This window comes from Epinephelus lanceolatus, chromosome 18 (genome assembly GCF_041903045.1).
Source record: "Epinephelus lanceolatus isolate andai-2023 chromosome 18, ASM4190304v1, whole genome shotgun sequence".
In the NCBI taxonomy this organism is placed as follows: Eukaryota; Metazoa; Chordata; class Actinopteri; order Perciformes; family Serranidae; genus Epinephelus; species Epinephelus lanceolatus.
The window spans coordinates 31,542,612-31,595,303 of NC_135751.1; the positions used below are offsets into that span (position 1 = coordinate 31,542,612).

At 41.6% G+C, this 52,692-nt stretch overlaps 3 protein-coding genes and 1 long non-coding RNA gene across 6 annotated transcripts; 3 read left to right on the forward strand and 1 right to left on the reverse strand.

Annotated features, from left to right (window-relative positions):
* The first annotated feature begins 821 nt into the window (after nt 1-821).
* Nucleotides 822-13,353, forward strand: LOC117269019 (uncharacterized). The gene is made up of 5 exons (XM_033645837.2): nt 822-1,268; nt 1,775-1,884; nt 5,016-5,108; nt 7,792-7,962; nt 10,627-13,353. The coding sequence occupies exons 1-5, from the start codon at nt 1,118-1,120 to the stop codon at nt 10,792-10,794; spliced, it is 693 nt and encodes a 230-aa protein (XP_033501728.1). The 5' UTR covers nt 822-1,117; the 3' UTR covers nt 10,795-13,353.
* A 4,418-nt stretch (nt 13,354-17,771) lies between these two features.
* LOC117267935 (butyrophilin subfamily 3 member A3) lies at nt 17,772-26,565 on the forward strand. The gene is made up of 10 exons (XM_033644012.2): nt 17,772-17,920; nt 21,258-21,338; nt 21,753-21,851; nt 21,982-22,083; nt 23,852-23,986; nt 24,078-24,215; nt 24,296-24,347; nt 24,434-24,460; nt 25,527-25,553; nt 25,642-26,565. Exons 2-10 carry the CDS (start codon nt 21,279-21,281, stop codon nt 26,199-26,201), a joined length of 1,200 nt encoding a protein of 399 aa, XP_033499903.1. The 5' UTR covers nt 17,772-17,920; nt 21,258-21,278; the 3' UTR covers nt 26,202-26,565.
* Nucleotides 26,566-27,798: 1,233 nt separating this feature from the next.
* recql5 (RecQ helicase-like 5) lies at nt 27,799-50,971 on the forward strand. Of its 2 annotated transcripts, none has more exons than XM_033645491.2 (19): nt 27,799-27,937; nt 28,150-28,271; nt 28,356-28,877; nt 31,866-31,962; nt 32,049-32,160; nt 32,940-33,102; nt 33,183-33,265; nt 42,271-42,483; nt 42,566-42,662; nt 44,129-44,165; nt 45,500-45,558; nt 45,917-45,987; nt 46,087-46,180; nt 46,268-46,441; nt 46,556-47,190; nt 47,349-47,394; nt 47,473-47,685; nt 47,772-47,844; nt 48,400-50,971. In XM_033645491.2, the coding sequence occupies exons 1-19, from the start codon at nt 27,841-27,843 to the stop codon at nt 48,522-48,524; spliced, it is 3,033 nt and encodes a 1,010-aa protein (XP_033501382.1). In that variant the 5' UTR covers nt 27,799-27,840; the 3' UTR covers nt 48,525-50,971. The 2 variants fall into 2 exon arrangements, with proteins under 2 accessions (XP_033501382.1, XP_033501383.1); XM_033645492.2 differs by having other exon boundaries at nt 46,090-46,180.
* On the reverse strand, nt 33,279-39,635 carry LOC117268798 (uncharacterized). 2 transcript variants are annotated; one of them, XR_013488060.1, is made up of 4 exons: nt 39,162-39,635; nt 38,107-38,154; nt 35,416-35,534; nt 33,279-34,201 (listed from the first exon to the last, which is right to left on the reverse strand). It is a non-coding gene; the product is annotated as an uncharacterized LOC117268798 (long non-coding RNA). The 2 variants fall into 2 exon arrangements; XR_004502673.2 differs by lacking the exon at nt 38,107-38,154 and having other exon boundaries at nt 39,162-39,621.
* Nucleotides 50,972-52,692: the final 1,721 nt, after the last annotated feature.

Consider the following 52,692-nt stretch of genomic DNA (forward strand, 5'->3'; position numbering starts at 1 on the left):
CAACAACCCACTTTTATACATCCGAAAAACTTCTTTAAAAAAAAATGAACTGCTTGGCCACCGGACCAAGGGTCTAATTGAGACAGGCCTTTAGTTGTCTAAATGTGAAGCCACAGCGGGCTAATAAAAGGGACTGGGTGCTGATTTGGGACGAGGTTTTTAACTGAAGTTTTACTGTACTGCTTTCTACTACAGTTACGATTTGATCTTACATGGAAGATCAAAGTCATAGCCACTTCTGATAAAAATAAAACAATTTCATGCCTTGTCCTTGAATTTTAGAGCAGATTAGCAATGCTTGACGTTCAACCCAAAGAATGGCAAAAATGCAATAATTTTAAATGTGTCCACTGGTAATCTAAGATAAGATAAGATAACTTTATTTACCATTTGTACACCAGGGTACATACATAGGAATTCTTGTGCAATAAACACATAGAGTCAAATCAGAAATATACAGGTGATAAATAGTAAAAGATAAAGTGCACAAACAAGGTATAAAAAGTATAATAAATAGAAGAATATAGGCTCCACCTGCAGGGCATTAAGAGGGTTTTTCACATTATGGGTTTTGCACTTTAAATTGAAAGAGAAGTTTTCACTAGGCTATAGTTCCCATCCATGAATGTTAATGCCACATTTAGGCTCTTTGTATAGAAATCATCTCGGGACGGGACCCCCACGGTCTCCAGGGTAACGGGACTCCAGCTCAGGCATCCGGTGTGTTAATCTACTGGTCTGGATGCCATTGCATTAAGTAGACGGCGGAGGAGGCAGCAGCAGCAGTTGTCTCCTCTCTGGACATAATTTGGACTGTTTGCAATCTGTGCGTAAATCTGCTAAATCTAATCTACTGGCCCTACAGTGGCTGCTGCTCCACACCAGTAGCCATCCATTAACCAGACTGCTGCCCAACGCAGAGCCAGAGCGACGTCAAGCGGCTGGGAGAAGGCGTCAGTGCGCCTTGACGAGCTCCACACACACACGCTGAGCCATGTTCACCGAGTGGGGAGAGTTTGATCCGACTTGCAGAGCGCGCATGTGGACTGTCACCCTGTCCGGGACCGAGCAGACAATGAAGAGGAGCGACAGTTTCTCTCAGTGATATATCTCTAAGATGAGAGCCTTTGTGTTGAACCTGATGAGTTCAGGAGGATTTCGAAAGGGAACGATCACAGTTTACACAGAAGAAATGTCCACAACTGCAGGTCCAACCATCCCCTCCTCACAGCTGACATCGGATCAACTCACAGTGGTGGCTGCATCCTGTAAGTAAAACCTTTAAACTGTCTAATATACTAAAAAAAAGAAAGAAGGATTTTGTTTGAAAAACATCTGTGTGCATACTGTTTTCCACGTGTCTGCTTCCTGGGTATTTGCATTTAATCTCTCCACATTGCAGCACTGTGATAAGACTTGTACAAGATAATTTCTTTTTATAGATAGCGGCTAATTTTCACATATTGCAATCAAAGCTTTAATGACAGTTAATGACAGAATTAGTCTATTATTTTCCAGCTGTCATTGTTTTTGATAGACAGGTGCAGCAACAGAGGGAGAAATTGCACCTTTAAGTGGAGACAGACTGTCAGTCAAAACTGTTCAAAGCCAACCAAGTTGCTAAACTTAACCACAGTCACAGATCTGAACTGTTAAAAGGACAAAACTCTTCTTTTTTTAAGTTGTTTTGCAGCCAGTATTAAAAAAGAAACACACGGCCTGTCTGTTTAAGAGTGATTAACAAACATTTCCTTTTCTTCTGTTTCTCAAATAGTTTCTTCCCTGGTGTTCTTTGTGGTTATTGTGGTGCTGCTGTCCATTATTTACCGCAAGGATCTCCAGTGCTGCAAACTCCGCTCCTATCAGGGGCCACATGCAGATATGGTAAGAGGAAAAAAAAACAAAAGGAAGAGAGTGCCTTTTGTGCTTAGTTTTCTTCTTTAAAGTGACTTCAGTTTTGATCCTGATCCAGCACAGTCGTTGAGAGAGGGGACCCGGGCTCAAAGGCACCATGTGCACTCAGTGTCGCGCCATTAAGAAGTGTCAGAATCAATTTGCATGGCTGTGGGAAAGGGACTACAATAAACTTGATATGATCATTGTCAGGCGATGGATTTGCCTCAGCTGAATTAGCTGCCCTCCAGAAATATCTGCCACAGTAACTCTAATGGAATTGGACAGAATTAGCACTTACCACGCATATTGATGCTACTTCAGCACCAGTCGTAATTAAATCACTGCAAATCAGATTTTGTTGCTAACATCAGCATACCAGGTGAAGCAAAATAACCTAATCTTAAAGGGTTTTAAGGGAGTGTGTGGCATTTTATATCATTTCTTTTTTTCCACAAATCTTTTTATCAACTTGAGATAACTCGCTGAATGTGTGTGAAGCTGTAGGCAATATGGTATGAGGTGAAAAGGAAATGTAAACACTCCACCAGAGGTAACTTTTCATTGGTTGCCCATTCTCTCTCCTTCCTCTTCCTGACTACTTTCTCACCTCTGTGAGTCCCAGGGGTGAAGTTGGAGTGTTATCTTCAGATTGCAGAGATGTAACCCGTCCTACCTCCCCCCCTTTAACAGACAGGAAGCTCTGTTCAGCTGTGGTTTTAATGGAGAAGTCCTGCTGTCCCATTTAAGGAACTAACAGTGTGTTTCACTGGTACAAAGTGGCCACGCTGGCCTCTAGTTACAGCTGTATCCGCACACAGTGTGGCTGATAAGACAACATTAACTTACCGTCAGGGTCAGTACAGTAAACTGCACATGACAAACTGTAAACACTGAATACAGAGTGCCAGAGTCTAGATTGATGGATACTGAATGGGTCTACTGGGCACAGGCCCAGGGGCCCAAGGTGTCAGGGGGTTTCCTCACCTTCACCTACAAAATATCAGATAAATTAACACATACTGTAAAGAAGAAGAGACTCAAAATGACCACAAGGAGACACAAATAATCAGAATGAAATGCAAAGGAACTGCATAGAGACACAAAACAACTACAAGGAGACACAAAAGGACTTCAGAGATCCAAATGAATACCAAAAAAACCCACAAAACAAACACAAGGAGACACAAAATGATTAAAAAGAGTTACAAAATTACCTCATAGAAACCCCAAATGACTACAAAAAGACACAAAACAGTTGCAAGGAGACACAAAACAACAACAAGGAGACACAAAATGACTACAAAAGACACAACATTACATCAAAGAGACACAAAACAATCACATGGCGACACAGAAGGACTACAAAGCAACACAAAATGACCAAAAAAGTCATAAAATTACTTCAAATAGACCCAAACAATTGCAAAAAGACACAAAACAGCCACAAGGAGACACACAATTACATCAAGGAGACACAAAACAGCCACAAGGAGAACAAAATTATTACAAAACACACAAAACAACTACGAAGAGACACAAAATGACTACAAAAAGACACAAAATGACTACAAAGCTACACAAAACAACCAAAAATGTCACCAAATTACTTCAAAGAGACCCAAACGACTACAAAACAGACACAAAATAAGTGCAAAGCAACACAAATCCACAAAAAAGGCCACTACAGAGTCTGTGTGTCTTGCTTCTGTGTAGGAGAAGTGATGGGGCCCTTTGCATAACTATGCCCCGGGGCCCATTGTGTCATAATCCGCCCATGGTCTGAGGACATTTAATAGTCATCACATATTTTTCCTGAAACCTGATTCTTACATATAACTGATGTGTTCGATTGAAAAAGAATGAAAAGGCTTTTTTGTTTTTATTGTAACGACAGAAAAAGTATCAGTTAGTCATTCCACAGGGAATACACACACACACACACACACACACACACACACACACAAACACTCTTTCACTGTGTTCCTATGGGACATTTCATGTCTCCAACTTCATCGTCACATACCTTTCCCTGCTTCAGTTTGCACCATGAATAGTGTGCACACCCCACAGTGGGTGTTGGAGACACAAGGGAGACAATGGATCTCCTTTAGGTTTGCGGTGGTGAAAAAGGCACACTGCCGCTGGGGTCCTCCCCCGACTTCAACACTGATTTTACACGGTTGTGCTTTTTCACACTGGCTGAATCAATGGCAGGAGACAAAAGGACAAGTCTCCTTTTTTCTCTTTCTTGAGGACCTTTTTTTTGCTTCTTAAAAGTACAAACCAACGAGGGAAAGTGACCTTTGACATCACCTTTTTAGTGTCGTCTCTCTCTATGAAATGATGTGAGGGTTATGGCAAAGGTCGGTAGAGTGCGTCACTCTGAGTGTGGGTGATGTCATTGTTTAACTGGCCTGGGAAAATGATTTATCAGATATTTTTATACCACTTTCTGCACACTGATCTCCCACTTTTTTTGCCTCTTAGTCAGAAGATGTCTCCCCAGTAAAAGCAGCAGAAGTTGTTCTAACATCTCTTACTCTCATGCTGGATTCAAATCCCAGTCAGGCAACAAATTGACTTTTGTTGTAATGCCGCCCCAAATGACATACGAGGCCATAATGTGTACTGGAGTGTGCTCGTTAAGAGGTACCTGCTGCAGTTACAAGGGGAAAAGAGGGACCACACGGTGTGGTTTGTTGCCTAGGGACCCTGGTGACACAGTAGGATGTCACATTGTTCTCCACACAAAGGAGACTCATTTAGACTCAAGGCAATTACCTAGTTTTCCCGGCAGTCTTTTTTCAGGATTCTTGCACCTCATACAGTGACACACTGACAGGTCTTGTTTTAGAGTGGGTGGGATGGGGGAGGAGGCACGGAAATTGGAGGGTGGTCCTCTTATTGATTAGATAATTTATGGTATTGCTGAACCAGCCTGTGTCTACAGTGATTAAACAAGGCATGAACATTGGTAGATTGGGCTGAAATGAGTGGACTTCTTACCAACTGCAGCAGGATCCATAGTTAAAATATAAACCGAGGAATGCTTGTGATCAATAACTGAGGCTCTGCTCTCTGAGACACACTTGTTGAGGTTGTTACTGCTTTTGTTACAGGACGCTCCTCCCCAGTACTACAGCAGCAGACAGACACTGGTGGGATCTCCTTGTCTAGAGCAGACTCAGATCATGGATGACAGCAACACTCAGGTGAGAGTGCATTAGCATCATCTGCTATCAGCTCCTCAAAGTGACAGTCTTCACATCTGTGTGTACTGTTGCAGCAGCTACACACACACTCTGTTAAGGCTGGGCAATATGTCGATATTATACTGATACTGTGATATAAGATTAGATATCGTCTTAGATTTTGGATACCATAATATCCTAAGTGTTGTCCTTTCCTGGTTTCAAAGGTTGCATTAGGCCCCAATCACACAGAAATTGTTTTGCAGGTAGCAAAAAATGCCTGCTGCGCCCTTTTTTATTGTTGCCAGGCAACAACCCCATCACCTTCTTACACTAACCTTCCCATGTAATCAATGTACTGTTTGTTTTTTTCACACTAATTAGTAGCTAGTTACAAAAATGGACAGGCAGAGGGTACTTGCTGTCACTCTGGTTGAGGGTGAGAGGCTGTCAGCAAATAGTTTGTTGGTCACAGGGAGAGACGGAGATCTGTGTGGGTACATGAGACCCTAAAAAACAGGGAGGATCATGGGGAGTACCACCAGTTGGTCCAGGAGTTTCAGAAATACTTTTCACCTTGATGATGGCTGTTTCCAGGCATATTTTAGGATATGGGGCAGTTTGACAGTCTGTCCTCAGGCCGTATAGCTCTGGGTATACAGCAACCGCTACCACCAGTTTCTCCTCCATTGTTTATCAACTGTAAACTTGTTGTCGTGACCACCACAGAAGGCCCGCCTCTCAAATTAACTCATTGGACAATGGGGAAGAAAGATGACACGGGGCACATTTCCACTCTGAGTTGAAGTTTTGTCAACTGTTCAGAGTGCTCCAGCAAAAACACCAGGTCCCTAGAGAGCAGAAACATGAGACGCATTTCACTGCAAAAACCATGCATAAAAAGCCCCATTCTCTTTAAAATAATTACAAAAAGCTGCCTCCAGCTGCTAAAAATGCTTTCTGTGTGATCGACGAAATTTTAAAAAAGCTTTGCAACTTGACTTGGACTTAAATACTTGATACCTTCCTCCAAGTCCGCAGATTAAAAAATTTGTTGTTAAAAAAGCGTGCCAAGAATCAATTCATTTCCTTAACACTATTCATTCCCAGCACGTTGACTCTTAATTCCCCAGATGATCCACTTTGTATGAACCAATCAGACAGCAGCATCAAGTTGCAGGAGAGAACCATGAAGAACTAACGTAATGTTATCAAGAGCTAGCTGGAAAAAATAAATCCAAAGATAATATTGTTCCTGTACGAAAACTAGTGGTCAGTGGTCAACAAAAAACAGATAAAATTGCAGATGCAGAAGCAACAACTGCTGACTTTGTCCAACATTTAAAACTACACAAACAACAGTAATTCGCAGGTAACAATAACATAGTTAGCAAGCTAATGCTTAGCTAACATTAGCTTAACGGCTAAGTACTTTTTTAACAAAGTTGCTTTAACAAATAAATGAATATTTTAAAAGCCATTCAGGATTTTTGTAAATTGGTATTACATTTGTTAAAGTCAGTATTGTCACCTCACAGCAAGAGGTTTCCTGGTTTTAGTCCCAGGGCGGGGTAGCCCCTCTCTGTGGAGTTTGTATGTTCTCCCCGTGTCAGTGTGGGTTTTCTCCAGCTTCCTCCCACAGTCCAAAGACATGCAGGTTAATTGGTGACTCTAAATTGTCCATAGGTGTGAATGTGAGTGTGAATGGTTGTCTGTCTCTGTGTGTCAGCCCTGTGACAGTCTGGCGACCTGTCCAGGGTGTACCTTTCCTCTCACCCAATGTCAGCTGGGATAGGCTCCAGCCCCCCATGATCCCTAACAAGATAAACAGTTATGGAAAATGAATGAATTTGTTGAAGGGAGCATAATTGCCAATGTTACCATTTTGGCAACTTTCTCACTAGATAGCAACTTTTCAGACCCCCTTAGTTGCTTTATTTCTTTAACAACAACAAAAAAAAAGCAACTTGCAACAAATTAAGGAACTTCTTAAGACCATGAGAGAAAAGACAAAAGATATATTATATTGTAATTCCTTCCTATGCACGCTGCTCAGAGCAAACATGGTCTACGGCTCTTCACGCGTCTCTTGACGCTTCCACTCTCTGGATCGGAAGCAGGACAAAGTGGTGCACTATAGTATAAAGGCCATTAGCTCTCATGCCACTGAAATGTTTTGTTTAAGGTTTTCCATTGACTCTAGAGTTGGCAATACTGATAAGGACTTGTTAAGGAATTGAAACTCAAAGTGTAGGGTGTAGGACTTGGGACTTGATTTTCGACTTGTTAGTCTTGACTTGAGACTTGAGGGGAAGAGATTAACTTGAGACTTTTGTCTTGGTCCTACCTCGGCCTTTATCCACTTCATCATTATCTCTATGTTACTGATGGTTATTTATCGTTGTGTAAATATTTTGTGAAAGTACCAACAGTCAACCTAAAAATATCGTTGCAATATCAATATCAAGGTATTTGGTAAGAAATATTGTGATATTTGATTCTCTTCATATCGCCCAGCCCTACTCTCTGTTCCCTCTCACAACACATGTTGTACACACACATATCACCACTGAAGTGAACATTTCAATGGCTGTAGATTTAAAGTGGGTTCCAATGATCCACATAAATCCTCGACACATGAAGGCGTCTGCTTCCTGTCCCTCATAAGTGTCCCTCTGTGTTTGACCTCTCTGTGTCCCAGCAGGCAGGTCAGCTGTTCTACGTCGGCCTGCCCTCCAGCTACAGCCTGCCCACGCTGGAGACCCCCCTGCCGAGGCTCCCCTCCTACGAGAGCGTCCGAAAGAAGGACCGCCAGAGGCAGATCCACATGATGATCGCAGACCGCTTCGGCCTCAATGGACCCATTGTGACTGAGGTCGGCTAAATTAGGGATCAGGACTGTGTCACATCACTTGATACAGTCACAAATGCTTTGACAATGGAGTATTTCAGGTGCCGTTGTTAATCCATGGGAACAGAGAGGATATTTGACTCCTATTACAGTCTCAGAGAATGCCAAAGCTCATATAAACTCGGCTTATTATAAAGGCTCATCTGTAGTTTCACAATGAATGGAGATAATAAGAAGCTGGCTCTTTCTATTATGACCTCGCCGTCATACAATATCGTAACAAGAGCTCGTTCAAAGATGAGATTGCATTCAGAGTGCAGTAAACAGGATGCACTATCAGCTCATCTAATGCTCGCTGCTGAATTGTGCTGGCGGCCGCGTTTCAAGGTTTTACCGTGTTGATCTTTCGCTGAGCTTTTGACTCGCACAACGCTTGAGCAAACAAGGTAATGAGAAAAAGGCACATCAAACATAATTAAAGCCTGCATCCTGAGTGCAAACAGGGCCCGGGAATGCATCTTTGTGCTCCTGTCTTCTACTGTTTTTTTTTTTTTCTTCTTTGACCTCCCCTTTTTTCCTTAATTAAATAGTCCTTAGGATGGCTGCCCATCTCACACACACACACACACACACACACACACACACACACACAAAGAGAGCACATTCACGCATGGTAATTTCCAGTCAACCCATCACCAGTCAGTAAAAAACCTCCTTCCCCCGTTTTTAGACTGCGCTGGGAGTTCAACTGATGGCCCCTTAATTTAAACCTGTCTGCCCTGCAGCCAGAGGCAGGGTAGCAGTAAAACTTTGTGGCCTGGTGTGTGTGTGGTGTCTGTATCGCACAGAGGGCAGGGTTGTAGGGTTGCTCTTGTCGCCCGAGGGTCCCCAAGCAATTAAAAGATAAGAAGACCCAGTTGGGGGAGTGTGAATCTGCCAGATGTGATCAGAAAGATAATCCACTGGAGAAAAATATGTTCCAGGCGGACGATATTAATTGGTAATGTAAATACAAACATGTTCCACTTATTTTTTAGGGATAGATATCAGACCTCAGGATGTTTTCCGAGCATCACTTTCATCCTGGGAAATAACATTTTCTGTCTGTGCTGAAGAATTTTGTGGTTATCACTTTAAGTGATTATACTGTTGTGTAGACTAGACAGGTAGCAAGGACAGTGTCCTCTAGCAAGACAGGAAAAGCTCCGTTAACGTTTGAAAAAGTATAAGAAGTCTTTATAAGGACCCAATATGAGAAGTTTCCTCAAGGGTTATGAAGTGAGCAGCAAGTTCATCTATTGTATCTTATTCAGTTGTACCCCATTACCAATGAAACTTCTTATTTCAGGTCTTTGCTTAAACTTGCATTACCTTTTTTACCACTTGGGACAGTGCAACAAGATGTAAACACAATATCGCCATTATTACCTTATAAAATTATCAGCAAAATGTTGCCTGGAGACACATCCAGCAAGTGTGCAGATGTTTAGAGTTGTGTTTCCTTTAACCAGACGAATGTAAAGGCCCAGGCACGCCAAACTGACTTCAAAGAACCAGCGAAGGCCTCCTGCTGCGCCTCACGTTGCCTGTGTCATGGCCAAAAAGTTGCACATGAATACATTGCTAAACTTCAACCGACAGCCAACCAGCCTGTACGTTATGCGCTTGCTTGAGAAGAAATGACTCTCCACACAAGCAGAAGGCGGTAGTCTGTAATCCTCATTCAAAAAGTGAAAACAGGAAGACTGTCTTGATGCTAATTACCCAGTTAGCACATTAACAACACAATCCAGTCATGCACCAGTGAACAATAACACAAACCATTACGAAACATTTCTGCAAAAGAGTTCAAGAGCTAAAGAAAAAATAATCTTGCCTCATGTCACAAGTTTGTTTTGGTCTAACTCCCTCTGGACTTTATCGCTGTGTTTACTTTCCTCACTTCTGTTTCTCTTCTTCTGTGATGAGCTGAACTGCCAATCAGATTCACCAAAGGGCTCTGCAGTCACCGAAGCCGATTCAATACGCAGAATCAGCAGGAAAAAAAGCTGACTTGCACCGATGAGGGCCAACGGTGTGGGACATTCTGACCCCTTTCGATGCGAAAGAGCAGCGGCTCTACTTCGCGCTCCCTCCGTATGTCCAAGCTCCTTACCCTACCTCTAAGGCTGAGCCCAGCCACCCCACAGAGGAAACTCATCTCGGCCACTTGTATCCGTGATCTCGTTCTTTCAGTCACTACCCAGAGCTTGTGACCATAGGTGAGGGTTGGGATGCTGATGGACCAGTAAATCGAAAGCTTCGCCTTCCGGCTCAGCTTCCTCTTCACCTCAACGGTCCGGCACAGTGCTAGCATCACTGCAGATGCCGCACCAAACAGCCAATCCATCTCACACTCCATTCTACCCTCACTCGTGAGCAAAACCCTGAGATACTTGAACTCCCTCACTTGAGGCAGTAACTGTCTCCCAACCTGGAGGCAAACCATGGCCTCAGATTTGGGGGTGCTGACTCATCCCAACCGCTATACACTCATCAACATCATAACAGTGTAAAAAAAACCCTGAACATTATAGGCATCATAGACATAAACATTATAGCAGAACAACTAAATGCATAACCGTTTACAGGTGTATCTAATAAAGTGGTGTATTTTTTTTTAAAAACACCTGTCTTGTTTCTCTGCAGCCTCCTCCAACATACGAAGAGAGTATTCGCCAGTCTATGGAGCTGCCGTACAACATCCTCCCATCCAGTCCGGATGTCTGCCCTCCTCAGAGCATTTACACCAACACAGGGCCCGACACACCTCATCCAGTCAGCTCTGACACCAACAGCGCTATTCTACCTGTGTGATTACCGAGCAAGTTTCTCAAGCTGGTTCATGAATGTGACAGACGTGTGATTGCTTTATATACAGATGAAAAACATCCCGAGACATGTTGAAGACTGGAACCTTCACACAAGCTGATTCAGATACCTCAAGACTGTGTTTATGTTGAGAGACGGCTGATGAAGGAGCAACCAAAGAGGAGCTTCAGGAAAGGACTTCTTTGGCTTGGCACGTTTGAATGTTAAAACACTTTGTTACTGTACATGCTAATGAATTTAGAGAATCACTGGATATTTACATTTACTGAGGTGGCTGGTACATCTTGAAAAATAAATTTGAGGACTACAGGACTTAAACCAAAAAAGGGAACCACTATTTACTTTGTTGATTATACTCTGTTAGTTCAGTGGTTCCCACCTGGGTCATTGGTCCATTCTGAATGGACTGCAAGTGACTCACGAATGTGTCAAGTTTGTAAAAAACACACTTATTTTTAAATACAGTAAATTTGTGGCACAGAGCTTTTATTTTGAAGTGCCATTTCCTGCTGTCAATTCAGTGACTAATGAACAGTACCTTTACAGAGACAGCAAACTAGCTGGACAACGTGGCCAAATGCAAGTATGATGCTTAATATATTAAACTGTGTGGACCTTGAACTAATGACTAAGGAGAAATCTGGACCTGGTGGCTGGACCAGTTGGGAACCACTGTGTTAGTGAACATTTGTCCTTTATTGAGACCCCATTGCCTGGTTTGTAAAGTTATCCGAAATCTGTTTGTTTCTGTACCCTGCCGAGGCCGATCCATACCGCCATACAGCATGTGGTTCAGCCTGGGAGAGGGAAAATATTAAAAGGTGCTAATGAGAGTGCCTTCCATGAAGTTATAATGAGATATTACAACAAATGCATGTTTGCTTTTTACCCCTTTGTTTATTTTTTATGTTGACAGGACAGCTTACCCCAAAATCAAAAATACATATTGTTCCTCTCACCTGTAGTGCTGTTTATCAGTCTAGATTGTTTTGGTGAGTTGCTGAGTGTTGGAGATATCAGCCGTAGAGATGTCTGCCTTCTCTCCAGTATAATGAAACCAGATGGCACCCGGCTTGCGGTGCTCAAAGCACTAAAACAATACATTTAAAAACTCAACAGCAATGTCTCTTTCCAGAAATCATGACCATGATACTCAAGATAATCCACAGACCTTGTTGTGAGCAGTTTCACGTAGGAGCTATTTTTTTTCTACCAAACTACACCACCGTATCATAGCACGGAAGGATGTGTGCATCTACTCATGGACGAGAGGCAAGATTTAAACATAAATGGCATCCTCCTCAGCTGAGCTGTAATGTTAACTAGCTCAGTTAGCTCCAGTTTCCTCAACCCTGTTCCCTAGACAAGATACTTTCATGGTCTTCATTGTTAACTGGAGATAATTTCCTTGTCTTATAAAGATACTCATAACTGCACAGTGACAACTATGTATAAGGATATTTTTGATACAACCAGTTTTTCTTAGTAAACACTGGTTATTGTTTCTGTTGCCTTTCGCTGAAGTCTTTTTGTTTGATAGCACAAATGATGTAAGCAGCGCTATCAATGCACTGCACAGCAACTGAACAAGTCTACAGACTCTGAATCAAAAGGTCTTTGGATAAAAGACCTTTAGAGACCACCAATACTACCGTCACCACTAAGATCACATTCACGTGTTCTGATTTACACCCTAATTCAACTTTTGCACGTGTTCTGCTCATGTTCAGCTTGTTCATAGTTTTCTTGTGATGTGTCGTCATGTATCAGTGCCTCTAAATTTAACAAAGAGCAAAGTGGGAATTATGATGTTACTGTAATAGTGACTCTTTTCCTCTTTCTGTTTGGTTTGTTTGATCTATTTACAATTATGTGTCCTCACCAGGAAGTGTAGTCCTGAAACAAGTCACTTTCATAACTTTAAGAAAATAAAAAGCCAGCTCAGTGGTGCTAGTTCAGCTAGCAGTAGATGCACGCTTCCTTCTGCGCGGTGGTACAGGTGGCGGGTGTAATTCGGTAGAAAGAAAGTAGTTCCTACATCAAACTGCTCACAACAAGGTCTGTTTAGGTCATAATTTCTGGAAAGAAACAAGCTTTTCAGAGATATTTTTGCGCTTTGAGCCGAGTACTACCTAGTTCCATTGTATTTAAAAGATTCGACTGATATCTCCAACACTCTGCAACTCACACTAAATTGACCTACAGTCATAAATAGCGCTACAGGCAAGAGGAAAAATATGTATTTTTTATTTTGGGGTGAACTGTCCCTTTAAGGCAGATCAGACTCTATGATTTCTCTCTCTCATATAGCCAGGACAGAAACATTGATTTCTTTGTTCTGATCTTAAAAAAAGGCTTGGAGGTGTAGAGTGAAGCGAAGTGAATGTGAAATGAAAACAGCGGAGAAATACCAAGTTCCTTGTCGAGACCTGCTTTGTGTTTTTTCTTTATCACACAGTTATTCTCTGAAATCCACCATGAACACATGCCAAATGTTTGTCCTGCACATTGTCATGTTCTGTATTTATTGAAAAGAAAAATGATTGACTCCATTGTTTCTGAAAACAAGAGTAATAAATACTTTTATTGTTTTGTTGATTGACTATTCTAATTATACAGCTGTGGCACATGAATACATATGAATATTTAACAGACATGAGAAGATCACTGTGTGGCTGGCTTTTGATAGTGCTGTTACATTTCCAGGACTATGTGTGAGCTTGTGTGTAAAAGACAGAAAAGAAACTAAAGGCAATTTCAAAAGGAGACTTTTTACCAACTAATTCCTCCTCAGCTTTTTTCTATGTTCTTTTACTTGTTAAAATTAATTTGCAGAGAAACGTCTGACCCTTGTTTCACCCCTATTTTAATTGAAGCTCCTTGAATGTCTCTCCATTTTTTTGCAGCTCTTATGATCTTTTTCTGTCCGCGCCTCAGCTAGTACTGTTGAGATTCAAAAATAAACTGCGGCAATGTAATAATGAGACTGCACATTATCAGGAATTTGGCTCAGTAGTAGAAATGATTAGAGAGAAAATGGATAAACAAGATTCCTAAACTGTATCGTCACATATGCTCTCAATATCTAATGAGCCACAATCACATTTACTTTGCTGTTTATTCTCATTTCACAGTGAGGTGTGGGGAACAGTTAAGAGCACTGAACACTATTAAAAATAAGAACATGTTTTTAGTCTTCAGCTTCTTTTGAGCAGCAAGATTTTTTGTTAACATCTTTTTTTAACAGTGGATCATATGACCATGTTTAATGTGGGTAATTTTAGTTGAACGCCCAGTCGATGTCCACAGGCTGTGGAGCCTGCAGGCAGGATAGTATCAGCAGTCATTCACTTTGACTAACAAGACAAAGATATCACTGTTCGTGAAGCTCTAAAATTACCCAAATGAAACATGAGTCTCATATTAGTCCACAAACTGTGTTGTCCTTTGTCAAATTACAAAATGTGTTTGCACTAGTGGTGTCATAATATACCAGTGTTAGTGTTAAAGGGATAGTATAGATTTTTTGAAATGGGGTTGTGTGGAAAGCTATTTATCCATGGACAGTGTATAACATACAGTAGATGTCAGTCGGCACGCCCCCACTTTGGAGAAGCAGGCTGGAATCTGACATGGAAGTTAATGTACTGCTGTGGAGGGGTCAGCAACAACGCGTAGTGTAGCCACCTAAAAAAACAACATACGTTTGATTGTGTGGTGAATTTAGAATATTTTCACTGCTTTGCCTTAATGTCAGACAGTGATTTCCAACAGGAAAATGGGGCGGTTATATTGCTCTCCTCAAAGCCAGACTCCACTGAGAAAAATAGTGATTTCACACTGCTAAACACAGGAGCTGCTGGTCCACTGCTGCCTCGAGGAGTTATTTTCTTTGTGTTATTGCGTGACTTTGGTGTTCAAAAGGGTTAGTTTGGATTCACCAAAGTCACAAACTGACCAATCAAAGCAGTGGTAGACCAGCAACCCCTGTGTACATTACTGTTTTTGTCAATGGAATCTGGTGGCTTTGATGAGAGCATAGATGGGGAAGTGAAGCTGATAACGTCTCCCCCGTAAGAATGGGCGCTCTGATGGAAAGGTAAAGCAATGACAATACTCTCAATACAGCATAGACTTGACTTTGATTAGGAGCACCTTATAGACTTAGACTTGATTTTTTTAGGTGGCTAAAATATGTTTTGTTGCTGACCCCACCCACAGCAGTACATTGCTTAGCTTCCATGTTGAACTTCAGCCTGCTTCTCCAAATTGGGGACATGCTGACTGACATCTACTGTATGTAACACACTGACTGTGGATAAGTAACCCATAGATCCAGACTGATAGCATTATTATTTTATTTTATTTTATTTTATTTTATTTCATTTCATTTTATTTTATTCTATTTTATTTCATTTCATTTTATTTAAATTATTTTTACTATTCTATAGATATTGCAGCAATGTTGTTTTTAGGAACTCTTTTGGTCACAATAATTGTGTAGTAAAAATCTGATATTGTGCCTTACCTATTTTCCACCTATTAGAAGAAGACTAATGTTTTTATCTTTTGTTAAAAATCTGAATATCTTTGGCTGAGTCAATCATATTCAGTCACATAAACAATAATTATATGAGCCTAACCTTTGAATTATAAATAAGCAGTGGACCTACAATGTTCACTGTGTCAACATTTCACTTATCAAATCTATCATTAAGCCAGAGGGGGCAGCAATCTAAAATTAAGATACCATCATCACTTCAAGTTTTGCTGCATTATTGGAAGCATTCTGATACAAGACAGACATGTAAATAAGGTAGAAATACAACACTGTAAAAGTTTTCCATCACATGCAAAAGTCCTGCATTGAAAATATCACTCAGAAGTTACAATTAATTACAACAATTGGTGTCACTTGTACATTAAACTCAAGATATAGATTAATTCAGTTCAACTTTTTTCATTAGACTTACCTCACCTCATCCAAGCTTCACGGGTTTAACCCCAATTTCTCACCCCTTTGTTTCAGACGTGGTCCACCTGAGGGCACTTTCCTTCATTCCACCTGGCAGTGTAGTAAATTATGAGGCTTTTGGCAGGGGATCTGTGATGCCTCACCCTCATCTGGAAACACTTTCCCAGTGGATCCAGAGGTATGCCTCTTGGGCAACCTCTTAAATTCTAATATCAGACATAGCTATTCCATCATACAGAAATCCTTTTGGCTATTGCCAAAGAATGTATTGCAATGAGGTGGAAGTCAGATCTGCCATCACCTGTTGGATTGTGGCTCTTAGAAGTGAACAGTTGCATAGAGAAAATAACTTGATATTCTATTTCTAACAGCTCCATCTCTCAAAGGCACAATATCTGTTATGTATTTGACTCAACTATCATCTTTACAGTCAACATCTCTTGATGTATTGAGAGGGGTGGCAGGTGGATCTGAATTTACAATATACAGATGCTGAGTGGTCAGATATATTCTCGAGAATACACACCTCATCAATATGTGCCAGGCACGGCCTGATTCAATTCAAGGTGGGACACAGACTTCATCTCTCTAAAGTCAAAATCTCAAAAATGTACCCCACAGGGAAGACTCTTGTGTTGTGACAGATGTAAAAGTTCCCCTGCAACACTAGCTCATACATTCTGTTCCTGCCCAGGTCTCTCTTAGTTTACTGGTTCTCCACTCTGAAGCCCGTTCCAAAATACTCCAAATCCTCTCACGGCATTTCTTGGCATTCAGTGTGAAAACAGTCACCTTCCTAGGGAACAGTAAAATTGTATTGCTTATGTCAGCCTTTGAGCCAGAAGACGTATATCATCTAAATGGAAGCAGGCGACCATGGGGTTAGAGATACGTTGCAATTTTTGGAGCTTGAAAAGATATGGTTTGCTTTACAAGGACTCGAGGACAGTTTTAATAGTGAATGGCAACCTTTTATTACATATCTGCTTGATCAGCTGTGAGGCTGTTGTACTGTTGGTTCTCAACATCTGCTGCAGAGCCTTAAATCGCAGGCATGCGTGTGCACACATATACGCACACTTTGTCCGTTATGTTGTTCCCTTTTTTTATGGGGGCACATTATTATTTGAAGTTGGATTTTATGTATTTTATCTGACTGTTTGCTCCCAGGAGGTGTATACATGTTTTCTACAATGTGGACACAAATAAATAAAGTGGGAAAAACAAAACCCCATTTGATATGATGAATGCGTACACACACCTCCAACCTCATGAACAAACCCCCGCCCATTGGGTCTTGGGTTGTTGGAGTAGCAGGTGGTGGCCTCCATCAGTCAGCCCCCTCTCCAGGGTCTGGGGGCCACTGAAGAAGCGGAAATCTCTGCTATTCCATTTCATTTTTAATTTATTGAATTTAATTTAAGGAGAAGACAGAGGAGAGGTGGAGGTGGAGTGGGGTTTGGGAGAGAGCGATTTTTTATTATGTATGAAATATGTAATGTATTTCTTCGTTTTTATTTATTTATTTTTCTGTCTCCCTTTTCCTAATTTAAGTTTGCTTAATGTATTTGCACCCATGGCTCTTCCCACCATCAACATACACAATACCAATATGCCTGTGTTTGTCATTAGTGTTAATTGTTATCTTACACCTGTCTTGTCTGCAACATAGTGTTGTCCCTGTCATGTCTTTCACTTGTTTTGTTCCCCAAATTACCTAATTAAAAAAGGATGGGTGGTGTTTTCATACATTTTGGTTTGTACATGTAATATTTGGCCATAATGATAATTGTGTCAGTCCACAGATTTTCTCTTCTTGTTTTCATAATAACTACTCCACACATTACATACACATTTTTCATCTGTTTGTTCTACCAAAATAAACCTACACCTGCGTCAGTAACAGCGTCATCATCACCTTACAAACATGGCCGCTCGCTTCGTCCACATCAGAGCCTCGTTCGTCACTGACGGAGAAAACCGAACGTTCCCGAGCAGCCGACCGTCAGTCTGGCATGTAAACAAGGTCAGACACTGCAGCAGCACAGTCCAAACACTTCCTCCACACACGGACGGCTGTTTGCTTTCACAGCAGGAGAAGAAGAAAACTTCTTAACCACACCTGTGAGGAGAAAGGTGAGCTCGTGCGTCATTACTCGTGCGCGTTATTATCTACCGTGTGGTATTTGTTGCTAAGCAGGACGCAGTGCAGTTGTGACGTTATCAGTATAAATGTGTAAAACATGTTATCGTGTTGCATGCACAGCTGCAGATGCACCAGTTTGCAACGTTTTCAAAAAGAGTCTGACTGCAGCTATAATCCAGATTTGCCGCAAAGTCACGAGACAAGTGTGTGTTTACCTCCTGCGCAGTCAGCTGGCCTCTAACTGGGTCGCTCTCACACTGCAAAAACTGCATGGTCATGTTTTCCCACGACATTGGAAAACCTTTGTAATGGTGCATCTCCTTTTTCATTCGCCCTGGGGCTTGATTTCACTCTCTGCAATTCCAATATCTTCCATTTACTTATGCAAAAATGCAGTTTAGTGCATTTTGGCCCACTGCATATATTAACCACATTCAAAATCGAGGGTGATCTGATGTGCTGCATTTTTTTTAAATTAACCTGCATAACTTTTCATAGCAGGACTGTGTTTTATAAGACTGCAGATTATCACTAGTTTCTCAGAAGTAAATGGGGTCAAGTGACATGCTCAGCGCAGAAAGGCTTTATTTATGCATCCAATCACCCACATCATCCCGAAATCCTGCTCAAACTGGTCATCCCAACGGCTCCAGTGCCAAGCAGACACTGCAGACTGAGCTCATGCATCTTTCTGCAGATGACGATGGTGAGAAAGTGGGTGAGGGGGACAGAGAACAGAGTCACTAACCAAGGACACACTCAGACAGGCAGCTGGACGTGTGCAGGCCCAGTCACGTTTCCATTCTGCTCCAGTTAATGATCACTGATGTGTTCTGTGGACTCTGATACAACCTCCTGATGGACCCGTTCATGTCTCACCGGAGATAATTTGACTTTATTAACTTTATTACTTAATGTCTGCTGAAGTCAAGGACATGACATCCCTCACTTTTAATAACTTGTTGTGATCACACTCGGGTGTTACGTATTTGTGCCATGTGAACTTTCCATCACGTGTCTAATGATTTACAGCACACAACATGCTGGTGTTATGGAGATAAACATTAGCAGTGATCCAGTTTAAAGGCTGAGTGATGCGACAGATCTCACCAGAGAGTCGACTAATGTGGTGGAAGAAGTGCTCAGATTCTTACGTAACACTTGAAATAACATCTAAAAAATACTACAAATATAATGTTACTGAAGTAGAAGTGTAGAAGTATTATCAGCACTATGCAGAATGGCTACTTTCCAAGTGTTATTATTATTAGTAGTATTATATTTTTCTGTTTTTAACACCAATGAATACATGAAAGGCAAAGCAAGGTATATTTATTTATATCACACATTCATACCCAAGGTGTTGTACATATTTGTATGGTCAATCCAAAGTTCATTATAGCCCAGTCACAAAGGATGCCTCAAAGGACTGTGCCAGTCATTTCCGTTCAAGTTCAGTTTTATCTGTAAAGTATCTGTATATGACAAGTAATAATTTGCCTCAGAGAGCTTTACAACAATGACATCCCTCTGTAGGTATAGGAGCATTTTAATGTTGTAGTTCATCAGTGTGGAGCCAATTTTACTGGGTTTATCAGTTGTAAACTATATCATATAGGCATATCATGTGGTTGTTTTTTTAATGTAATAAACATGGATGGATTACTGAACAGGCCTACTGGGCACAGGTCCAGGGGCCCAAAGTGTCAAGACCACTGTCTGTGATATGACATTGGAATTAACATGTACCAACCAGGAGTTAACAAAAAAGACAACATAGAGATGCAAAGAAACTGCAAAGAGACACAAAGTAACTACATAAGGGCAAAACAAACACAAAGACACAAAATGCCAAAAATGACCTCAAAGAAACACAAAATATGTACGAAAAGGGACAAAACAACCAAAAAGAGACACAAAATTACCTTAACACCCACAAAATACCTTATAGCGACACAAATTGACCAAAAAGGACAAAATTACCCATAAACCCATGAAATGACCTCAAAGAGCCTCAGAGGGACTACAAAGTGACACAAAATAACTTAAGAAAGAGGCAAAACAATTAAAAAGAGACAAAAAATACAACACAAAAAAACTGCATAGAGACTCAGAACGACCAAAAAAGACACTAAGGGTGCTTTAACTCCTGCCCTGTTTGGTTCAGTTCAATCAAACTCAAGTTCATCTGCCCCCTAAGTGCAGTTCATTTGGGCAGGTGTGAACACAGCAATCACACTCAGGTGTGCACCAAAACAACCAGACTGAGACCCTCTTGAAGAGGTGGTCTCAGTCCAGTTACAAACGAACTCTGGTGCAGTGAGAACGTGTTCCGACCTGGATCCGAACCAACTGCAGTCACATGACACATTGTTTGGGTTAAACATGAGCATGTTACAGTCCTGGAGGATTATTAATGTGCACCTCCTCCTGTACTGCCTTAATATGCACATTCAGCACATCCAATGCATCAAAACATTGTTTTCTAGTTGGAGCCGCGCCTCGTTTTCAAACTGTATGGTTTGACTAAAATGAACAATGACAGCAATATAGTCCACGATGAGCAGCGCTAAAATCAATCTGCGTAGTTGTCCCTCCATTGTGACATTAGAAAGTGTCACATTTATCTTGCAAGTGTACTCTTCTTAAACGTTTGCTTTACTTCCTGGATTTTTCCCACATGGAAATTCTGACCAATTAAGAGCAGCTTTCTCACGCAAGGCATTTGATCTGGTCCGCTTGTATATGCTGTCGTGAGAACACAAACCAACTCTAGGCAGTTATGCAACTTTGTGACAAAATTAGTCCCTGATTCAGACCAAAGGAGACAACTCTAGGTCTGCAAGCACCCTAAAGGCAGAAGAAACTGCAAAAGGGAGTACAACAACCAAAAAGAGACACGAAATGACTACAACAATGAAAAAAAAGCAAACATCACAAAGTCTGTGTGTGTGTTTTCAGTCCTATGCAGGAGAGGTGTTGGGGCCTTTTGCATGTCTGTGCCCAGGGCCCTGTTGTCTCATAATCCGCCCATGGTAATAAGCTGTAACTAGACATGTGGAGTGGAGTAAATAGGACAATATGTCCCTCTGAAATGTCGAGTCGAAGTATAACGTAGCATTAAATGGAAATGCTCAAGTACAAGTTTATTAAAATTATATTTAAGTACAGTACTTGAGTAAATGCACTTAGTTATATTCAATCACTGCTGATCTTTGCTATAGCAGTGTAACTTTTACTGTCCAGTGTCGAAGTGTCAAAACTGCTAACAAGAACAAATAATGGAGTTTGTCTAGACTAACATGTATTTGTGCTTATTCACCGTAGAACTCTACAGAGTCAGCCAAGATGATGCAGTGTTTTCACTTCATGGTGGAGCCGGCCAAAAACTTAACGGCCAAGATAAAGGTAACACTTATGTGCACTCTCAAAATCAGAATAAACCGTAAACATTGTGTGTTTAATGTGCAAACCTGTTTTTTTGGGTCACATTGATACTTAAACATACGGTTGACATAACAAAACTTTAAAGCACCATGTGACTGCACACATTTCTCTTTTCCTGGTTTAATTAAACAAAAGCGAGCTGCTGTGAGAGTCTGGCAGGGAGGGCTGTCTTTCCTTTCTGCTGACAGCAACGGAGCCACGATGTGAATTTTAATCAGCCTGAGTGAACCCCTCCTTTCTAATCTGACCTTATTACTCTCTCAGGCACTTGTAAAGCAGCACTAAGTGTCCTCCAAATGTCTTTTTTTGCTGAGAACTCTTTCCTTTCCAGACACTTTCCCACAGAAAAGCCTTTAATTTTTAATTGTCTTGCAGGAATCTCACAAGAGAGCGAAGAATGGGAAGAGGGAGCCTCTGGACGAGGATCAGCTGTTTGTTGTGGATCTGGCAAGAGATCTGAGCCGAGTGTGCCAGGTAACAACTCACTCACTAAACCACAAATTATTTAATCAGACCTCTAAAGAAAGTGCTCGTCTTTACCTCTCTGTCTGCCTCTCACCAACCCCACATTTCCCTCTCTTGTCTCACTGCTCTGCATCTGTAGCGGTCAGCAGTCTTGGAGCACATCTGGAACCTTGATGACACCTGGCCAACGGCTCTGTGCAGGATGATCATCCTACAGTGGGCCTCCATGTTAGAGGGCAAGGTGCTTATCTGAGAAACTCATCCATTTCCACAAGAGAGTTTAGGGACAGAATATAACTATACTTACATACATTTGTACAGTATTGAAGCCCATTTGTGCCAGTGTCATGAAAAAAGGTCCTAGAAGTCATTATCCAAAATAATGATAGAGTTTCTTAAAGTAATAAAAACATTTAATAACTTATTTTTTGACACTAAGTCATTATTTTTGAAAGACCTAGTAATTATATGGGGTACAGAGTGTGCCAGTAAACCCGGAACTTTGTTACCACTTTTAGCACTTCTGGTTCTCTCGTCTAAAAGTCAATACGTTTTTTGAATGGGATTTTGGTAAAATGCCTCAAATAAGGTCTGTGGTTAACAAAAGCTTAAGCGAGTTTCAGGTTTTGTTCTACGACATAAAACACGTCAGTAAATAGCCTACTTGTGAATTTTGAAGCTTTTATGTGTCGTAAAAAAGGTGGTTGCTAACAAGTTGGTCAATATGACTACAAACCCTGTCGGGGACATTAAACGTCATCACCCCCGAACAGGCGAGAGTGCTGGCAGTCTGCCATTACAGCTTCTTATTTAGCTTAAACAGTCCGATTTCCCCATTATACAATGTTTTTATAATAAAGCGTCCGAAATCAGTTGAAAGCTTAGTGGCGGTGACGTCAAGAGTCATGCGACCGTGGAGTAGTCATGTAGTCCGTTAAAGCCTAACTTTGGCTTTTTACTTCTGGCGATTGCATTTAAGCTTCAAATGCGGTATGAAAGGTGTTCATATGTGAAGATTATCTCGCTGAACAAAACCTGTAAGTATCATAAACTTGTGTTAGCCACGGAGCTTATTTTCTGACATAATCCAAAACGCAATGCAAAAATCACATTTACTTTCTCTTCCGGGAACCAGCGCAATGCTAACCTTCCGGGTTTTGACGTCAGCCCTGGCACACTCTATTAAGTCTTTATTTTGCAACATCAAGTCTTGACATCTTATGTTGAGAATGAGATACTTAGTCAGTATTTTGCGACACCAAGTCATTTTTTTGTGATACTTAGTCATTATTTTGTAACATCAAGTCTTAATTTTGAGAACATTTCTCATTATTTCGAGATACTAAGTATTTTGTGACACTAAGTCATTTTTTGAGGTATTAAGTCATCATTTTGAGATGCTATGTAATCAATTTGCTCTACTAAGTCATGATTTGCGTTACTGTCATTATTGTGCAAACATCAGGTCTTAAATTTGTTAAAATTTCTCATTATTTCCAGACACTAAGTCAGTATTTTGCGACCCCAAGTAATTATTTTGAGATACTAAGTCATCTTTTTGTGATACTAAGTCATTATTTTCAGATACTAAGTCATTATTTTGATATACTTAGTAATTATTTGAGGTATTCAGTCATTATTTTACTTCACTAAGCCATTATTTTGAGATACTGAATTAATATTTTGTTATATCATTCATGTCATTATTTTGCCACACCAAGTCATTATTTTAAGATACTAAGTCCTCATTTCGAGATACTATGTCATCATTTGATTCTACTAAGTGATTATTTCAAGACATAGGTCATAAATGTGTGACACTAAGTCATTATTTCAAGACACTGTCATTATTTTTGAGATACCGAATGAATGTTTTGAGATACTAAATCATTATTTTGCTACACCAAGTCATTATTGGCAGATACCAAGTATTTTTTCTCTTGTACTAGCAGTAATGGGCTTCCATAGCGATGTTTTACCACTGAAGGTATTAATGTTTGTGTGTGCAGAAGAGGCCCATGCAGACAGATGGCTGGCCAGAGATGGATGAGGTCAAACAGCCTGATATATTTAATGAGCAGGACCTGCTGCAGGCCAAAAATGTGATCCTCAGCTGGGTCAAGGACCTGAGAGCTCAGCCTGAGGTGGGAAGTTTAAATATACCATTAACATTTCATGCTCACCTCACTGTGTTTACTCAATAGACACCTTTTATTCACACTGATCTCCTCACAGCAAAGTGTGTGGCCTGGCGAACCTGTGGCAAAGGTTCTGGAGGACATGCAGTCAGCCTGGCGCTGGGGCCGCGCGCCCAACCTGCTGACTGCCATGGAGCTAGTTTTTCTGACGTTACTGGTGCAGCGCCCAGATAAGGTAAAAAAGCATGCTGAACTGCTTTTGTATTATCTGTACTGTGCAGGTGTAATGCAAAGCTTTTTGGTGTGTCCTTGCAGGATACCATCCCGCAGCAGTGGCTCATGTGGAAGCAGAAGACTCAGAAGATTGGTTAGTAAATTAAACCTGAGTTAAACTGAATTTCATTGTTAATTTGGACTTGATTTCCTTATGACTCTTTTATTATCTCCATCCAGGTGCCATATCCTACATTCCTCAGCCAGGTGAGTGACACTGTATATGTACATGCATTTAAAACCAGTACATACACCTGCTTCACTGGTTTTGAGTTACATTCTGACTGACTGTTTGCTGTTGTAATCAACATTGTAGTGCTCTTTGTAGGGACGGTCATTGCTTTGGCTAAATATATATATTAAACTGTAGTTTTGCACCATCTGTCTGTCCGTAACTTCGTGCATCCATCCATTCATCCATGCATTCATCCATCAATTTGTCCGTCCATCCCATTCTTATAAATGCGACATATCAAGAGCATCTCAAGGGAATTTCCTCAAATTTGGCACAAACGTCCACTCGGACTCAAGAATGAACTGAATACAATTTGGTGGTCAAAGGTCAAGGTCACTGTGACTTTGCATCCTTCTTGTTCCCATATATCTCACATATCTCCAGAACACCTGAGGGGAATTTCTTGGAATTTGACACAAACATCTACTTGGACTGTAGCATAAAGTGATTAGACTTTGGTGTTCAAAGGTACAAGGTCAAGGTCAGTGTGCCCTTGCAAAACATGTTTTTGGCCATAACCCCAGAATTGATTTCCTAATTATGACAAAATTTCACACATTTTATATTCAGAAGGTCAGCTTCACTCTGACATCAGTGTTCTGCAAAAACATTTTTTAGGCCATTACTCAACATCCTGACTCAGGAACAGAAGGGGAGACATTTGATCAGATACTGAATTGGTGACACTAATCTTGGGTGTCCATCTTAAAACTGAGCTGATAGTAGCCTATAGATCTATGCTGTCGGGGGGAAGATGTGTGTGAAGCATGTATGTGTTTCCCAGACGTTGATGTAAACTGTAAGTGCAACTTGACTGGTTTGCTACTCTACAGTAGTCCTGAACAGACAAACTAAAAACCAGCTCTTGATAGAGCTATTTGCATTTTTGTGTCAGCCTCTGTTTCTCCTACACAGTTGGCACACTGGAGAAGTTTCAGTTTTGCAGCCTCACCACTAGATGCCACTAAACTCCGCACACAGGTGTCAGTAGATAGAGGCTGTATAACCAGTATTAAAAGTTTCTGTTTTTTGTTGCAGTGTGGGATTGGATCACAGATGCTGCAGGTACAGCATTCATCGTATCAAATGATCAGTCAGTATAATCTTTACCAAACCTGTCTGGTAATTAAAACCATGTTACTTTGGTCTCTAGTGGAGGTGACTCTGGATCTGGACACAGCCAATCCTGACCTGCTCATCTCCACTGACGAGAAGAGAATGCGCTGTGGCTTCGAGAGAAAGGATGTCCCCAACTACCACCAGCGCTTTGACGGCTGGTGGTGTGCCGTCGGTGTGGAAGGCTTCACCTCAGGCCGGCACTACTGGGAGGTGGAGGTAGGCGAGCGGGACTGGAGGCTGGGCGTGGCCAAAGAGGCGGCCCTGAGGAAAGGCTTCAAGTCCCTGAACACAGATACGGGTTACCTGAGCCTGCGGCTGGAGAGGGGCACTGAGCTGAAGGCGCTGACCGTTCCCTTCACCTCCCTGCCGCCTGGCCTCATCCCCCGCAAGGTGGGCATCTACCTCGACTACGACCGCGGCCAGCTGTCCTTCTATGACGTGGACAAACACTTGCACATTTACACCTACAACGAGAGCTTCGATGACAAGCTGTTCCCCTTGTTTGGCACCGTGGAGATCATCAAGGATCTGGTGATCAAGTCTCCAGCAGCTAAGAGCCAGTGTCTCTGCCCCACATCCTGCCTCTGGGGTTGAGTTTCCCGCTGTCACCTCTTCCTTTAGAAGCCAGTAGATATCATAATAAAGTATAACAAATGGTTATATCCTAATCACTGGGAGGAATCAGAGATCCTGATGTAAAAGACCATCATTTTGCTATTGAATAGCTCCACTGTATGACCACTCTCTATCCTGCTGTTGCTGCTGCTGCTGCTTTAATGTGATCGTTGCGTCCACCTCCTCACTGTAGAGTAACAGTGCTACTCTTTGCTCACACACATAATGTATTTTCATATATTTGAAAGAAAACCTATAGTGTTAATGTCATGTATTGTGCAATATTAACCCTGCAGTAAGAATGCACTTCTGTGAATGATTAATAAACTAAATCCATGTCTTACTTTTTGGTCTCTTTATTAGTACATTGTTTTTGCTCATATTTTCACAGGTTTAAGTTTAAGATCCAAAACTTTTTATGCCTTGAATAGATACATTTCTCTCAAACTTTGGTCACAAATTTGTTAAAATCAGTGTCAGTGAACAATTGTCCTTTTCCAAGATAATCCAAGATATACCCAACCAACCTCACAACAGCACAAGTTAGTTACCATGACAAACTGGGGTCAAGTCAAGACCCTGGTTTGGAAGACAAGCATGCATAGGAGCTTACCTGAGACAGTTTCTGACAGTGTGTGCCGAAATTCTTTGGTTGTGCAAACCTTTTATTGCATCAGCTGTCTGGGTGGCAAGACGTTGGATGTGGAGGTCCAGAGCTAGTGTGGTTACATGTGGTCTGCGGTTGTGAGGTTGGTTGGATGTACTGCCAAATTTTCGAGTGGCCTTTTATTGTCACCTTCCCAAGCTTCAAAAATAAAAGAACATTCAGATTAATACTTAAAAGGTTATAATATAGCATACAGGAGGAGAGAGGGCTGGAGAGGAGAAGATAGGACAAGAGAGGAAAATGAGAGGAGAGCAGAGCAAACGCCCTCCTGCTTCCCTCCCAAGTTTACTGGTAAATATATAAGTAAACCTTGATCACAATATCTGGACTTTTATTCAGATAAAATTATGATTGTGCTTGTATCATTTATCTTCCATTCCATGAATACTGTTTCACTGAAAGATGAAACTGTTGCGTTTGTCTCATTCACATAGGAGCCATCTGTGGTGTAAAATGTGTGTAGGTTGCTAATTTGTCCTGTAGCGGTCACTGTATTATCATGGGTGTCTGTCAATATAGGTTGAAACCATTTGACCGTAACGCCAGGCCACGTCATGTCAAATTGAGTTTTAGCACTCTAGCTTTTGGATTTGGGAGATTTTTAAATTTTTTTTATACTTTTGGCCATGTAATGTATCCCTCACATGTGTCCAGCAGCTGTGAAAGGCGTGTACCAGCTGGACCAATCAGAGAGCTCTGACGCAAGCCGTTACAAAACATAAACACCACGCGGCATCTTTTTCCAGCAAGATGATAAAAACATAAAGCAATAAATAAAAATAAAAAATACTATATAAATAAATAACATTAAGTATACAAACACTGAATACAATATAATAGGAAAAAAACACTTTATTTTTAGTTTTCGTTTTTATCGCGACTTTAATGACGTCATTAGTGTGCGACGACACCGAAGAGGTTTCTATGAGTTCCTTTACAGGGAGATAAACGATGACAACAACTTTGAAACAGGCTTTAAAAACCCACTTTGGGTTTGACAACTTTCGGACTAAGCAGCAGGAGGATGTTGTGAAAGCAGTCGTCAGAAGTAAGACAGAGAAATGTGCTTTTATACCCGCTGCTGTGTTAGTTTGTCTCAGTGCTAATTAGCAGACGTTAGCTGTCTCGGAGCAACAGCAACTTAACTGACATTCCTGTTCATATGTAAATATGTGGTGTAGTTGTAGTTATATTACATGTAGTGTTGTCAGAGGGAATAATGTGTGGCACGGTGGTAACTGGTGTTGTGTCTTGCCACAGGAGACAAAGATGTGTTTGTGTGCATGCCCACTGGAGCAGGAAAGTCCTTGTGTTACCAGCTGCCTGCTGTCCTGGCTGAGGGTATTACTCTGGTTATATCCCCGCTAATCGCCCTCATTCAGGTCAGTCTCTGCCTCTGATTGGACCGCTCCAATGCAATGCACAGTCTCAATTATGTGTTAATCTCTTCCTGTGTTCCTCTCCAGGACCAAGTGGACCGCCTGCAGAGTCTCAACATCCCTGCCTGCTCCATCAACTCCAAGCTCCCAGCAGGCGAGCGCCGTCTGATCCTGGCTGACTTGGGCAGCAGCAGCCCCAAACTGAAGCTGCTCTACATCACCCCAGAGATGGTCGCCTCTCCCTCGTTCCAGCCCTGCCTGACGGACCTGTGCTCCCGCGGTCTGCTGTCTTACCTGGCTGTGGATGAGGCTCACTGTGTCTCCCAGTGGGGCCACGATTTCAGGCCAGACTACCTCAAACTGGGAGTGCTGCGTGGCCGCATGCCAGGGGTTCCCTGTTTGGCCCTGACAGCGACAGCGCCCAAGAATGTACAAGATGACATTGTGCAGTCCCTGAAGCTGAGCTCGCCACTCTCTTTTGTTACACCTGTCTTCCGCAGTAACTTGCACTACGATGTGATCTTCAGGGAGCTGCTGCCAAACCCCTACGTTCACCTCTATGCCTTCATTCAGAAGGCACTGGCACTGGACAGCGGCTCCGAGGGACAGGTTGGCATTGTTTTTGTGATGCAGCTTATTTTCCCTGAATGATAGATCACATGATCAATTTTTTTAATTTTTACATTGTCACTAAAATCATGGTCATGTTTGGGTGCTAGACAAAGAACAGCTCATTTGGAAGGATAGAAACAGAATTATCTGAATAGAAAAGCGGTGGTTAACTAAAAGTGTTCCCTAGACTATTTCTCACCGTTATTATATACGTACAAGAAAATTCCTTTTAAACTTTACAGATTTCAACAAAACAGTAGAAAGCTGTTAAAGGGAAATTTCCATTTATTTCAACCTGTCTCCTATCGTCCTAACTTTGTTTCAAGTGACTAGTGACATATAAATAATAGTTAGTATGTTAGCTGTTAGCCTAGATACAGCCGGGGCGCATAGTAGCGTCAGACCTGTTAAAACGTAAGTGAACGGGCAACCTTCAAGTGCAAAGTTAGTCCACTAAACAAGCTTTTTTTCCACAAAGACCGCCTCTTCGTCAGTGTATTCTGGCTCAAATAAATAAGGGCGGCCATCAAACTCTGCAAAATCAAATTCCTCCTCCACAAAGTCGAAGTCTGGCAAAAAGTCAGCCATTATTCTATAAATCTTTCATAAAATAAATGAATGAACTATTCAGGCTACTGTCCGGTTCTTCCTTCCAGCTGTTGCTGCTGGTTCTCGCGATATTTCGGCCGCGCTTTGGAAAGCAGAGCTAAATGGTAAACAGAAGAGCTTCGTGAAATTGAAGAACGGAGGAGGAGAGAGAGAGAGGCGCAACAGGTAGAGGACGAGAGAGGAGGAATGGCTGCTGCAAGGCTGCATAGCTCTGGAGATTGGTGGTGTACCTGTGAATGCTGTGCCCCAGTGCCCACAGAAGAGGAATGCCTCTGTTGCAAGGAATGGGACCGGTTGCAGCCTTATTTCCAAGGTCTGGATGTGACCAAGGACGAGACACCTCCACCTGGAGTAACGTTAGTATCCAGCTGGGCTTTACCTAGAGCTCGCAAGATATATTTCGGCCGCGCTTTGGAAAGCAGAGCTAAATGGTAAACAAACATGGCACCACACTGGTAAGGTAAGACAACACGTTTACATGTCATTTCCCATATGTTGTCTGACATTTATCCTAACGATATGAGGCGGTCTTTGTGGGAAAAAAGCTTGTTTAGTGGACTAACTTTGCACTTGAAGGGATGCCCGTTCACTTACGTTTTAACAGGTCTGACGCTACTATGCACCCCACTCTATCTAGGCTAACAGCTAACATGCTAACTATTATTTTTATGTCACTAGTCACTTGAAACAAATTTAGGACGATAGGAGACAGGTTGAAATAAACTGAAATTTCCCTTTAACTGTTATAAAACAAGTTTTTTCTTATATTTGATGAAGATGTCACTATATTCTGACAGTAGTACATGAGACAAATAAACTGTGGGAAAAAATCATGTTCCTCTGCGTCCTCTTAGTGCTCCTAATGGCATTGGCAAGAATTCACTGCACCTGAATGAAAACAACCAATCAGAGCTGAGGAGTCTTTAACACAGCTGTCAATCATGTCAATCCCTGCTTGTGAGCTGTGGTCAAACTGTCAAACTCAGCAGCGCTAATCAAATATGAATCAAGACACTGCATTGCCTATTTCTCATCTCAAATGTTTTCAGATGTTTGATGTCTAAACTTTACTTTTTCACTGTAAAAAGTAAACATTTGTGACCCAGTCACCATGTTTAAAACAGTCAAGCCATAACAACGCACCGCCCACTGGCCAGAGCAAATGTTCTCATTTTAAGGAACAGTACACTCAAATATGTTTCTGAAAACATTTGAGGAGAGAAAAAGGCAGTAACAGAATCTTGATTCATATTTGATCAGTGCTGCCTAGTTTGCCAGTCTGACCACAGTTCACAAGCCATGATTGACATGATTGACTGTTGAGTTAGAGACTAATTCAGCTGCAGTAGATTCTTGCAAGTACCAGGAGAAGCACTACCAGGAGCAGGAGGAGGAGGAACATGATTTTTTTTTTTTTTTTTTCACACAACATCTGTCTTGTACTGCTGTCAGGATAAAGTGACAGTTTCAGCAAATGTAGTAGATAAAATATATGTGCTTTACCCTGTTACATTGAGCTTCGCTACTTTTACAGATACATGTAGCTATAAAAAAGGATGCACGATAAAATATAAAATTGGCACGTTATTGGTATCAGCCAATATTGACTTCAAAATGAAATATCAGCCAACATGCTTTTTCTTAATTTGCACAATGAATGAATATTACATACTTTGAAAAGCATTATATTTTATGTCCCAATCTGCTGGTGGGCCGTCACGATAAGAGTACGCATGCATGATATGATGTTAATTCCACTACAGAAGAGACGTGATGATGACTAAAATTAGGCGGCAGCAACAAAATGTATTTTAGCCTCTTTAAAAAAAATCAATATCACTGTAAGTGTACACTGTTTTTAGAACATTCTCACTGTTTTACCTTTCCATCAGTCAGTGATTTGTGATGGGTAACTGAAGCCGTTATATTGCTCTCCTCAAAGCCAGACTGCATTGATAAAAAGCATTAGGAGCTTCTGGTCTACTGCTGCCTTGATCAGTTAGTTTGGGTCATTGTCTCACTTTGGCATTTAAAAGGGTTAGTTTGGATTCACCAAAGCCACACAATAACACTAACTGACCAAGTCAGCAGTAGACCAGCCGCTCCTGTGTTCAGCAAACTAAAATTACTGTTTTTGAGCACCTGTTTGAATGTAATACATTGATGTTATAAATTGCATCAAATAGTTACTCACTACTTGTTAGTTTTTCCTGAGATACTTTTTTACTTTTACTCAAGTAGTTATTTCTATGTGGAATTTTACCTCTACTTCAGTCATTATAATTATTGAGTAACGATGCTCTTACTTGAGTATCGTTTTAGTTGACTCATCACTGCTGGTTTCTTTAACCTACTGTCTGTAATATTTGTCACCAGGGTTGTGGGATTGTGTACTGTCGGACCAGAGAGGGCTGCGAAACTGTGGCTCACCAGCTGACTAAGCTCGGAGTCTCGGCCAAACCTTACCACGCAGGTAATACTGATTTCATCCATACATGCATAGGGTTGAAAAACACATGATTTGGGGTCAGATGCTTGACTTTGTCTTTTATAACACAGGTCTAAAGGCAGGAGATCGCACAGAGGTCCAGAATGAGTGGATGCAGGGGAAGGTGCCGGTTATCGCAGCCACCATCAGCTTTGGTATGGGAGTAGACAAGGCCAATGTCAGGTGAGGCAAGATGCATGGTATTGTATTGGTGACAGAATTGCATGTGCCTTCACAATATTTCTCAGAATCCAGTTGTTACCAATTTACTTTTTATTTATTCTTATTTTTTATTTTATTTTATTTTATTCATTTTATTTATTTATTTTTAATGTTATTTTATTTTATTATTTATGCTATTTTCTTTATCTTTTTCCCTTATCTTATCTTATTACTATTATCATTTTCTACGTTTGCCTGATGTTTGATTTAAATATTTATTTTATTATTACTATTTACTGCAGCTTACCAGTGAGCTAGATATGTAACTTATTGTTAGGATAATCTGTAGCTATTGTTTTTATATTTGTCTGCTGTTGCTTTTGCTTTATGTTTGCTTTTTAAATGCATTTTCTGCACTGTTTTTCTTGCTTTTAGCTTTTGTTTTTAATGATCTGTTGTTCCTTTAATGTTTTATCTTAACGTATTTCTCTTGTAAAGCACATTGAATTGCCTTGTGTATGAATGGTGCTATATAAATAAAATTGCCTTGTCTTGCCTTGCCTTGCCTATTATCACTTCGAGTAAGGGTGGGACGGTTATATGGATATGGGACATTAGGGTACGAATTAACAGTATGGGCTCAATTCATGTTCTCAATGTTGTAAGTTGGTATGCGAACCAGAGACCAGCTCACTCTGACATCTTTAATATGTCATTGTATAATGCCCGTAAATCTAGTAAAAAAATTAATAAAAAGATTTGTGAAAATGCACGTGCTGATGTTTTCTTTAATCCCGCAGATTTGTAGCTCACTGGAACCTCGCAAAGTCCCTGGCTAGCTACTACCAAGAGTCAGGGCGAGCTGGGAGAGACGGCCTGCCCTCCTCCTGTCGCACATACTACTCTAAGAAAGACCAGGAGCAAATCAACTTCCTCATCCGCCAGGAGATCGGCCGCAAACAGGTCAGCACAGCAACTCAAAATGCAAAGAGCTCACATTTGAAGAATTCAGGTGTGTGATCATTTTGTAAACTTGTCTGCAGGCGAAACGTGGCTTTGAAAAGGAGACGGACAAAGCAGCCATTACAGACTTTGATGCCATGGTGTCATTCTGTGCTCAAGAATCGTAAGTAAAGCGCTCACACATGCATTTTGTTTATTGTGTATAAAAGTGTACAGTCAAAGAATTATATATCCCCACCCTTTGTACATATATATGCAGTTTTATACATGAAACAAAAGTTATTACATGCACGCTGTGCTTTTAAAAATACAGTCATAGTCCATTTCAGTACGTGTACAGCAGAGGGCAGACTTGATCTATGTTTTGTTGTGAAGTATGTCAAGAAACTCTTTGAGGTCAGAAAGCTTCCCCCCTCAGGAGGATCTTATCTAACTCCATGTCTGACTGCCAACTCTCATTCCTCAAGAATGACACATAGTAAGGTGTAGAAAAGCATAACAAAATAATTTGGCTCTCCCCTTCATATATCACAGCGCAGCTCACTGCAGTTTTTAATTATCCTACACATTTTTATAGCTCATATTCCATGCCGGTATTATTTGGATCAGCCCTTCCTTTTCCTCAGGGCAGAGGTGTGGTTGTTGGGTGTTGTTGCCCTGAACAGCACAGGGATGCTCTGAAGAATGTGGATTCTCCTGAAAACCTGGCAGCTTCAGCAGGTGTGTTTGGCAGCCGGTCAGGATGTCCTTCTCTGTGTTTGTCAGGCTGTTTTGTTTTTCAAGGGTTGGGCCCCTCGAACTCCGCTGAACACACCCTGCATGAGGCTTCAACAGTCACTGAAATGTCTTGAATGTTTATTAAGTATATGGCCATGACTCCCAGAAGGAGTTTTCATTCACTTATAGGATTCATTTGAGAGAGCTGAATGAGCTGTTGTTGTGTCTCAAGGATGTTTTTATCACCATCGCTTGTTAGGTCTCATCAGGTGGTACACATTTGCTCAAATGGTAGATCCCTTTTTTGCGGTCTTGCGACAGCAGCAGCAGCAGCAGCAGCAGTAGTTCACGCAGGTCAGCACCATGAAGAGAACGACCACCACTGTGAGAGAGCAAATAAAATAGCATCAGTACCAGCTCACTCTTAAAGGACAACTTTGGCATTTTTCAACCTGGACCCAATTTTCCCATGTTTTTGTGTTTAAGGGACTCATGCGAACAACAATTTTTAAAATTGGTCCAATACTGAGAGAGAGGGCAGCAGCCAGCTGCTGTGAAACACCCATGGTGCAAGCAGATGGGGCAATTGTGCACCATCGCTTTATGTCCACTAAAAGTGGTTATTTTTGCCACAGACAGGCTCAGATTGTTATTGTGAGTGTCTAAAGTGTCCTTTTACCTTTCGTTTGATCCGGTCTGTTTGTTATTACGGCTAAAGCCTTGTTTCCACCGAGCAGTACGGTTCAGTTCAGTTCGGTACAACCCCGCCCACATTTAAGAGTACTGTTTGCAGTGGATGTGTTACGGTCTCAGTACCATGTCTGAGGGGTTACTTTGGTTCGAAAGGTACCATACCGAAAGTTTTTGGTAGAAACAGGGCTTTAGTCTCTCTCAAGGACAGGCTTGGGCACCTAACTCGGTACTTTTAACAGTACCGAACAAATAATGTCAATACTACCAAGTACCGATTACTGTGAAATCAATTAGTGCCAAATTTTTGTACCTAAGAGTGCACCTGGATGAGAATGTTGGGTTTTGACAGGAGGTGCAAGCATTGCCAAGTGCCCCAAAGCTAGAAAGTTGCCTGCTGCACAGCTCTGTGGCCGGCTTCGGGGGGCTTTGCAGCAGAGACAGACAGTAGAAACAGAGCTCCACTGAGCTGCTGTGTTCAAAGCACAAGACAGAAATACCGCAAAGTGTTATGAAGCAAAATTTAGCACCAGTTGATTTAACATTAATTGGTACTCGGTTGTACCAATGTAAGGTGGTCAGTACCCTTAAAAGTACAGAGTTAGGTGCCCAATCCTGTCTTTAAATGAGACTTTGACACAAGAACAAACAGACTGGATGAAGCGAAAGCTAAAGGGACATTTAATGGACTTACAGTGACAGCGCACAATTACCCCATCTGGTTACATAGCAGGTGTTGCATGGTTGCTGGCTGCAGCCCTTTCTCTCAATACTGGACCAGTTTTAAAAATTGTTGTTCATATCAATCACTTAAACACATAAACATGGGAAAAAAGGGTCCAGGTTGAAAAATGTTACCCTTTAATAAAATACATAAACTAATGACAATGTAAAGAGCAGACTCACAGATGAAGGTTAAGATGACAAAGAACGCTCCCAGCTCTACAGGGTTGGCACTGGGCAGACCCTGCAGCTTGACCCATATCCTGTTCAGGATGTTCAGCGTCTCCTCTCTGGCATCCATCCTGGTGTGGTGGAAGAATTTACAGTGAAAAGGTCACGCTTGAATTTGGTTTACACAGTGTCTCATTTGTTTGCCTGCGTTCAGAGTCATCAGGATATAATTCCTGTTGCTTGTTACTTACACCCTGAGTGGGTGAGACGACATCACTGTGGTGTTGACATAAGCATGTAACTCTCAGCTTTTTATCTACCAGCATGATGAAGTGCGGTTTAACAGTTTCTCAATCTGCAGGTTCCCTTTTAAAGAGAAATTGGGAGGATAAGTGTGACAGAGGAGTTTCACTGCCTGGAAGTGCACAGATGTAAAGCATGTGGTTTTTCTAGCCAAGTGTGAGTGTGTTCACCACAGTAATGACACGGGAGTGGTGCTGGTGGTTTAAGGTGTTAAGCATAACTAACAGGTTAACCCTCTGTCAGGCTGTCTTTAAAACAACGTGACAAAAGGAGGTAACGCTGTGTTCAGTGTTCTCTGTGTTGAAAGAGGGCTCTCTGGGCACCTGTGTTTAATGTGTGCAGACTGTAATGTGTTAAGTCACCGTGATGGGTGGCGTTCCAAGTGTCAAGTGATTTAATGTTGACTGTGTTATTGTGCTCTAAAGTTAATCAAATTTCACTGGGTGTGACAGTCTGTGGGTTCAGCTCTCTGCTGGCTGTGCTGCGTCGAATTGCATTATGAAACACCATACGTACAATAACAAAGTAGCACAAAGTCTGTATGATAGAATATAGTTCATTATATTGTTAAAGGAATAGGAACATTTGGAGAAAAGCTTGTTGGGGGTTAGATGAGAACATTGACACCACTGTCATGTCTGCAGTATGTAGCTAGTTGGAGCCAGCAGCAGGCTAGCTTAGCTTAGCACAAATACTTTAAAAAGTACTGTATTGCACTATATGATGTCTTTTGCACTGTCTAAAAAATTATAAATTATTTTATATGAAAAAAAGACAATAAACGGGGGAAAAGCGAGCCCATCTCTGTCTAAAGTAGGGATGAATAACGACTAATTTCCGTTAAATTGAACATTTAATAAGAGCCAGTAATCCCACTTTTCAAAAACTAAATTGCACTTTCAAGTGTCGCTGAAATTTTTGGCCATTTGCACCGTACATTATGAACATTACACATTATCCTACAAGACATGACAACAACGTTAGACAATAACTTTTATTGAAAACATTATCCTTTATGAAAATACATCTTTAGGAAATGTGCCTTATTATTACAACTGCATTTACATTGGGTGAACGCAATCGTATTAAATAATGACTGTTTTAAAAAATGAGTAGGGGGCGCCTATAAGCTCACCTGGTAGAGCAGGTGCCCCATGTACAAAGGCTCTGTCCTTGCCGCAGTGGCTGCAGGCTCAATACCAACATGCGGCCCTTCACTACATGTTGTTCCCACTCTCTTTCCCCCCTTCATGCTAACAACTGTCCTGTCAGTTAAAAGAAGAGAAACCCTAAAAGATATCTTTTTAAAAAAGTATGATCGACTAGTATTTCTGGTGCCGACCAACAAAGGTAGCAAAGCTTAATTAACTAGTCGACTGATTGCACGCATCTCTAGTCCAAAGGTGACAACATCAGCCTATCAACGCCTCTGAAGCTCACTAATTAACACATTATATCTCGTATGTTTTAATGGTAAAGAGAATACAAAGACCATAGAGTAAAAATGACAATTAGCCATTTTATAATCGGTAATGGGTCTGATTGTACCTTGAGTGTCCACCGGTTGCCTGGCAACTGGTGCCGGCAAATAAGAAATTCCTCACATAACCCACTGTAAAATAGCAAATTATTGTTTTCATGCTTTGGTTTTTGTACAGATTGAATAAAAAATATATAACTGTTCATTAGTGATCGTTAGAGGTGCTGATAGGCCAGTCTTGTTTCTTTTGTACAGAGTTAGGTTAGCTGTTTCCCTGTTTCCATGCTTTGTGCTATTAGCACTGCTAAGCTAAGCTAAGCTAACTACCTGCAAAGAAGCACATATCCAAAAATATACCTTTACTATCTTCATGTTACTTCATCCTATATATTCTAGGGCTGTTGTACTGTGTTACATTACTCTGTAATTAAGTTTAATTTATTGTCTCCATTGTGATCCAGTAACACCTGTCAGTTAAATGTGTAGAGCTTAGTGGTTTCCAACTGGTGGGTCGCGGTCCAAAAGTGGATCGTGAGTTTGTAAGTTTGTAAAAAACACACTTTATTTCTAAGTACAGTGAATTTACGGCACAGGTCTTTTACTTGGAAGTGCCATTTCCTGCTATAGAGTGAGTGACTAATGGGCAGCTACATGACAGAGACAGCAAACTAGCTCGACAACATGGCCAAACACAAGTATGACGCTGAATATATTAAACTGTGTGGACCTTGAACTAATGACTAAGGAGAAATATGGACCCTGTGGCTGGACCAGTTGGGAAACCTCTGGTATAGCCAGTGAAATGACAGTCAACCCTAGATTTGCTATTTTTGCTTTTTTTATTTGTCTGTGCTGTGTCCATGATTTTTGTAGCCTCCTTTTGAATGCATGCTGCTTATGGTTTGGCACGGGGTCGCTACCTTTTTATTAAGTCCAGACCTCACCTGCGTGCTGGGCCCAGGAATGTTCTGAACACAGCAAAACAAGAAGACAATAAGAAAATACAGGCAGAGGGCAGAGTCTCTGCAGGAAAAACACACTGCCACATATTTCTAGTCGGTCATAAGTGACGATTAAGACGCTGAGTCATATACATTACTTTGTTTTGTTTTTGGAAAATCCTGCATAATATACCTTAAATATCTTTTATTTTTGTTCCCCAAAATACTGTGGCTATTGTACGGTGTTACATTTCTCTGTAAACAGGTTTTTCTCTCCGTTGTGTCATAATAACACCTGTCAGTTAACGCTTTTGCCTCCTAGCAAAGGGCTGGTAAACAGCATGACCACAAAGCTGAATCAGCGTCTCTATAAAACAGTTTAAACACAAACTAAATATTACAACTCTCGTCAAGTCAAGATTTATTGCAGGGCTGTTAAACTGCATTCCATATACACTGACAGCTGAGGGCCACCTAATGTTTTCATGCTATTTGATGAATTGTGCCAGTTTTAGTGCAGCAGAATTCACATGAAAGATTGTTTTCAAGTGTGGTTTTAGATTTTGAAAACATGCAGAGTACCAAACCGGACGCTGTTACCACTGTACAGACTTAGTTAGTTAGCTGGTGGTGTGGCAGATGAGTCTGACTGATAAGGACACATCTGCAGTTACACTTGAGAGGTGCTAATTTCAGATCCTGTTGTCATCTATTATTATATTTAATTCTTTCTTAAAATCATCTCAGTCTGCAGACAATGATTAATCTCAATTTTCTGTCACCATGGTCTCACCAAACCAGACTTTCCCCATTAACTCTTAGTGTTATTAAAGATGCGTTCAAATTGTGAGAAACTTAAACACGCCACGGTTACATTTAAAAGCAGCGTAGTTTAACTTCCCAATGTGTGTTTGCACTATACAAGTCTATTTCTGAACACATTCTTCACATTCTTCTCAACCTGGAGAATTTTGCAGGTGCTTTGCCTCTCAAACTGCACAGAAACAGACACACTCGCAGTGAAATGCACTTACCCGTGAGAGTCTCTGTTGTTCACACGCTCAGCCCAGCCCAGACTGACTGGCAAAAACTACAAAACAGAAGTAAGCAGACCAGTTGATGATGAGGAGGCAGTGATAAACATGACATGTCTTCCCTGGAGGAGTTAACCTGCTGAGCGTTGTCAGCATGCTAGTTTGTTGTTGAAACATGCAGTACGTCACCCAGAGGAGGACACGAGCAGACCCAGACAGGCAGTCAGGTTGAGATTAAGGTTATGAGAGGTTATTCCTCAGGTACTGATGAAACTCTGCATGTGGAGTGCTCCTCTGACCTCTCTCAGACTCCTCGTAATCTGTCTCTTCTTTTTGGTCCTTTGCTTTCTTGCTCTCTTCTTGTTTGTGGTTTTTGGTTGCAGAGTAGTTCATCTGCTGTGTGCCTCACTTTAGTTTGTCTGCCTCTGAGGCTGTTTGGCAGCCCTCCCCGGGAGTGACTGTTGCCTCACAGAGTCTTTGTGTGCCTCTCTGCCTCTCCCCACCTCCTTTGGTGAAACTCTCTTTCATGGCTGTGGAGGCAGAGTTTCCATTTTCAGCAAGGTAGTTAGTATGTTGTTGAAGTGGCTCATCTAATGGGCTCTTTCCCAAACAGACCGTGTGTGAGTGTGTGTGTAGTTGTGTGAATATTGACTGTTACATAATACTGGATCTGGAATAGAAGTGTGAGGTCTTTTTTTATTAAAATAATGGCAACAATCGCATCCAAAGCAAAATGCAGGAAGGTGAACTCATTAGAAAAGAATCAAAGCATTGCGTCCGAATAACTCTGAAATTATAGAGAATAAGACTAATTAGGTCCCAAATCAAGATTTAATTTGCACTAATGTATTCTTGTTATCGATGCATGAAGTTCTGAGGAGGCTAACGGAGCTGTTATCCGTTATCAGACAGATGTATTTTTTATTTCATGGGACAAGGGAGACCTGTTTGACTCATAGAAGAACAGAACCATTGATCATAGTGCTGTGTGATGGTTACACAATGGCTAACAGATCAATAATGCACTAGATGCTCTGTGTATGATGGAGAGATGTTTGGGGTTCGCTCAAAAACATCATCACGACTGACCTTTTAGATGCAGAATCCAATGTGTATATATAAGCTTTATTTAACTAGGTAGTCACATTGAGATTTTAAAACTCTTGTGCAAGTGAGACTTCGCCAAGACAGGGTCATAAAACAATTTAAAACAGCAACAATAGATATGTCAAAATACAATACATAAGTAATGTCCAAACCTCTCCACCTTCTGGATAAGTATTTTTAAAGCCTTTAGCAAGATGTTTGAAACCCAACTGGACTCCAACCCAGTCTGCGCACTTCAGTGCAACTTTGAAGGAATCTTGTGTTATGTTGCCAAATAAAGCCCACACTTGGATAGCTTTGACAATGCTCCTGGCAAGATGTTTGATCCTTCTTAATTGGAAGCAATGCACTCCCCCATCCTTTCCTCATGGGGTCAGAGATGTTATGTATTTCTGTAAGTTAGAAAAAATCAAATACATACTCAAAATGGTCCTCTCAAACCTTTATTAAGATATGGAGTCCCTTTTTGGGCCTTTTGGATTCGCTACAGGAACCTCTCGATAAAGATAAAGAACAAGGGGGTGCTTATCGATGTTGCATGACAGCAGAGAGCTTCATTTGTTTGAGTAGTTAATACACATATTTGGTGAAGTTCTGGTAGCTTCTCTCCTTTACCTGAATGCATCTTGTAACCTGTAATCCTATGGACGGGTGGGCAGGGTGGAATCAGGGATTCTGATTTCAAGTTGTCAATATATATGACAAACAGTGTTTCTTTATAGTCAGGGGAGGAATTGTTGCATTGCTGTCAAATATACATGTGTTGTATCTTTATTGTTGGAAAAAGACATTGAACACCAATAAACATATTACAATACATAATAGAGTGCATTAAAAAGGCAGCACTATGAAATCTAGAATTTGTTGTGTTGCCAACTTTAGACTTTATGAATGTATTCTGCTGTAGCTCACAGGAGCTGTACCAGCCTGTCCTCGCATGTATTTCATTTTTATTAAGGATGCACTGATTTTTCAATTCTGGGCCAATACTGATGTTTTGTTGTTGTTGGTTTTTTGTTTTTGTTGTTATTTATTCCCCCTTTTGTGCCAGAGAAACAAAGAAGTACTCATTATAATAGATTAACTGTTCTGAAGTGACTTTACACGACCTTTGAATGAGCACAAATTCAGTCATACAAATTTATGAAACAGCCTTTAATATAAGCTTGTTTTGCATGAAAAACATCTATATTAGTATCACAATTCCCTCTCTAATATTTAATTTATATTGCTGTGAAAACATAAAAAAATCTCTTTACTCTTGTTGCCAAAAACTTCATCCAGTAGCTAACCCGGACAATATTTGTGCGTGGGGCCCATGTGGGTAGAAAACTGGCTGAAAAATGGGCTCTATATGGGACTGTCCAAGGGTTCCATGATGGCCCCATGCCCCAGATAAGATGCCCGTTTTGGGCCCATACCCACTTGCTACCCAGGTAGCTGTAGCATAACCCATGTGGGGCCCACTTGAGTGAACCCACTCATGTTGGCAATTGGCATGGGACCATTATGGAACCCTCAAACAATCCCATAAAGGGCCCTTTTTTCTGGCTCATTTACTAACCACATGGGGCCCACGTACAAATGTTGCAAATGTTGACCAAATGGGTATGGCCCTGTACTGGGCATCTTATCCTGGGCCCACTTGGGTAAACCCACCCATATGGGCAATTGGCATGGGGCCATTATGGAACCTTTGGACAGTCTCATAAAGGGACCATTTATAAGCCCATTTACTACCTACATGGACCCCATGTACAAATGTTGGCTGGGTAACAGCTAACATTAACTAGATCTCCTGTTGATTTAATTCACCGCTTTGTTTGATACAATATCGCATTATCAGGGAAACAATAGAGTGTGCCCCTGGGCGCGTTGATAGAGTTTGATCCCATAGCCATCCCGTGGAAGATCTCTGTTCATCCCTGGGATGACGGGACGACATCAGCTGATAAATCAGTGCATCCCTTGTTTTTAACAGTGTCTCTTATCTTTCCTTCAGCTGTCGCCATGCCACAATCTCCAAGTTCTTTGGGGACAAGACGCCAAACTGTGCAGGTGCCTGCGACTATTGTCGAAATCCCAAGCTTGTGCGAGCCCAACTGGAGAAGGCGGCCGTCCTCAGCACCAAGACTGAAGCTCAGAGCAAAGGAGGACCATTCGGTTTCCTGCCGGACCTTTATGAAGGAGGGAAGAAGGGCTACGGCTTTGAGAGGCAGGACTACTTTGCATTTGTCCCACTTGTTATCACGTACAGCAGTGGTGAACTTGATTGACACTAACATCACATCTTGCAGGTTTGATGAAGGGGAGGCAGGTAGTGGTGACGAGGACACCACAAAGAGGAAAAAGGAGTTTGCAGACCTCTTCAAGAAGCAGATGAGCATGCGGAAGGTGAATCACAATCATCAACACACAAACTCTTTTCAGAAAGGTATATTTTCTGTAGCTAGAAAAACAACTCCACGCAGTGTTTGTGTTGCGTCTCGGTGCATCTGTTTGCCAGCTGTTTGCAGCAGGAAAGCAGGGGCTGGTGAGGCCCCTGTAAGAAAGGATTGTGGTAAATCGCTGCCACATGTTCAGTGGAGTCAGCACAACATTGAAGTACAGCTATTTGTCAGCAGGTCCAAGTGGAGCCTGTCTAGCTCAGTAAAAGCAGGAATGCCACAATTGTAAATTTGAGAGAAACTGACTTAAACAACAAAGAAGAAATGAGTTGGTGAAGTGAGCCTTTCAGATCTTCATTTAAATCTCTTTACGTAATTGATCTACTAGGTGAAAGTAATATTTCACCCAAAAACATGTTCGCAGGCTTGAGAGCTACATGACTATAAAATACAACGACTGGCCAGCTCACTCAGAGTAAAAGATAAACCAACGTGTTTCTCCTAGAGAGTTTTCGTCAGGATCATCATCACAGTTGTGGTGCTTGTGCATCAGAGTTCAAGTATCGAACAGCCTCAGGGTATGTACTAATCCTGAGGTGAGATGTCCTCCATCTAAAGCTCTAGATCTCCTTCAGGAGGGGAGGGATTTAAAGAGGCAGCTATCACTGTCTGCATCTTGTGTCTGATACGTGTGGTATGTACAGAGGAGGTAGAGGAAAGATGACAGCTAATGATCCCAGACGCTATGGGCACAACTTTCTAACTGTTCCATCTCAAGCGTGGTTGTGTTGCTGTACCACACTGTGACTGAGAAGGTGCCCAGCTAATCTCTCATATATGTTAATTTAGCAGTGCGACGGTTAAGTGTGCATGGCAGGAGGTGAGAGGTAATGATGCAGAGACGGAGGAAGTGTGTCACATTGTTTTGTTTATTTTAAAACACAATTACGAGACGGTACATATTAACTATACAACAACAAGATTTCACATCACTGAGACACATCAAGTGTTTGTGTTTAAGTGTGATGGGTAGATGATTGAGTTGATTTTAGCCATGATCCTCATCTTAAATTTAGAATCAGTAATGTCGCAGCACGCTGTTATATAACTCAGTACTGAGCTCCAAAATTTGTGTCTCTACTAGAGCTGTGCGACTAGTGCTGTATCACACGTCGCCTCTGTTGGTGATAAGAAGTCTTTTAATGGGGAAGGAACCAGATTATTGATCATTTTTCACAATGAACTAACATCATAAGACACACAAGGCTGTCAAAGGTCAGGAGATTATTCTTCTGATTTTATGATGATGGTAACTTAACAGCTTTTTGTCCGGTGCCTTGAGTGTGTGTTTGTGGGGTGTTTGCAGCGGAGCAAGTGTTGTTCTCAAGCCTGTGATACAATATTAGATGTGTGAAAGTGAATGTATTTAATGAATATCTGAGAATTAACTTCCGTCTGTGCTCGTTTCTTTAGGGAACTGATGGTCGGAAGGAAGACTTTGTTCCCCCAGGTAAATGTTGTCATGATATTGTTGAGCCACTGTATTAAGGCCCAGATACACCAAACTGACATCAAAGAACTAGTAGTGACAAATGGTGATTGTTGCGTCGCCTAACGATGCCTATGTCTCTGCCAAGAAGTTGGACTTGAACACACCACAAAGACTCCAGCCAATGTCCAGCTAGCACATACATTCTGCACCTGTGTGAGAGGAAATAACTCCATAGCAGCAGGTGGCGGTAGTCTCTATTCACCATTCAGAAAGGGAAACCGGGAGAACGACAGGACGAATTCAGGACGCCACTTAGCCAGTCAGCACATGAACAACAGAACCCGGTGTTAAAAGGACAAAGGTTATTTGCAGTGCATTAAGGAACAATAACACAAACAATTACTAACCATTTCTCAGGATGTCTGCAGGTCCTCTTAAATTTTAGAAGTATTAGACCTTAAAAGTCATTATATAGTCTTAAATTTGAATTTGTTAGGTCTTAATTGCCACAAACATTTTATCTAATTTCATTTATCTGTCTTTAAATATCTTTTTGGCTAAAAAGGGGGAAGCTCTTCTGTGTGAAGTCGACACCTCTGATGTAACAAATCTTTAAACTTACCACTGAACCTAATATTGTCTTTTACTCAATACTCGCACTAACCTTTTGGCAACTAACCTAACTCACTCTAATAACTGTGTTTATACATAAAACCTACCTCTACACATGACCACATATATACTTATTACATTTATACTTATTTACAATGCTTAAATAACAGAAGAGGATTTTTGTTTTTTAAACATCACATTTTTAAAACGATTATCTTCAGAAAAAAAGGTCTTTAAAAGCATTAAATTTAAATGTCTCATACTTGTTGACACTCTGAGTCCTACGAAAGAATCAGAGCTGCTACAGAACCAAAGGCTAGAAAAATAATCTTTCCTAATATAACCAGTTTGTTTTGATCTCATTCCCTCCGTTTGTTTACTTTCCTCACTTTTGTTTCTGTTCTCGTGCACTGAGCTGATTTGCCATGAGAATGATTTCATTAGCTGAGGAGCTCTGCTGTCAAAAAAAGGTGACAAGGGCTGATCAGTGCCAACAGAGCGGGGCATGCTGCATGCAAAACCTAGAACGACAGACGCTCACTGACAGCCGACTGTCAACTTGGTGTGTCAAGGCTCTAAAAGATGGCTGAATAAGCAAATTTATGCCGATCACTCACTAGTTAACTGTCCAGATATAACATGGTGTCAGAAGCGGGATATCAATGGATGGATGAAATAATTCTGAATGAATATCCAGGCTGATCTGTACTGTCTTATAACCAATGTATCCTGCTGTGCAGACGCTGACTGCCCACTCAGAGATGCCAGCAGTCAGAGGATCCCCAGGCTCACTGTAAAGGTACTTGAACGCTGCAAACACATTCCTCATACCTGCTGCACTCATTAACACGTCTCCAAGAATTCAGTGACTCAGTGTGATGAGCTGTGAAGACGGGCGTTGACTGAGGCAGCGTTTCAACTGAGCAGTACTGACACCATTAATGTAAAAGAGACGGTGTTTATACAGCACCTGAAAAGACAAGATAAAGGCTGCAGCAGATTAAATGCAGAAAGTTTCCATCCTGCAGACATTTCTGTCAAATGTGGTCTTTTCACTCGATTAAAAAAATATGGCTCTTTAATTATTAATGCCTGTAGTTTTGATCTTCCTTGATGATTTCAGTTTTAATTTATTAACTCTTTTTTTTCCTGTGCAGGCTAGAGAGCACTGCCTGTGCCTCCTGCAGGAAGCACTATATGGCCACCAGAGGGCAGAAGACGCCTTCAAGTAATTTTGCAGACACATGCCTCAAACAGCATTGAATGTTCTGACTGTCTTTCCTCACAGTTGCTCTGCATTGTCTTCTAAGTCTTCTCCGTCTCTCAGCAGTGACACCCTGTCTTTAGCTGTGGATATTGAGTATGAGGTCTTCAAGAGCAACAAGTCCTCCAACTTGTACAAAGCTGCTGTCCTAAAAAAGGTAACAACTCACTGCTGCACCTGTCACAGCATCGTCAGCAGCGTACAGTAAGATTGGGAGGATGTTCCTAACTCTCTTGTTTTAAAGGTGTCAGAGTTGAAGAAATCAGCACCTGGAGAAAAAGGAGAAGGTGTAGAGACTGACAGCAGCAGTGAATCCAGAGAAAATGAGTCAAAAGTCAAAGAAGAAGCACCTTCCTCTTCATCTTCCTCTTTTTCTGAGGAACTGCAGGGCTTCACGTCTGCATCTGAGATCTACTCAGTAAGATCCTCTTCACTACATGCATGCTTCCCCAAATTAACAGGCACTTATTGTGGATTCTTGTGGCTACAGAGTATTCAGATATAAACACGAACTCTTGCATTGTTCCTCCAGATGAAGCGTAAGAGAGTTGGAGCAGGCCTAAGGGGATCGTCCAACCCCTTCCAGACTGCTAAGGATCTGCTGAAGCCCTCCATGTTAGAAAATGTATCTAACAAAGGGACAGAGAGCGGCGGATTTTACAACGACAGCTCTGGAGGCTCTACAGACACAAACACAGATGCATCTTCAGCTGTAACTTCATCCATCAGAGTCAAAGCTAATGCCGTCGCCGCCTCCCTCAACAGCCCGACAAAGGCAGGCAGATCCATGAGCAAGAAGCAGCAGAAGCTAGTGGAAGCTGCAAAGAGTTCCCGCAACATTTCCCAGTACTTTATGAAAAAAGAAACAACAACAAAAGCCAACAAAAGCGAGGAGGAGGTGGAGACGCTGAAGAGACTTGATGCTACGTTACCTCACACAGCGGTGGTGCTCCCTCAAGAAAACAGTAACCAGCAGGAACACTCACCTGTCGCTGTGGAAGATGTAGAGGTCAGCCCTGTGGAGACACAGGAAGTGATCCAAGAAGACAGTAAAAAAGAAGTAATAGTTATAATGGAGGATGAAGCAAAGGAAACCCATGACATAGAAATGTTGGAGCTGGAGCGGCTTCAAGATACATCTGAAGAGTGTATGAAGTCTAATGCAGAGTAAGTGAATGCATCATTTCAAAGAACAAAAACAAAGTTCTCTTCACAGATTTAAGGTAACACAGGGTGAGTAACTGATACACAATCAGTCATTTAGGGGCTGATTTAAGAAACAGTTGATGGAAAGGTCTCTAAAATTCTATTTACTTCTCACACAGACAAAACGTAACAGTGGAAGAGTCTAAACCACCGCTAACAGAAGGGGTAAGTGTCTGTTTCCCATCCAGTCCTAACATTTATCTTCGGCGCAGTGACTGATGTTACATATGTGTGTGTGTCCAGCTGACAGTTGGTATAGAAGCAAACAGAGAGTCATCTCCTCCAGCGAAACGCAGCCGCCCTGCCAACAGAAAAGTAACCTTTAACCCCCAAGTACAAGAGAGGGCCCTGCTCCCGGTCAACGAACCACCCAAACCTGTGACACTGAAGGAAACTGCAGACATCGTCGTTCGCTACCTGGACCCGTTTTACACTCAGGGAAAGTTTGCCACCAAGGTTAGAGCGGCAAATATAATTTAATGTTTGCAGAAAAGCAGCAAGAAACTAAATTAATTCATATCTGTTGTGTTCTTTGTTTGCAGGAGCTGTTTAAGTCCTTCGCCCGTTACTTATCGCACCTTCTGGCAGAGGGGAGGAGTCGAGGGAAAGGCCAAGGTAAGCAGGGGAGAAATAATCTGAAAGTTGTACTCTGCTGCATGCGATGGATTCATCTCCTAACAAGCAGCCCCTGCAGTATGTTTCACCCAGAGGTATGAAAATTGGTAGGCATTTGTACCATCCCAAGACGTTAAAAAAAAAGCCTCTTGGAGCCATGCCCTAAACCCAACAGGAAGTCAGCCATTTTAAATTTCGCCTGCCACTTTTGTGCATTTTTTGGCCATGTCCAGGGGCCGTACTTTAACAAACTCCTCCTACAGATTTGATCCAATTGACTTCTAATTTTGTCTGCACCATCTTAAGACCTTGGACATTAAACCTTGCCTAAGGCTTGAGTTTTCGTCGCACTGTGTGACTGTGGCGAGTTGTCAAATGTCAGTGTTTGGCCACAAAACAGGAAGTGGTTTGTAACTCCAGAATACATGATCCAATCTGTCCCAAAATTCACGTTTTATGTGAAAGGGACAGCCTGTCAGCACCCTTAAGTTTGGTGCAAGGGCCCTCTCATCTAAAAGTTGTGCTCATCTCTAACGCTTGTCTCTGTGTCTACAGTCAAAGCAGAAGCCAGAGCTCTCATCAAGAAGTTCTTCAGCGGCGTCCAGCGCTGTGAGAGCGAGGCCGACTGGAAGCACCTTAAAAGGCCGCACAGCTGTAAAACCACAGAGAACAAGGAATGATGGGAAGTGGAAATGTAGCCATTCTTAGGGTCGAACCCTTCCTCTTTGTCAGTGCCTAAGCTTCTCTTGTCCCAGTGACCTCAGGCTTCACCACAGACGTCTGCTGACCTGGTTTAGAGTTGATTTGCTGCTAGAGTTGTGCTTTTTTTTCGGGCTCGTTGCTGCTGCAGAAGCTTATGTCAATAATGAAGCAATAACGTGTGGGCTGTTACAGCCTGAGAGAGCAGAAGTAAAACTGTGTGCATACTGATAGGACAAGTGTTGTTTATGTTTCAGCCCACTAACTGAAAACTGTGTACACTTTACATTTCTGATGACCAATGTATGTGATTTTAAATTAGTTCTCTACAGGCAGCCGTTGGCCTTCATTCTTTTCACTACAGTATGGCACTTAAGTGGTGCTGCACTCTTTTTTAAGTTTGTCTGCACTTAACTCTCCAGTAAACATGTTTCAAGTCTGCAAGTTGATTTGCATACTAAGCCGAAATGAATGGAAACTAAAGGCCTCTTTAAATTAGCGAGACTGATGCTGTGTCTCAATTCAGATACTTCAGTAAGTACACTTACATGTAGTGCGCTGTGTACTCTATGTACTCACTTGCGTAGTGTGGGAATTTAGTGTTGTCTCAAATCTAACACGGCTGTTGTACGGTTGCAACATTTGACCACTTCTTTTGGTTGGCAAATTGCAACTGGATGGAGCGTTACTGCCAACATTTTACCACAGTTGTCACCTGCCAAAATACCTGCTGGCTTATTTGCTTGTTCAGTGGAGCGACCACAATCACTGCAGCTACCTCGTCTGCCCTTTTCACACTTTGTGGGTCTCTCTACTTTCGCTATGTAGCCAAGATGGCGCCCATTGAGGGTGAGGAGTGTCCAGCGTTCCACCCTTTACATTTTGACCGTTACGTGTACACCACCCAGGTACTCAGTGTCATTGTGAATGCACTTATGCATTTAAAATAGCAAGGGCAACTACAGAAGAACAAGAATTGAGTCACATCCTAAGAGGCTGCAGCCATGCTAGCAGCTCTGTGAGGCTGTACTCAGACACAGTGGTGCTTGGAGCTAAATGCTAAATGCTAACATGCTCATAATGGCTACGTTTACATGCACAAAATGTTCAATTTTTTTTTCCCATTTTCTGAAAAAGACAATATTCCTTCTGAGCTGTTTACATGGCATTTATATGTATACTCTGTTTAACATGCCCCAAACATGTTTATCACTACAAAATATGGAAAAGTGGAATGATAGGAGCTGCTTGTCATTTTGTTATCCTGGACCTGTTTATATCCAAGTCTGTCATGACGTATAAAAGTAGGCGTATTTCTCCTTGTGACAAGAAATGTGGGCTTTTCTTTTGGGCATGCATCTCGACCCCCACAGCCTTGCAGAGTGTTCACGAGTTGATTTGTGTACAGTGTATCCATGACAACGCACAGAGCTTAACAGGAAACTGCTGTAAAAACCCGTGTTGAGATGCATACTCTGTATACGCTGTACACATGTCCAAAGAATGCTCCTAAAACTTGAATAATATCAGCATATGTGTCACATCTTAATCTGAAAATGCGTCATTCGGAATGAGACGTAATTCAGAATATGCTGTTGACATGACGTAACAAATTCGGAATATTAGTGTGCATGTAAACATAGTCGATGGTGCTGTTTGGCAGGTAACATTTGCTTATTAACACTAAATGCTGTTTGTCGGAGTACAGTTGATGATGACAAGGATGTTATTAGTTTTGCAGGTGTTTGGTCATATCATGAAAAGATATGTAAAGTCAGAGAATTTGAGTCATTCGGGTTCATCCTCTGGAGACCATGTAAGACACTCAGTCCGGACCAAAGTGGTGGATGGTGCAGCAGACGGCTAGCATTGCTAGAAACACATAGTGGTCATCAGTAATGTAAAGGTGACACCATTTGATGTAAATGCGGACAGAACATTGAGGAACAAAGAAAAATATTTTCATATTTGACACAAACCAGGCAGGTGTGTGTTGTGGAGGCCTCGTAGATATTTTACTGCTGCTACATACTTTGTCTTTGGCTGCTGTCTGCAGAACAAAGAACAGAGTACATGGAAGTATGGATACTGTATGATGTGATACTGTCCTGTTAATGTTTTATTTAAAGATGGATTCAGTTTTATCTTCGGTTATTATGTCTTGTAGCAAAGGGATCATTTCTGCAGGATGTTTTTCTTTTTTAGCGACATGGTTTCCACTGAGCGACATGTTGTTTAGTCATAGTGCCTGTCCGTCTGTGAGAGGCCACAGTTTGTGTCTCAGCATTCAGAAGGAAGCCCAAAGAGTCCTGGAGGCACGGATGGACACAGAGGCCCGGCTGTGTGTGTGTGAGCAGCCGTGGTGTGTGTACTCTCTGCTCCTAAATGTTTACAATAAAGTCAGTGCTGAACAGAAACAGACTAACGACAGTGTGTTAATTCATCTATGCTCATGTCTTCAAGTGGACAATTAGACTTAAGGGGGAAGGAGCGGGAGGAAGGGAGGGAGGAGATGTCCGTGCCGGGGACGCTGTCAAATAGACGGTGACGTCACCTTCACTGTGCTGCATTCAGGTGCCCACTGTAACTTAGGGCTTTTAATGTCCTACATTCATTTCAATAGAAAAGTAGTGATGTTCAGAGTAAAAAATCTTTACATTTAATAAGGAAAACATGGCAGTAGAGTCTGTGGTGTTCCATGTAAGGGTTAATTTCAACTTCTGACTGTAATGACCAAAATATCATTATTACTACAATATTATTACCAAATTAATGCTGTCGTCATTACTATTTGCCGTACACCTCTCTTACATCTCTCATATGTCATCTATTGCACCTCTGTCCGTTCTGGAAGAGGGATCCCTCCTCAGGTGCTCCTCCTGAGGTTTCTACCTTTTTCCCCATTAAAGGTTTTTATTTGAGGAGTTTTTCCTTATCCACTGTGAGGATCTGAGGACAGAGGGGTGTTGTATGCTGTAAAGCTCTGTGACGGGTTAAATAATAAGTCCAAGGGCCAGAATCTACTGTCAGACACTCCAAGGGAAGAGTTAAAAATTTGATGGTCACAGGCAGAAATGACTTCCTGTGGCACTCTGTGATGCATTTCAGAGGAATGCGTCTTGCACTGGATGTTCTCCTGTACCTGACCAGCATGTCACGGAGTGGGTCAAGCACTATGTTGCATATTCCTAAACATACATGTTTACCTGGCCCCATATTTGTTGTGTGGTATTGGATTAGTCTTCTAGCATTAAAAAGCTGTATTTTACAGATCCTGAGAGGAGCCAGGCCAGGATCAAGTAGCATCTTGCTGTGAAGATTGCAGATAGCAAGCAGCTCAAACCTTTCCTATGTGCCAAGCAGGAGCTCCTTTTTGGGATTCTGTCAGTATTCATTGTTCAAGAGGTTTTTACCAGGAGCTGAATATTTGCAGAGGTCCCCTCCTCATTAAAACAAACAGGCTTGATGATTAAAAGCAGTAGAAACACAGAATGAGCAGTTTAATGTTAATGTTTGTGGATGGGTAGCTAGCCCAGCACCTGGTAGTAATGTTCATTCATCCATTCATACATTTTCCATAACAGCCTATCCTGTTAAGGGTCACGAGGGGCTGGAGCCTATCCCAGCTGACATTGGGTCAGAGGCAGGGTACACCCTGGACAGGTCACCAGACTATCACAGGGCTGACACATAGAGACAGACAACCATTCACACTCACATTCACACCTACGGACAATTTAGAGTCACCAATTAACCTGCATGTCTTTGGACTGTGGGAGGAAGCTGGAGTAGAGGAAACCCACACTGACACGGGGAGAACATGCAAACTCTGCACAGGAGGGTTTGAACCATGAACCATCTTGCTGAGAGGCGACAATGCTAACCACTGTAGTTTGATATGGAATACAAATGTGACTAATTTTAGTAACAGCAACAAGCTAAGATACTGTTAATTAGGAAGTACTCATTTGAGGACACTGGGACTTTATCATCATTGACAATGTCTAGTTGTTTTTATTCTAATCAGGTCCTACTGAGATACTAATCAGGACAGCACATTGGTGCAGGGGTTAGTATTGTTGCCTCCGGTTCGAATCCAGGTTGGGGGTTCGAACCCTGGGTGGAGCTGCTCTTCTGTGCTGAGTTGAA

Excerpts from the sequence above, each read along its gene's own strand:
- LOC117269019 (XM_033645837.2), top strand. The coding sequence starts at position 1,118 with ATGAGAGCCTTTGTGTTGAACCTGATGAGTTCAGGAGGATTTCGAAAG. Across the intron at positions 1,269-1,774 it reads CACAGTGGTGGCTGCATCCT|TTTCTTCCCTGGTGTTCTTT; the intron begins GTAAGTAAAACC and ends TTTCTCAAATAG. Across the intron at positions 7,963-10,626 it reads ATGGACCCATTGTGACTGAG|CCTCCTCCAACATACGAAGA; the intron begins GTCGGCTAAATT and ends GTTTCTCTGCAG.
- LOC117267935 (XM_033644012.2), top strand. The coding sequence starts at position 21,279 with ATGATGCAGTGTTTTCACTTCATGGTGGAGCCGGCCAAAAACTTAACG. Across the intron at positions 24,216-24,295 it reads TGGTGCAGCGCCCAGATAAG|GATACCATCCCGCAGCAGTG; the intron begins GTAAAAAAGCAT and ends GTGTCCTTGCAG. Across the intron at positions 24,348-24,433 it reads GCAGAAGACTCAGAAGATTG|GTGCCATATCCTACATTCCT; the intron begins GTTAGTAAATTA and ends ATCTCCATCCAG.
- recql5 (XM_033645491.2), top strand. The coding sequence starts at position 27,841 with ATGACAACAACTTTGAAACAGGCTTTAAAAACCCACTTTGGGTTTGAC. Across the intron at positions 42,663-44,128 it reads AGCAGATGAGCATGCGGAAG|GGAACTGATGGTCGGAAGGA; the intron begins GTGAATCACAAT and ends TCGTTTCTTTAG. Across the intron at positions 45,988-46,086 it reads AGGGCAGAAGACGCCTTCAA|CAGTGACACCCTGTCTTTAG; the intron begins GTAATTTTGCAG and ends TCCGTCTCTCAG.